General features: G+C 34.4%; 2 protein-coding genes and 2 pseudogenes across 3 annotated transcripts; 3 read left to right on the forward strand and 1 right to left on the reverse strand.

Moving 5' to 3' along the window:
- Positions 1-7,438: 7,438 nt before the first annotated feature.
- On the reverse strand, positions 7,439-13,944 carry LOC112000536 (OPA3-like protein). 2 transcript variants are annotated; one of them, XR_010625326.1, is made up of 5 exons: positions 13,575-13,944; positions 10,573-10,707; positions 9,505-9,591; positions 8,040-8,250; positions 7,439-7,870 (listed from the first exon to the last, which is right to left on the reverse strand). XR_010625326.1 is itself a non-coding variant. In XM_065764492.1 (5 exons), the coding sequence occupies exons 1-4, from the start codon at positions 13,701-13,703 to the stop codon at positions 8,092-8,094; spliced, it is 510 nt and encodes a 169-aa protein (XP_065620564.1). In that variant the 5' UTR covers positions 13,704-13,944; the 3' UTR covers positions 7,439-7,870; positions 8,060-8,091. The 2 variants fall into 2 exon arrangements, 1 of the variants encoding a protein (XP_065620564.1); XM_065764492.1 differs by having other exon boundaries at positions 8,060-8,250.
- Positions 13,945-29,332: 15,388 nt separating this feature from the next.
- Positions 29,333-32,046, forward strand: LOC112000531 (probable O-methyltransferase 3; annotated as a pseudogene).
- Positions 32,047-37,009: 4,963 nt separating this feature from the next.
- LOC112000530 (probable O-methyltransferase 3) lies at positions 37,010-38,898 on the forward strand (annotated as a pseudogene).
- Positions 38,899-54,634: 15,736 nt separating this feature from the next.
- LOC112000529 (trans-resveratrol di-O-methyltransferase-like) lies at positions 54,635-55,165 on the forward strand. Its single transcript, XM_024032685.1, has one exon. It carries the CDS (start codon positions 54,635-54,637, stop codon positions 55,163-55,165), a length of 531 nt encoding a protein of 176 aa, XP_023888453.1.
- The last annotated feature ends 14,872 nt before the right edge of the window (positions 55,166-70,037 follow it).

A 70,037-nucleotide genomic window follows, 5' to 3' on the forward strand; every position in this document is an offset into this window, starting at 1 on the left:
TATTCCTCTTTGGGACACCATAAACCCAAGAATTTTCCCGCTGTTACTCCGAATATGCACTTGCCCGGATTCAGTTTCATGTTGTATGACCGTAGCGGTATCGAATGTCTCCTGGAGGTCGCTCAGGTGATCTTTTTCGAGGTTGACGTAGACCTGTACGTTCCTTCCTATCTGGTGTGCGAACATTTTGTCCATTAACCTTTGGTACGTTGCCCCAGCGTTTTGATCCGAATGACATCACCTTATAGCAAAAGAGGCCTTGGCTGGTGACGAAGGACGTTTTCTCCTGATCAGATTCCTCCATCTTGATCTGATTATAGCCTGAGAAGGCATCCATGAAACTTAGGAGCTGGTGCCTGGCCGTGGAGTCGACCAGCGCATCTATCCGCGGGAGGGGTAGCTGTCCTTTGGCATGCTTTGTTAAGGTCCGTGAAGTCGACACACATTCGCCACTTTCCACTAGCCTTCTGACCATGACCACGTTCGCCAACCACTCCGGGTAATATACTTCCCTAATGAAACCCGCCTCGAGTAGTTTTCTGACCTCTTGCACTATTGCTCTGTCCTGTTCAGGAGCGAACACTCGCTTTTTCTACCGGACGGGTGGGGTTGAAGGGTTCACGTTCAGCTTTGTACTATGACAGAGGGATCGATCCCGAGAATGTCTTCGTGGTTCCATGCGAAAACGTCTTGATTCCACCTGAGGAATGTTATGAGGGCCTGGCGCACAGGCTGGCAGACCAATGTTCCTATTCTGGTCGTCTGCTCTGGTTTTGATTCATTGAGCGTTATCTCCTCCAGCTCTTTGACCGGTTCTGCGACCGTCCGCTGCTCTTCTATGCACATTGTCTGATGATAATCTTCCATTTCTAGCATGGCGATGTAGCATTCTCGGGCGGTTGCCTAATTTCCTCGCAATTCCCCAATCCCATAGTCCATTGGGAACTTGATCATTAGGTGGTATGTTGATGTTGCTGCTTTCCATGAGTTAAGTGTGGGCCGTCCGAGAATACCATTGTAAGCGGAGAAGCAGTCTACCACGAGGAACATTACATTCCTAGTGAGTTCTTGCGGGTAATCGCTCACCGTTACAGGAGTGTGATGGAGCCTATTGGGAATACCCTTGTCCTTCGAAACGACAAGTGGAGCACTCGCCGGCATCAATCATGCTCTATCTATCCCCATTTGCTGGAATGCTGGATAGTATAGAATGTCTGCTGAGCTACCGTTGTCGATTAGTATTCGGTGGACGTTGTAGTCCCCACACACGTATGCTGACGACCAGTCGTTGTCATGCAAATCATGGAGCCTCCTTGCGTCTTCTTCGGTGAATCCAATGATAGGGCTCTCCACCCGTGTGGTATTAGGCCTAGAGCCTGTTAGATGGACGTTTAGGACCGATCTGAGGTACGTTTTTCGAGCTTTTTTGGAAGAACCGGTAGCCACGGTCCCTCCCACTATCATCCTTATGTCTCTGATGAGGGGTCTAGGACGCTCGTTATCCCGTCGGGGGCCGGCTCTTGGCGATTGTGATCCGCTCTCTCTTTGTTGACGAACTTCTACAACTTCCCTTATCTAATGAGGGCTTCAATCTGCTGCTTTAGGTCGTAGCAATCGGCTACGTCGTGGCCATGATCTCGGTGGAAACGACAATATTTGTCTTGCGGCCGTTTGCTTGGGTAGCTTTTTAGTTTTCCCGGGAATGTCAGTGTCTCCTCGTCTTTGATTTGCATCAAAACTTGGTCAATCAGGGCGTTCAGAGGGGTGAAACTTGTGAACCTTCCGCCCGAGGGCTTAGGGCGCCTTTCGTCCCTTCTGTCTCCTATCCTTGGTCTTTTCTGTCCTTGATCCTGACGCACGTCCACCTGGCGTTCCTTTTCCTGGGCCTTTCCTCCATGCAAGTAGCGCGTCTTCCGCGTTCATGTACTTGGTGGCCCTGTAGAGTACCTCTGACATGGTTTTGGGGTCGTTTTTGTATAGTGAAAACAAAAACTTGCCCTTCCGCAACCCATTCATGAAAGCCGCCACCAGTATTTTGTCGTCGGCTTCATCAATCGAGAGCGCTTCCTTATTGAAACGGGTTATGTAAGATCTTAGTGTCTCATCTTCTCTCTGCCTGATGCTCATTAAGCATGCTGTGGACTTCTTGTACCTATGTCCTCCTATAAAGTGCGAGGTGAACTGAGCGCTTAATTCTTTGAAAGTGCTGATGGAGTTCGGCGCCAGCCGACTGAACCAAATCCTCGCGGGACCCTTCAGTGTGGTTGGGAAGGCCCTACACATGATTTCATTTGGTAGATGCATCAAGGTCTTGAATGTCTCCAGGTGGTCTAGGGATCCTTGACCCCATCATAGCTCTCTATTTGTGGCATCCGGAACTTGTGTGGTAGGGGGAAGGAATTGACGGGGCCGGTGAACGGAGAGTCAGTCCGGTTCACTAGGTCGTCCAGGTTGTTGGACACTCATCCCTTTAGGGCGTTCATCATGACTTCCATCTGTTCTTTCATCGCCTGCATCTCCGCGAACATAGGCAGAGGAGTCGCATCCATGAGGGATGGGAGGCTCGTGTTCTGTCATTCTGGCCTGCTTGGGGCATTGCTCCCTTCAGGCCCTTCTCGGTCTCTTTGCATGGCGCTGGTACCTTCCTGATCCTCCCTCCAGTTCTGGGGTGTTGTGTTTCTTTGACGCAACTATTCTTCTAAGTCATGATTTTGTTTGGTGAGACGCTCCACGGCCGCAGTGAGGGTCCGAACCTGTCTTTCGAGTGCGGTCGTAGGTAGTTCCTCTCCTTGGATGTCGTTGGTTGTTGCCATGGAGCGAGTGAGCACCATGAAACCCTTCTGTCTCAGGGATGAAGCAACATCTGACTGCTTCCTTCTCACGTCCCACAGATGGTGCCAACTAATGAAGCTGAGAAATTCACCAGTGAGTCACATAATGTCTTCATGCTCGTATGTTAACCTACACAAAACAAAAGAGAAAACCTATCAAGGGGCACCGGTGTGGTGCCGGCCAAATACCCTTCGAAGGTCAAGTCAGAAAGTATTCTCACAACTCTAGAGTGCTAGAGAGGGTAAAATAATGCGTACCTCTATTGATGAGAGTATTGGGGCTTTTATAGTAGTTGAAAGTTTTTCCTCTTAGACTTGGCATCCAAGTCCTTTCCTTGTAGGAGTCCTCCTTTTTAGAGTCCGAAACGTGGTGGACAGATCTTCTCCTTATAGGGAAGATCTTTACCAAATATATGAGATTTCTAGAGTCCAAGTAGCGCAAGGACTCTGTTTAGGGCCTTATGAGAATGGGCCAAAATATTCCCACTAAGGGGTCCAACAGGCCCATGGCCAACCAGCCCATCTTTCTTCGCTCCGTCCGGATCAGGTCCGTCTACATGAGATCCGTCCACTTAAGGCCCCGTGCAAATGACGGGCTCGTCTATCCTTACGTCCGCGGACTGTAGCCGGCCCGTACAATCACAATAGGCATCCTAGCGTGTATTTTCTCCCTTTCAGCTATAGTGTTTTCAGCAACAATTAGTTTTCAACAACAATAAGTTGTATCAAAACGGACCCAATGTGTCGTAAATAATGTCCATAAATATAATTGGTCATCCCTCACCCACCATTTAAACTTACCTCATATTTTATTAATTTATCTAAAACAACATGTGTACCTAATCGACTGGAGCAGTTATATTGTGTACCCGGCATATATGTTAGGCCACTCACAGACTGGTGGGTCCCACAGACTGTGGGCCCTCCAGTCCGTGAGAGACCTGGTATATATGTTGGGTACATAATATAATTTTCGAATCGACCATGACAGTATTAGTACATTTTTTCAGTGGCTAAAATTATTTATCATTATCAATTTTGCAATAAATTTAACGAAATGAAATTTTATTGCTTAGGTGGAGTAGTATACACTATATACATAGCTTAAAATGAAGTTATGAATAAAAAAAAACCAATCAGTGTATTGAAAATTATATGTTTGTGGGTTTTAGCTAAGTCAATTGGTAAAGTCTCTGATAGTTAAATAAGAAATTTGGAGTTCAATCCCCGCCTACACCAAAAACTAATTGGTATCTTGGTCTGAAGATATTGTGCTAGTTACACATTTAAAAATTATTTTGCTATAGTGTTTTCAGCAACAATAAGTTGTATCCAAACGAACCCAATGTGTCGTAAATAATGTCCATAAATATAATTGGTCACTCCTCACCCACCATTTAAACTTACCTCATATTTTATTAATTTATCTAAAACAACATGTGTACCTGATCGACCGGCCAGTTATATTGTGTACCTGGCATATACGTTAGGTCACTCACAGACTGGTGGGTCCCATAGACTGTAGGGCCCTCCAGTCCGTGAGAGACCCGGTATATATGTCGGGTACATAATATAATTTTCGGATCGACTATGACAGTACTAGTACATTTTTTTAGTGGCTAAAATTATTTATCATTATCAATTTTGCAATAAATTTAACGAAATGAAATTTTATTGCTTAGGTGGAGTAGTATACACTATATACATAGCTTAAAATGAAGTTATGAATAAAAAAAAAACCAATCAGTGTATTGAAAAATTTATATGTTGTGGGTTCTAGTTAAGTCAATTGGTAAAGTCTCTGATAGTTAAATAAGAGATTTGAAGTCTAATCCCCGCCTACACCAAAAACTGATTGGTATCTTGGTCTGATGATAAAGAGCAATCATCAAGAGTGGACGCCATAAGTTAAAACTCTTTCTCAAAAAAAAAAATATATATATATATATATATCTATGTTTAAATGTTTAGAACAATTGATGTTTGCGCAATTAATCTTCTTCTTAACATTTAATTTCCAACATTCAGGGAGTGTTTGGTACAGGTATTTAAACAACAGTTTTTGTTTTTTAAAAAATTCAATACATATTTCCAAAAACTTAAATAATATTACTAAAACAACATTACCAAATAGATCCTTAATTTCAAAGTTCCTCAAATAGTACCAGACTTAGTACATTTCAATATGTCCTAAAAAAAAATTGATGAAAAATGATAGGATTTACCATATGAAATTCCTAAACTTCTAAAATTAGCCAAATAGTACCGACAAAGGTATGAATTTTTTATTTAATTTGAGTAATCTTTTAAATGATAGGATTAGTTGCAATATCTTCATACCAGTAAAATTTGATTTCTCTAGTTTCCATTACATTTTTTTTTAAACGATTTCACAGATATCTTTACCAAAACCAAAATAAATTAGCCATGAGAACATTGCAAAAACTTTGGTTGTGGTAGTGATTAAATAAGGCATAACTTCAAATGCTTTTTCTGCTTTTCTCAGTGTATTTTGTTCTCCACATATCTGATTGTCTTAATATTTCAGGACTCGCAAGTGAACTCGATGGAATGCTAAGCCAATCTCGGCTTAGCAAAACGTTCGTGGGGGAATGTCAGAACTCAGAGGACTTGGCACATTGTGATGCTCATTGCAGCTTTAAGGTTTTGAGGACATTTTGATAATTTTAGAAGTTTAGGAATTTCATATGGTGGTAATTTTAGAGGTTTAGTTAGGGGGATTTTGGAACTTTTAGGGGCATTTGGATCTTTTTTTTTTTTTTTTTTTTTTTTTTGAAGTTTGAATAAGAATTTTAAAATTCTAAGGGGATAGATGTCATTCCAAATCCAAGGATTTCAGGATCTCAAACCTTGGTGGACTTGGCCTAAATCCAAACTATTTCCTTTCTAAACTATTCAAAGAAAGTATTTAAATTTATCCACACAAATCTAAATGTGCAGGGTACAAATCCAGCTATTCAAATGCATTGCATCAAAATTGAAACATATAGAAACACGTTAGATGCATGCATATTAAGTATAGTAATGTTTTCCATATATTTACTACTTTTTAAATATTATGTTATAACTACAATCTAATTTAAATCTATTCCCCAAATCTCTTATTCGAAGAGAAGAAATTTTACCAATCAAGCTTTCATGTATACTTCTATTCTAATAACACGCTATGTCAGCATTATAGTCGTACAAAAAAACGTTTGCCATATCAACCATTGTTATTTGCATATTGGTGTGGTGGCATGGCATGGTAAGGGTAACTTTAAGGCATTTTTTAAATCTCAAAGATTAAAGTCAAACAATTGATAGTTCATAGATAAAAATATTAACAAGAATTTATAATTAAAACAGAAAATGGTAAACTATATATTTAGTCTCTAACCTTTACAGCTAATTTCAATTTGGTCTTAACTTTTCAAATGTGTCAATTTGGCCCTTAACCTTTTGGAGTTGTGTCAGAATGATCTCTGATATTAAGTGATAGATGGAAAATGCTGACATAGCTAACGACCTAAATAAATATTATTTTCTTGCCACATGGACTGAAACTTGCATTGCCACATCAAATTACATTAAAAAAAAAAAAAAAATGTTTGACTCACGTGTACACAAGGGGCTATTTGGGATCAAAATCCCTAATAGAAATGGATCTTACAACCCACACCGCAGGGTTCACTGGACCACAACACTCCTTTTTGTTTTGCTCTCTCTCTCTCTCTCTCTCTCTCTCTCTCTCTCTCAAATGTAAGGTACAACTCTTTTTATATTCTTGATTTTATACAAAAAGACTCTTCATAAATAAAGTCAAAGGATAGCATATTGGTCGGAATGTGGCCACACTTTACATTTTGGATCCATGTATTAAATTAGAAATAATAAAACTGCCAATGATCTTTTCAATTGCTCTGAAACTTTCGCTTTTAAAAACTTTTGTACAAAATTAGCTATCTTCCAAAAAAATCGTCATCTTTTGACACCATTAAATGATAAGGAAGACGAAGGTTTTGTGTGGGAAAAAGGGTTGCTTGGTGAATGTGGGAAATGAGGCCATTTGTAATTCTGGTGAGATCTAAAGGAAAAGATCAGTCATTGTGAGTTTTGGTGCAAATGGGTCAGGGTGAATTTGATGTAGGAGAGTGGTTCTTGGTGAAAGGAAGTGAAACCAGAGCACAAGGGTTGATGGATATAAGTTATAACTAATTTGTGAAGATTAAGACGGGCGTTCGTAATTCTTAGTAGTGCCATAGCTTTTCATATCAATGAAAAATACAAAATGAATTGAAGAAGATGATAAAAGGGAGTTTTAAAAAGTGAACAAACCCAATGACCCATTAGTTGATGTGGCAATTTTATTTATTTATTTATTATTTAGGTTGTTTGACACATTAGACTTTTCCATCTAAGAAATAACAGCAGGAACTAAATTGACACGACATTGAAAGGTTAGGGACCAAACTGACACAATTGAAAGATTATGGACTAAATTGAAATATGGTTTAAAGGATATGGACCAGATATGTAGTTTACCAAAAAAATAAAAAAATAAATAAAAAAGATGAAGAAGAAGAGTTTTAGAGATGAATGCCCAATAATTGAAGATGAGATATATTGTGCATTGTCCAATACTATGCTAAAATAATAAAGTTTTGACTTTTTGATATGTTAAAATAACATATTTTTAGAACATCTGATGCTAATGTTCTAAGGCATCTTGTTGACCAACTGTTGCATAAGAAACAATTGAGCATTAAAAAGTGAGGACTCTTATCAACCTAAATGGTCTAGAAGAAAAAAAATTCAGCAGAAACTGTATAATTTGCATAGAACTACAACATACAAACTTCCTTCTATAAAATTTCAAGTAAATCTGTAAAAATTATTCTGATTTTTTTCTTGAAGTTTGAAGGGGTTCTATTAATAAACTCCAAAATAATCCGGGCCTGTTTTGTTTGAATAGTTGTGACATTAGTTACCCCAAGCCTTCCTTTGAATGATTGGGTTCTTTGGAATGTTGTGATTTTCTGCAAAAATTGCAATGAGAGATTTGAGGAACAGAAGGAAGGAACTGTTCGTTCTGTAGCTTGGTATCATATTCTTTGAATCAGTCAATAAATACCAAAGCTACAACAGTAACATATGCAGTAGTAAAATTGCTAAGCCAAAACCAAAAGAGCAACAGTGGAAACAAACCTAAGGAAGTTGATGCTTACAAGATTACTTAATTCTGTACTTTTTGCAATGATCATGTGTTTTTTGATTTATCATCTTCAATGGTATGGGCATGCCTGAAGTTGAAAATACCAGCAAGTCCTCGTCCCTTGGCAAGTTTTTCTAGCTCCTCAATCTTGTGTCTAAGAAGCTCAACTTCTTTAGTCAAATCGTCATCTCTTTGCTTCATTGCCTAGATCAGTAGATAAACATTCACAAATTCCGGGTTAAGAACAGTATAGACAGATCTATTTCAAAGTTGATGATGACAGGCATAGATCCATGGTCAATAACCTGCTATTATTTAATAAGTTACCAACCCAAGATTTCAAAATCACGAGAAGAGCAAACACACATTATGGAACACTTCAAATTATAAGCAAAACCAATCAAATGAACAATACGTAATCAATCTTTTTTTTTTTTTGAGAATGAATACGTAATCAATCAATACAGGATAATCAGGAAAAGAAATATCTGCAATAATAAAATAGAAAATATCCTACATGGAAAGTACAGAAAGAAGTTACAGTTTTCTGGAGGCATTCTATTGCCTCAAATCTTCCTTGTGATATTTTGCCTATTAGATTTTACTCTCTATAATCAGTGCTAACAAGTCAGGCAAGATTCAAACTAATATATTTTAAATAGAATTAGTTGTGTTGTATATGGGACACTTCAATGCTGGTAACCAAGTTAGCATAGTGTATTAATGACATGAATTGGATATGATAAGAGAGAGAGAGAGATTTGGCCTAGATAAGGTTAAGTTAAATGGAGTCTCTGTTGACCTGCTTCTGCTTAAAGATGCAAATATGAAACTTCATATTCCTTAAAGTTCATTAGATGGGGACAATTTTTTTTTTTTTTTTAAGGACCATATACTCGCCACGTCTAGCATTAAGTAGGTATTTTTGTTAATAATTCCATATAATCTTGCCCTTCAAAATATATTTCCATGCTCATTTAACTTATTAAACCTGATGCATCCTAGTAATTTAATTAAAATAGAACTGAGGTCACCCAATATGTCAGGCCAACTGCATGCAATGGTAGGTTCTTTGGTGTCTTAATAATGCCATATAATCTTTTCCCTTCTGAATATATTTCCATGCTTGTTCAACTCGTCACAAGGACATGCAACCTGATGCATCCTAGTAATATAATTAAAATAGAACTGAGGTCACCCAACATGTTAGACCAATTAGATGCAAGAGGACCTAATGACATCTTCCAAAAACTCATCATTTACTCCCCACATTACACAAACGTTCTTCCAAACATGAATCATACATTACCAACAAAATAACTGAATAAATAAAAAATGCACAATGTGGAAGGTTGAACTAAATGTCATCTGAGGATACTTGAAGAATAGCAATGAAATAAAAAAACTCAGAAGGTCCGATTTGGAGTATCCTACATCAGAGAAAATAACAACACTTACCTGTAATTCCTGCCTGCGCAGTTCCTCCTTTCTTGCTTCTGATCTGGAACTTCTTTGCACCTCAAAAATAACAGCAGCTCCAGCAACCTATAAAGATAACCAAGTAAATAAGTTTTTAAGTTTAAAATTGACTTAACGCATCAAGAAAGAAGTAAAATTGAGATTAATAGTCCATTAATAGGCCATTCTCCCAAAATTTGCTGTACAAACAAAGTTAATTTGTTGCAGGCCAGATGGAAGATCATTTGGGTCAATTAGTCATACAAAGATATGTTTTTGATTACCATTTTATTTTATTGAAACGAAAAAAGAATAATATTTGGCTAAATCATATTTGTAAGTTATCTAATCAGTCTTTTCGCTGAGTTGGACTTGCCAAATTTGTGGTCTTATATACCAGAAAGTACCACATTATATCCTGCCATATTATGTCATTAAAACAAAGACATAGGACATGTTTTGGGCTTTAGGGCTGAAACTTTGGTTTTAGGGTGGAGAATTATAAAAACACAGTGCTTAAGGTTAGTATTTGTATGGCTAAAATATTGTTTCTGCCCCTAAAGTTTGCATGAATTTCGTTTTCCATCCCTAAGATATTTATAATATAAGCTTCAAAACCATAGAGGTGATCGGTCTTGCTTCAATTCAATGTGGCATGATGGCCCCACATATGACAAGCCCTTAACTTTCCAAAATTGAAAATCGCTCCAAGATAGAAACCCGACTTTCTTCCATGGCTGAATCATATAAGCATTTCCTAGCAATATGGTAAAACATCCTTCAAAAAGATCAACATATAAGAAAGGAGTTCCAGTTGATAATATCACTTTATGTAAATAGAGACTGCCCTGACATACTTTAGCAGAACCAGCACCATGCCTTCAACAGGCAAGATAACAAACCCACCACCACCAGTCAAAATATCTACTAATTTAAGTCCGATATTAAAACAAGGCAAGGGCATCTGTGCATGCACAAATGATATGCAGAAGCATCTCTTGTTACATAGACAAGGGAATATTTGGTGACAATCTCAGATCACAAGTAGGAACTGGAAATTATTAGTACCGTGAAGATAAAGAGTTCCCCAAGAAGATCTGCAGCAGCTTGTACAGCTTTCTCCTCGTTAAGTGGGCGTATTGCAGCATTAGTTGCCTGACCATAAATGCGTCTTTGCATTTTTGTTGTGAATCGATGATTTGCCTGATTCCATACCATAAGTAACATATAGTAGAAATCATCAGTACTATATTTCAAATTATAAAATTGATAATTTTTTACATAAATTATTAAAATACAAAATATTTTTTTGATAAGTAAAAAGGCAACTCATTTTTTTTCATTCCTTCAATGGAAATTATGATTTGTTTATAAATTTGAATTTGTTTCTTTTTTTTTTTTTGGTTAATTATTTATTTATTTTGGTTGGGGGGAGTGGTTGGTAGATAACAAATTAAACTACAAAACTAAATGAGATGATATCAATATTGGATTTTTTTTTTTCACCAAAATGCGGAACACCTTAATTCCTGTGACCATAGAAAGGGTTGAAAAGATTTCAAAACACACAACAAAAAAATTTCCATCCCATAAACTCCTGTTCAAACTCCCCTCAACTATATATCTATTCCCAGTCTGTAAAGATTCTAAAGGAGAAACACCCCTGAACTTTATGAAAATATCATGCACATAAACAGAATACAGCTTCAAAATGACCCAAAAAAAAAAAAAAAACAAATTACAACAACAATGCCTTGTTCTCAAAATTTTAGGTTGGATTCTCAGTAGATTAGTTAGGGTTGGCCACATGTAATTTCATTCATAATAGAGTAATTAAATTTACGTTGGTTGTCAACCTACCGCAACCCTCCTCCTTTTCCCAAACTTGAGATTTGCTTTGAAACAAATATGTGACACTAAGCACCGATATAGGTGAACACACATTACAAATAGTCAAAATTAATTAGAGGTAATCAAATTTACAACAGCTGTGTAATTACTTTTTCTTTTTCTTTTTTGGGATGGGGGCGAATGATCAAATTTCACTTAAAGAAAATTTTACAACCAGCTCAGAAGTACAGAGGCAATACAAGATACTATTAACAAATTAACTAATAACTGCCAAACTCAATACTAATAAAAAACAGAAACATGGACATTCTGAAAAGTACAAAGAATTTTATTCCAAATAGATTTTGGAAATTTCTTTATTGTAGGCTGTAGCTAATGTGAATCTTATGACATCCAAGGTTAACTGTACTAATCCCTCTTCATTTTTTATTGTCTTTATGAACTTGAGAGTTTCAGTCTAACTATAGGAAGTATATAGTTGTAGGCCAAGCCAATTTACAAAGAGAAACCTTGAAACTTTTACCCTTCAAATAGTTTACTTCTTAATTGAATTTATCACTCAAATCGCTTACATCTCCTCTGATCTAACTTTTGCTGAAAACAATTTTCTGTACTCAGTAAAGAAACATTAAAGAAAAAAATGGTCTCCACTCTCAAGCTTTATTCTGCAGAAAGTATATGGAGAATCAACCATGTATCCTCTGCTTATCAAATTATCTCTGGTAGAAAGAATAAATTCACAACTAAAGGAATGCTTGAGAATGGCTCCGCTAAACTAGATTAGCTTCCACCAGTTTACTTAAGCCAACTTTCTTCTTATTTCTTTCCGTGTCTTGAGACAATAGAAACTATTAATCTTGGAAGGCAATTAGAGGGCCAAAATGGCTGCATGTTTATCATTTAATGAAACTTCAGGTAGCCTTCTTTGAATTTCAACCAGATAATTTGATCTAACCAGAGGCCATATCCATGTCCCTCTTTGCAACATATGATATACTTTAGTTTGCATTTAACTTGTAATATTATACAAGTCTCAGTGCCCATATTTCAAATAGAGTGGTCCTACATAGTGCCAAAGATAATTCCCTTTCTCCACTTTAGAGTTCAGTAAAGGTCAAGAAATGCTCCTTAGCTGAAGAATTTCCCTCTAGCCCCTTGTAATGTGAGGTACAGCCCAAAATATCCTTCTAAGCAAGTAGTCCTTAACCCATGCAACCCATATTGAACCAGCCTAAGAAAAAATTCCAAAATAATGACAGCATTGTAATTCTATAGTTTTTATTTTTATTTTTTTTATTTATTTTTTTTTAAAATTTATATATATATATATATATATATGTTATGAGAAAAGATGAGAGAGGAAGCTGGTGCCTACCAAGTTGTTCTAGGTGAGATCTTTAATATTCTCATATTCATTCTTAGTTTTGGTCTTAATGACTATTCAATGATGCCTCACTCACAGTCATTGACGTTTGTTAACCAGTCCACTTAGCATGGACAATGGCCCATGATATATATACATTTACAGCTACACCTGTACAAGAAATCCTTGGAATGGTATGCGAACACAAATGTAAGTGATTATTTGTTCATTTAATTTCAATTCTCTTGGTACCAGGATTCAACAGTGCAAGCTTTACTAATCACACCCAAGTTACCAGAAATGCTACCTACAACTTAAGGTCCAGCCACGAAATAGAATCCATTTCCAAGCTAATGCTATGATAAATCTCTAAAACAAAAATATGAAGAAAATCAACATAATGGCAGACACAACAATATAAACCAAAAAACAAAATCTGCTGATTTACTAAAGTTTATCTAATAGCAACTCAAAATCTACTTTGTCTATGATATCTCATCTCAAATGCATGCATATCAATCTGTGATCAAAAAAGCAACCAATACAACTAAATCAAGCAAAGAAGAGAAACATCAATTTGCACAAAATATAGGTTGCAATTCATAATTGCAACGAGTACCAATTGTGTTTGACAAATAACCCATATTATAAACATGTGACCACAGAGCTATTTCTACAGTACAGACGCAAAACACAAGCCCAAATCAGCAAAAGAAACCAAAACCCAGAATCAAACGATGACAACAGAAAATTAAAGGAGCCCATATATGAAAATTGAAAACCGAATTCAATGCGAAACCCACGTATAAATTAATACCAAAAAAAAAGAAAGTGAGAGCAGAGACAGAGAGAGAACCTGGGCGAAGTCGATAATGAAGTGTCTGAACTTGGGGTGCAAGCCAGCCTCTTTCTTAAGCCGATTGGCAATGGGTTTGCAAATAGTTTTGAGAGCGAGGGTTCCCAACTTCACCACTGGTAGGATCATATTCTCAGTGCAGCTTCTTTGTGAATGTTACATGAAGCTTGATTCGTGTTTTGTTAAGCTTTTTGGGACGTGGAATTTGAATTGAAATTGGAACGAATTGCGTGCGAGTGTTATGGAATCCTACGGAACAGAGAAGCTTAGGGGCAGAAAAAGTCGACCGTTGTTGTGTGGTAGCCGTAGCTCACCCTGACTCTGCTTCGAGAAAAAGAGGTGGAATTAGGCTTTAGGAAAAGCCGCGACAATGCGTGCGAAACACGAATGGGTTTTAGGGTATACGTTAATTAATTATTTTTAAAAAATTTTAATACAATTTTTTTTAGAAAATATAAAATATTATTAATAAATTAATTAATTTTTTCTTTTTTTCCTAATAAGAAATAAATTAATTAATTTTTGCTTTTTTTCCTAATAAGTTTTAAAATTTATCTTCTCAAAGTATTTATTTAAAAAATTCTAATTAAAAAGAGAATCTTCAGTTACTATCATAGCGTCAAAAGTGTCACATCTTTTGAATTCTTTTAAGACTAGATAAAGAATTACCTTTACATTTTAAAATATATAATCTAAATCATGAAATAAATTCATTTCAAATATACATGAAAACTAAATGCATATATTTTACACTATAGATATTCATTTATATTTTGTTTTAATCAATTTTTGAAAATATTTTAGAGGATATCATTCTCTAAAATAAGCAAATCATTTATTTTTAACTTTTTGACTTTGTGAATTCTAATTAGCTTAACTGGTAAAATATTTTACAGTCAAATAAAAATAAGAAATCTAGAGTTTCATCCTTACCTACACAAAAAATCAATTGATTTTTTGGTTTGATGATAAAAAACAATCATATATTTAAAATACTATCATATTGATCAATTAAAAAATAATTTTTTTTGACTTCAATAGGAAAAAATAATAATAGAAAGAAGTGTATTTTACCCTATTTATATAATTACTTTTATTTCTTAAGGTAATTTTAGGTATTGCAATACAATAAATTTTAATAACTTTATTCTTTTTTTATTTTTTCTTGAGAAAAAAATTTATTCTTTTTTGACTTAATTATATATTACATACATTAGTTTTGGTTAGTTTCAATACAGTCCTTTAAGTTTAGTCTTTTCCAATTTCGTGCTTAAACTTACAGATCGAGTTCAATATGTTTCTTTCGTTCACTCTTGTCAACTAGACTATCAAGCTGAAAAGAATATTATTTGGTTTTTTTATTTTCTATTTTATCAATTTAGGAAATAATAGAGAGTTCAATTCTTTTGTTTATTAATTTCGATCTTTTTATGTAATTTTTGAAATGCTAGGCTATAGGGCTGTTCTTTCTTTGATATTAGGTGTTTTTAATATTTTTCTAGTCAAATTAGGATCCTTTTATGATAGGGTATCAATTAAGATTTATTTTAAAATATTTTTAATTGTCAATCAATTATGGAGATTTTAAATTGGCTTCCAAGTCTATAAACGGAATTGAAGTCTAATAGTGACCAATTAAAAGCTCTTTTGACAGTTCTACTTATTTCTAGTGGATTCAATAGTAGCTCTTCTTGTGAATTCAAGTAACTCTTTATGAATTTTAGAGTTTTGTTCTTGAAATAGAACTTTTATATTTCTTATAGTTGCATTAATTGGTATCATAGCTTTGTCTTTGCATGGACCTGTGGTTTACAAACAAGATGCTAGCAAATCCAGTGATTAGAATATGTGTGACAGTGATTGCATTCCTAAATTTAGTTGTATGTCATTCTTTAGATGGTATAGAATTAAAAAGGAGACTTCATAGATTGGATCCTTGATCTTGTAGTTTATTTTTAAATATGCAAAAATTATTGAGAATTTTGAGGTGCAATGACTATCTAAGAAGCTTATGTATGATTCTTAAGCGGGATATAGTAGATTGGTAGGATGATATGCAATAGATATCTTGGGTTAGTGTTGGCAAACCATGACAAATTGCAAATCTTGGTGTGTTGTAATGTTATTGTTCAAGTTCAAGAGACCTAACTTTAACTCAAGCAAAACTATGTTTTTGTAATCTCTACATTGCTCTTAATCGATCCCGATCAATCAAGACAAGCCTTCGATCGACTCTCAACTAAGTTTCAATCAATTGAGAATTGGGAAGCTTGATTCTTGTAAAGGCCCATTAAGTCAACTTATGAATTGGATTTCAAGCCCTACATTCAAAAGTATATAAGGACACACCAAAGTCAACTGAAATAAGAAGAGAGAGCCTATATTGTGCTACAAAGGTTGAAAACCCTAATTCTTTTAATTTGTATCACCACCGAACAAAAGATCAAGAACATCTAAAGATTGTATTGTTGAAGATTGGTGATCGATTACTGAAACCACAAAGCTACCAAAGTTTGTTGCAGGGAAGGAATCTTCGAGGCAATCCTTAAAATCATGAACAAAGTTAGTGCGTATAATTTCATAATAGAAGAGTCCAAGGTGCTTGGAGTAGTTTGGGGCCATATTGTAAGTTCTATTGTGGGTAGAAAATAGAAACAATGGTCTGTTTCAATTATACACTTCAATTCTAAGTAGTGAAATTTTGCTTTGGGTAGTTAATACCTTTAGTGTGTTTTTTTCCTTTGGATCCGTCCTTAGGTTTTTCACATTGTCAAGAATCACAGTGTTCTTTACTTTATATTGTGATTTGTTGTTGTGGCTTGATTAACCAGAAATACATTCACCATCATAACTGATTAATTTAATAAGTTAGCAACATTAGGATATAATAAGCAACGAGATCATAAAATACTTCTCAATTGGTATCAGAGCTAGAAGTAACTCTTGTTTAGGATTCAATTCTTAATTAAGTTGATCAGTGATTTATGTTGTCAGGGATAGGCCTCAATGTATCAGTACTTGAGATGACACGTTTGATGTCAACTCTATTAGTTTGCTAAGTGTGCGTCATAAGTTTTTTAGTGAAGTCTTAAAATCTAAGAAATCCCAAGATAAACTAAATAAATTCGAGCTTAAAAGATATACCCTAAGTATTAAAGTAAAAGATTTCATTAACTTAATGAAAAAACTGGGTAGACGGATTTTTGACTAATGAAAAAATGGGTCAAACTAAAACCCAATTTGTGAAAGATGAGCCTGTACGAATTTGACCCACTAACCTGACAAGTCAAAACACAAATTTTTCTTAAGGATTTGTTTGGTATTCGCTTATTTTACTAAAACTGAAATTTTTTTATTGAAAGTACTTTAAATACAGGTACATCAAAGTTAGTTGAAATAGTATAATAGAACTCATAAATAGTACCAAAAAGTGTAGTGAGACCCATATATAGTAACAAAAATAAGCTGAATAGTAAAATAAGTTGGCAAAACGCACACTAAATATATGATAAATCATTTGACAAAAGCTCTTTTTATTTATTTATTTTTGTATGTGAATATTTGAAACAATTTTCTTTTTATTTTCTTTGAAAAAAATTTATTTGACTTGAATGGTTGTAAATTGTGTTGATCTTTTGATAGACCACTTATTAATTAATTATTTTGGAGCAAGTGGGAAAAACTATTTTGAAAACAATTTATTAGAGCTTTTATTTTGAAAAATCATTGTGAAAGCTTTTTGAAAAGACAATTTGCAGAAAAATTTAAAATTTTGAAATGTTTTTGAGAGGGAATTTTAATCAAGCCATTTGATGTAATGTGATGGGATTTACAATATTAGCTAAAGAACTAATATATAAGCCCATTCAAAAAGGGGAAACAATAATCATAAGAACACACAAATAAGGAAAAGATTCATAAGAACAAGGACAATATCATGCTTGGGTAAATATTCCATGGAATGAAAATCCACATATATAGCTAACTCATTAATTCTCACACACATGCATATATACATATTTACTCATGTGAGATCAGACAATCATGTATAAACATTAATCTATCAAATAAGTACTACCATGTGAAATGAGCCAACAATCCATTATGCATGTTCAAGTAAATTATGATGCATGGGGTATATTGGTTAAGACATACCATTCATAGTTGTAATACTACCATTCTCGTTTATGCATGCATGCCATATCTATTTTTCAAAGGCCAAAAAATCATGGATAAGCAAACCAATAACCATATAAATTCATAATTCACTATGCATGTGCATAAAGATTAAAACAAGTTATTCACAAAGTTGAAATTAAAATCCTAAAGTAACTAAAGCATACAAAGACAACATTCATATAAGCATACCCTTATTATAAATCAACCAAAATATTACTCATGCACACGAGCATCGTATTCGATCACCAAGATCATAAAAACAATGGAAAAATGTAAGGAAATGACTAGAAATTACCCTTGAAGACTTAGATTATAAAAAAGAGATTGTTATTCTTGGGAATTTTGGAGAGTTTCTGGTAATTTGGGAGAATTCTAGAAGGTTTTTGATGCATTTGGATGACTGGGAGGGCTGCTGCTTTGGTAGCTAGAGCTAGATATAATTGTCAGTTCAAGATTAAATTAGTCCACCGAGTACTAGGCATGGACTTAGTTTGGGCCTGGCCTGTATCCCAATTCTAGCACTTTTCCAGTTTGTTTTTTTCCCAGTTTTTCTAGTTTTGAGGTGTAAACACCCCATTTTACATCTCAAGAGAGTAAAAACCCATTACATCTGGATTTGTATACTTAAAAAGATTTGTAACCTATGAATAGTAAGGTTGTAAAGGAAAAAATAATATTTAATCTTGTGGTTGTGTGAAGAGAAAAAGATAGTGGGGGGAAAGAGAGAAATAAGAATACTTTTTATTATTTTATTAGGTAGTTTATATTATTTTATTGGGTTGTATGTAAAAATAGAAACAGGGATGAGAGGTGAGTTGTAAAATGAATTAGTAAAATAGATAAAGTAGCATTTGAGGATGCAAAATAATTTATTTATTTATTTTTTTGCATCTATAGATGCTAGTGCTCTTGCTTTGGGTACTTGACCTAAAATAAGTTTTCCATCCACATGCCTTCCAAAGTTACTTTCCATGAAAACTCTATCACAAAACCATGGAAATTTTACTTTTCAAAACACTTTTTCATGTAAAACCAATGAGAACTACTTTGAAAATATTTTCTAAGAGACCCATAATTCCACATAAAAAAAAAAAAAAAAATACCCATGGATTTCTCATCTTCAAAATATTTTTCTTCGAAAAACCATTGAATTTCTCTCACAAAAATGATTTCTATGATTATGGGAATTTCTCTTAGAAACTATTTTCCCAAGAATTGAAAGTAACTTTTTTAAACATATGAAATTTCACTTCCCTTGGAAAAAAAAAAGTATTTCAAAGGAATATTTCATAAAATCTCATTTCTCTCTAACAACTCATGATATATTTATGTGGGGAAAAAGGGCCCGGCCCAACATAATGGGCCGAAGGCCCATAGGAGGGCTATTTGGCACCGAGAAGATGAAGATGGAAAAGGCAGAGCCCGGCTGGAAGTAGGACCTCAGAAGGAAGAGTTATCACAATCCGAAGAGGATATCTCCTGTCCGAAGAGGTTGTAATCCTCTGACGCGATATCATAGATCAATTGAATGTGTGAAAGGCCAGAATGACCCTCCGAGGACTCCACCTGATCAAGATAAGCTCTGAGCATGCTATGGAACGATAAGGATGGAGAAATATCTAAGGGAAAAGCTGCTGCCACCGTATTTAATGCACTGCAACAACTTTTCTGGCCGCATTTATGTGGAGAAGACTCCTGAACAGTGCGTCCCAACCTACCGCCACTCACACAGAGCTAAAAGAAGATGCCTGACGTGACATGTACTTCAACAAACTCATGGATGAGGAACACGTGGACGATGGAGATGAGGACAAGAGTGACTATATAAAGGAAGGAAGCTCCTAACCAGAGGGGGCATGAGAACTTGATTGTAACCCTAAGACTTTTGTTCATCAGAAAAACAAATAGTGTAGCTCTTCGGATTATCAAAGTTTACGTGCAAATTAATGTTAGCTTGTGTTTGAAAGTTGTGACCCATTGTTATCAATCCCATACTTAACCTAGATCTTTCATCCATACTCTACAAATTAATTGTCTTTGGGTTTGGGCCACAAATACCAACCCTACAATTTATTTTTCATTAAAAATATTATTTCCTAGAAAAACTCATTAGTGTTTCAAAAATATCTTCCAAAATATCCAAGAAAATATCACTTTTTTCAAAATATCTCCAAAAGTAGTTTTTTCCTTCCAAAGTAATTTTCCTTTTAAAAATCCAAAACTCACTTTTCAAAAATTCAAATAGAACTTTTTTTTTTTTTTTTCAAAAAATGATTTTTAAAGAGAGAAATTGTCTTCTTTTTATTTATTTATTTATTTATTTGGTTGAGAAACAAACACACACATTAATTACACTTTTTCACTAAGTTCAAACACATTATTTAACCCAAAGTATCACTACCGAAGAACCTAAAGAGAAAGATTGTCCTTGGTTCAAATCAATTGAGCTTGTGGATAGTAAAAATCTACCAAGCCCACAAAATCCCCCTCCTCGTAAATGTAACCTTTTCTTTTGACGACTCTTTTGCATGGGAATCATATGAGAAGTGAATAATAAATTTAGTTTCCCTTTATACTCGTATACGCAACTTCCTTTTAATATGTAACTTAAGCATGCCTAGTTGGATTGCTTTAAATTTCACATATATGTGGCACATGCACTTTGTTTCACATGACCCTTTGAAAAAAAAAAAAAATTATCAAATTTGTTAGTTACTCTTTAAATGATAGAAGCTAGGGATGAAATTAAAGTAAGTTACTATCTTAGAATAAGCGTTTTGGAGTGCCTAACACTTTTGCCACATGTAATAGAACTTTTCTGTCCATGTCTTTAGTTCAAGACATATGCCTTATCTTTTAGCTTAAGAAACCTTAGGATAACCTTTGTTAGAAATTTAAACCCTTTAAAACCAACCAGATTAACCTAGTTAATTAGTCAAGTGATTAACTTAGTCAAATTATGCAATTCTAGGTTATCACAAACATACAATCATATCAAAAATATAAAGCAGCGGAAATATAAATAACATAATGATATGATCACCCAGGAAACCATACGGTAAAAACCTGGAGAGGATTTGACCTAGCTATCCTCAAGGTAAACTTGAATCCACTATGCGAAAGAATCGAAGTTCATACAAAAGGACTTACAAGCTCCCCACTTCACTTCCTAATGCTACCCACCAGTCGAACTTACTAACACGATCACGTGCAAGCTCCGAATCCATGAACTCCATCTTTCTTGGACTCTTCAATCAAGTACAAGCACCCACGCTTGTTATTCTTTAAGCTCCAATGGCAACAACCTTGTTGATCATCAAGATGTAGATAATATCTCTGCCTTGAAAACCCTAAGTTTATGTGAAGGAAAACTCTTCAAGGATCTCACAAGAGATTCACATAAACCGCAAATATGAGCAACAAAGACTTAGAGAGGTTTGAGTACAAAGCCCTAGATACAAAAGAGGCACACTCTTCTCTCTCTCTCAAAAGCTCTCAAAAACGTGACTTAGGGTTTCCTTTATATAGTGGGATAAGTAGATTTGAAACCCTAATCCCTAATGGGCTTGGGCTGAGTTGGAAATTCTGCAGAAAAAATATTCTGCCCGAGATTCGATCGATCGGGTCTTTCTTTCGATCGATCGAGCCAGGCCGAAATGCACCAATGCATCTACAGCCTCTCAATTCCAACTTTACATGAAAGACCCAATTTTGAGTAAGCCTAAACAAGACTAAACAACCTGTTTTGATCATGGTTTGCCAACAATACACATTAGAGTTCTAAATACATAAATTCTTAAATTTTTAGAACCTAACAAACTCCTCCTTAGGCAATCCATGACAAAACACAAACACTAAGCTCAAAGTTTACAATTAAAAAGCCCTTTACAAAAATAATGCTCATAAAACCAAAATTCAATCCTAACTACTATCCATCAATTGCAAGTGTAGACAACAGAAAAATTGAATCAACCTATATACTTCCTGAAACACTAAACAAAACGCATAAACGCATGTGTGACAAAAAACAGTAAATCAACAAATAAATTCTTGACTTCACAAAACACAAAACAAAGACATATATCATGAATAACTCATAAATATGAATCAATGAGTAGTGAATCAAGAAACATATATATCAAAATAGATTCTAACTCTCCCCCTAAGTTAGATACATCAAAAACAATGTTAACTCTCCCTAAACATAACATTCTTGTATTATCCACACACATTCCCACATATCAACTATCTCCTCCTTTTTGTCACGTATTGACAAAGACAACTCATACAAAGAGTAAACAGTCAACATACGCAACAAAGGATAAGAGAAAATAGAGAAAGAAGGGGACACAAAACAATTCAACTCTATAGAAAATAGAGACAACTCCCCCTATGAACAACAAAGGTTAAAAAAAATCTCTCCTTATAAAAATAGGAAAAAACAAAACAAGTTTTTGAAAAAAAAAAAACAGTTTTGGGGAAACTTTAGGAGGTGGGGAAAATAAAAACACACAAACCAAAGTTAAAAACTAAGGTAAGGATACACATGAAGAAAAAATATTCTCTCTTTCAATAAAATGCAAACATGACACTATGTGACCCATAAGCAGTTGCATGAGTAGAGAAAATATTTGCACATTGATTATCCATCATATCTTTTAAGAAAAAAAATTCTGTAGTTCACACATAAGAAATAGCATATACTAGAATGTACAAAACTCAAAAATTAATCAATCAATTTTTAAATCAAGTTGAGTACCCAATTTAGCAAAATGTATGCATGCTATGTGAAAACAATGAGAGATATGACTACAAAACTGTAAGATGGATACAGAAATCAATGCAATGCATGTGAATCCTAAACACAAATGATGCATGAAAAAAAATTGGTCAAAAACATAGAAACTGAAAATTTTTTCAGTTTCGATCGATCGAGAATCGATTGAACATCAATTGAGTCAGGTAGACTCAAACCAAAAATTTTAATCGCAACTTCGATTGATCGAAAAACAGGTTCGATCGATCGAAAGTTTGGAAAAATCAAAATTTTGAAAAACAGAGCATTTGAATGCAGAAACTCCTCAAAGCACATTGTTTTATAAAAAATGCATGAGTATGAGACGAAAAGTTTTTCAAAAACACTTGAATTTAACCCATCTTTCAAAATCAAGATTTTCAATCAATTTGTCCTCAAAACGAAAACATTAAACACATTTTGCATTAAAATCAAGGAACTTTTAATCTTGGATGGCCACAACAAGATCACACAGAATAAAATGTACCAAATTTAACAAAGAGTAACTTGTGTAGTGTGTGCAACTAGCAAAAGCTTGAGATACATGTGAGGTGATATGTGAATAGTAATTAATTACAAAGTCTACAAAAGTCATCACATAGAATTTAAAAGAGACTATCACCTAAAGAGTTACATCATATAACTCCCACATCTCCTAGAACATAAGCTTGCAATCATGTAAGTTTCTTAAATTTTTGCCTCATAGTTATGTAAGATGGCATTAAGCCTAATAGTACACACCAATTTTAATTATGTGAGATGGTATCAAGCCTAATAGTACACACCAATTTTAAGCATTAAGCAATTAAGCCGAGGCATCACCTTGTGTTCTTTTTATGCATGTGCTACACTTTCTCGAGCACAGAATCTTATGATATGCACTAAGGTGTTCATGATTGGCTAGTGAACAGTGGTGAGATGGTTATTTATGCATTTCTCAAAAGGATCAAGTTCGACAGTCAAATAACATGTGACTTCAAGATCAAGACAAAGTAATAAACACCATAAACATCTTTCCCACACAACATGCATTACAAAACTCAAACTAGTAAAGTGCAATAAAATAAGCTCATTCAAGCTAAACAAGGTATATAAACATGTTATGTAAAGATAAGATGGCCAACCTTGATTTCAAATCCAAGATTTATAACACAAAAATCTTTTTGGTTCTAAAAGAAAATTTATGACCAAAAACAAAAAAGCACATATTATGCTAAATGAACAATGCAAATGCAATGCATGACAATACTTAACTAAACTATAGAGGGTACACAAACAAGAAATGTCAATTTCTTAATTAACCCTTGAGTACATGAACAAACTAGTACATACTCACACAGAATCAAAAATAGCTTAGCACAAACTATTCAAATTTCTCCACAATGTCAAGTATGTTCTAAATTAAGAGAGAGATATTATAACTCATGTAATCCTCAAGAAAAATAAAACAAGACACAAAATAAAATATTTTTGTCTTTTTGAAATTTTTCAATGTTTTTGGATTTTTCTTTAAAACAAAACAATCAAAGAAAATAAAACAACCAAAAACTAAAACAAAACATGTCCACAATTAATTGAAAGAATTAAATCAAGGACAGGTTAGCAACACTCACCTTGGAGAATCTTTTCTCATCCATTTAGCATGAGTATTCAGCTTTGTAGGTGAAAATCCAGGTAAAGCAGAGTATATTTGAGGAATTATACCAATCTTCTAAGAAAGACTGAAATCCTGTAAATTCCTTTCACAAGCCAACAAGGTTAAACTTTTCAAAAGCATATGAAACAATTTATTTGGACTTATGACAGGAGAAATATCATCACATATCATAGATTGAAACACAGAATGCTTAAATTTCAATTTATGACAATTAGGACAAATGTGACCACGGACACCACAAAAGTGACAAACAGGAACAAATTTAGGAACATTAGTATTCCTAACAACAAACCTATTCTCAGATTTTGGTTTTTGCCTCAACAAAGAATAATTTGGTCTAATATGACCAACAACACCACAAAGGTGACAAGTAGGCACAAAAACAGATTTATTATACTTTCTAACAGTAGGTTTAGACTTAGGTGTAGAAACTTCAGCGTCTACATCAGAACTTTTACCTTTGTCTAACCTAGCAAAATAAGCCTTTTCTTTATTATTCCTTTTAAAATAAGGGATATAAACTTTCTCAGTTTTAGGCTTAAGAGAAACAGAAACACTTCTGTTATCAATAGCAGGCTTGGTACTAGTCAAATTTTCAAGTTTAGTTTGAGACTCAACTAACTCTTGTTCCAAGCTTTTCATCTTCTCATTTTGAAAGGAAATTTGATTTCTCAAAAATTCATTCTTTTTATTAGACTCATCTAATCTCATAATCAAATCCTCTTTCTCAAGATTAGCCAATTTTAAATCTTCTTTAAATTTCTTAGCAATTTTCAAAGATTTTGATAATTCCTTACGAAGAGTTTCAAAAGCATAAAAAAAATCAACAAAAACAATAGTATCCTTTTTATTCAAAACATCACAGGCATCAATAAAATCAGCAGAAGCATGAGTAGAAACATGATCAGAAAGACACTTTAAATTATCCATGACAACATGGGTCAAGAATTAGCTCTTAGATCAAAAGATCTAAAACAAGAGAGCTACCCGCTCTGATACAACTTGTTAGAAATTTAGACCCCTTAAACCAACCAGATTAACCTAGTTAATTAGTCAAGTGATTAACTTAGTCAAATTATGCAATTCTAGGTTATCACAAACATACAATCATATCAAAAATATAAAGCAGCAGAAATATAAATAACACAATGATATGATCACCCAGGAAACTATACGGTAAAAACCTAGGGAGGATTTGACCTATCTATCCTCAAGGTAAACCTGAATCCACTATGCGAAAGAATCGAAATTCATACAAAAGGACTTGCAAGCTCCCCGCTTGACTTCCTAATGCTACCCACCAGTAGAACTTACTGACATGACCACGTGCAAGCTCCGAATCCACGAACTCCTTCTTTCTTGGACTCTTCAGTCAAGTACAAGCACCCACGATTGTTATTCTTTAAGCTCCAATGGCAGCAACCTTGTTGATCATCAAGATGTAGATAATATCTCTACCTTGAAAACCCTAAGTTTATGTGAAGGAAAGCTCCTCAAGGATCTCACAAGAGATTCACATAAACCGTAAATATGAGCAACGAAGACTTAGAGAGGTTTGGATACAAAATCCTAGATACAAAAGAGGCACAGTCTTCTCTCTCTCTCAAAAGCTCTCAAAAACGTGGCTTAGGGTTTCCTTTATATAGTGGGAGAAGTAGATCTGAAACTCTAATCCTTAATAGGCTTGGGCTGAGTTAGAAATTCTGAAGAAAAAACATTCTGCCCGAGATTTGATCGATCGAGTCTTTCTTTCGATCGATTGAGCCAAGCCGAAATGCACCAATGCATCTACAGCCTCTCGATTCCAATTTTACATGAAAGACCCAACTTTGAGCAAGCCTAAACAAGAATAAACAACTTGTTTTGATCATGGTTTGCCAACAATACACATTAAAGTTCTAAATACATAAATTCCTAAGTCTTTAGAACCTAACAACCTTAATTAGGACTTTAAATAAATTAGACAGAGATGATCAATCACACCTAGAAAACTCCATATTTGGTGGGTACTCCTAAAAAATGGAAAAATGAATAAAATGACTCATTAATGCGCACATATCACCCCAATTTTCTACACTAGTCACACACATCCACACCTAGCATCACCAAACACCTCGAGCTGTGGGGGTTGAGTGTCGAAACCCATTGTCAACTATGGTTAAGTCAGAAAACCAATAGAGAAGATGAGAAATATAAAGAGCTACAGGACATAGAGTTTGTTAGGCCTTATATTTCTGCTAAGTGAAGGGGTGTTTATGGTGTATAAAGAGAGCACAAGGAATATTTTTTTTATGGGAATTTGACCTAAAATTTAGTGGTCGACTTGCCAACTAGTTCTAACCTCAAGTTGGCTAAAGGGATATGTGTTAGGTTAACAGCCCCAATATGTAGACAAAGAGGATAGGTCTCTAGCATTAAATGTGATAGTCTGAGTTTGGTCATTGAGATTGGCCATCTAGATAGGCGAATTGAGAACAACCATCGTGATCAACTATGGTCTTTGGACAATTTGTTTTTACTTTTGGTTTGTTGGGTTGACCCCAACACTTTGCCACCCCTCTAATTATCTTATTTTAGATATTTTGGAAAGGTTATTAAAGCTTACATGACTGAAACCTCTAGTGCCACAGGTTTATGGTGTCCAGTGTGACCATATTGCACTTAGACATAGAAACACTATCCAAAAATACCAATTATCACAGGTTTGGCTTCTAAAACCATTCACAACACATTTGGATTTAGAATTAAACACAAGGCTCTTGGGTGAACAATACAAGACAATCATATATTTGACCAATACTTCCTCTTAATCCTTCTATGACACTTGTCTTTGAGGAACCGGTAAGAAAGGTTTTTATAAATGAAGTAAATCAGCTTGGAATACAACATCCAACTCAGATGATAGATCTTTTACCCATACATCAATGTCTACAAATAGAACTACTCTTATAGCAAGGGAATAGGCAAGCTAGTTACCCTACCTATTTACATGTCCAAAACCACACTTACGAAAAGCATCTAATAACAACCAAATCTCTTTAATTACATGACTAAACATAGTTTTATAAGGCATCTAATTGTTGATTGTTGTGATAACTCTTTGACTATCTTCTTTGAACTCCACTTGGGAAATGCAAAGTTTTCCAGCAAAATTTACTGCTCCCTTTACTAGCTGCCAAGGCTTCCACTAGATCTACTAAGTGAGGTAGCAGAATTTTTTGGCTAAAGACTGCTATTACACTCGAACAAGAATCTTGGATCACCACACCAATACTAGTTAGAGAGAACTAAGAGAAAATCACTCAATCAAAATTTGCTTTGTACATTCCTTCACCTCGAGGGTTCCACCTAACCAGACACCTCGATTGGACATCTCTAGGAGGTTCCTTTGCACATCGAGAAATTCAATGAGTAGTTCCTTTGCTTTTGATGCCACTTCTGTCAAAGTCCATGTTGGTAGCTTTCCTCTGATCCTATTTCATTTTTTCCCAAGAGAGTATTAAGTGTAGGCTTGTCCAAGATCAATCAAACCCAAAGAGACCAACCGACCCATGGTTATCCGATACAAAATTTGCCTGATCTGATGAGCTTGTTAGTCGGTGGTGGTTAGGGAAGATATAGGGTCTGTTTGGGATCCGTTTATTTTGTTGAAACTGAAAACTTTCAGAAGTATTGTAGATAAAGGTAAAAGTTAGTTGAAATAGTATAGTGGGACCTATGAATGGTACCAAAAAGTATAGTGAGGCCCATGAATAATAGTAAAAATAAGCTGAATAGTAAAATATGCTGGCTTTTTAATTTTTGCCAAACACACATAGACTTGACGAAGTCAGTTCGACTAACCGGTGAGAGAGCTTGAAACCTGACAAACCTGACCCATCCAATAATCTTTTCTTCCACCCTTTTTCTGGCTTTGAAGCTTCCTTTGCCGTCCACATCAACATTCCAATCAAATTTTGGTGTCATCACCTCATTCCAATAAGATTTTTCTTTCTTTCTCCGCTATTATAAGGAGATCTCAACCAGATATCAGTTAAATCTGGTGAAATCTCAACTAGATCTGGTGAAATCTTCTCACTTTATCACAAACCTGACAAAAACTAATACCCGACCACAACTTGATAAGGCCTGATTCGATGTGCCTGACGGGTTGGTGGCGGGTTCCATTCTTCTCCACCCGAAATGGTTGGGTCGAGTCCAGATTGAGCAAAAACTTGACCCAAACCATCCCATGGACACCCCTAATTAAGTGCAAGGAACCTATATTTTTGTGGTACCTTTTGACCATAGACTTTATCAGCCGTTCCAACCCAAAAGGTTACACTCCTATGAGGCTTTCACTTCACATTCATGAAAAGCAGTAATATGTTATCCACTTCTTGTCATTTGTCGTAAGCACCCACAGTCAAAATATATATATATATATATACACACACATTTGGTAATCTTTAGTGCCATGAGGACTATTTAAATGGATAAGCACTTTTCATCATATTTCCTAACCCAAATAGACTATAGTGATCATGTCGAGTCTGGGTTGAGCCTAAACCTAACTAGATCAACCCATGAACACTCCTAAACTTTAGTATTAAAAAAGACAAATGAAATTTTATTGAACAAAGTTTTTCTCCAAACTAGTTAGAGGAGAAACTCTTTAAACTTCTCATATATATATTTTTTGAATGTGAATTTTGAAAAATTTAATCATTGAATTTCATGTTTATTTTATTCTTAATATACATATCAAATCTCATTCAAATCATATGTTATTTACTATACGATCAATAAACTTATTTTTATACACAATTTTTTAAATCACAAAATCTTAAAATTTTAACAATTGTTTGATAACACAGCAATTGATTTTTTATATTCTTGAAATTTTGCAAGCATAAAGGATATAATAAAAACATGCAATCTAATAGTTAGATTTTTAAAATTTACACTTAATATATAGATATATAATGAGTTTGTAGGATTTCTCTTTAAACTAGTTTAAAAAAAAACTTTGTTCAATTTTATTTAGAAAGGATATTGATGAGAGAGAGAGAGAGAGAGAGAGAGAGGCAGCCAACATTTAATTAATTGGTGGCATTTAGAACGTGGACTACCTTGGATGCCACCGCCATGACTACACGACAATTTGTGGGAGGTTGGTAGTATCCTACGTGCCATCCAACTAGTTTTCAACTTTGTGGAGGTCTCTCATCCGCATTGTTTTTCATTATCTTTTTTCAATTTGTTTCTGACAGTTAAAACATGCCTAGCAACTCAACCCATACTTGCTGGCTTGCTGCCAATTTGGTATTTGTGAATCTGTGATTTCTCTGTTCAGCCAAATTCCGGTAAATCCAAAAGCAAACAATCAATTTGATCTCAAATTTTTAGTTTAGTATGGATGCATGCAACCAACACCGCTCTAGAAGATAAGTTGTGGGGACAAGCTTGGTAGCAGCATTACGTGCCATACTGCTAATTGTCTCACGCAACTTCATTGTTCACTGGTTTTTCAATTCTTTTACCACGACCACGAGTAGCACATATGTTACCTTCCCAAGGCATTATTATATACCTTTACAAAAGGGGAGGGGGTGGGGGGGAAGTTTCTGGTTTTGCAGAATTTTCCTTAAAATTTTCCTAGCTTGCCGCCAATTTGGCATTCGTGATTTCCCAATTTTCCTCATTGTTTAAAAATTCAATAGTACACAATCAATTTTATCGACACAGGACACAAAAACACAACACTATTTTAAAGGACAAAAATCACAACACTATTTCCCTTTGCAACAATGCTTATTTATAAGGTCTAATAAAATTAATTATTTTGAAATATTTATTTTCCTCTTGTTTGAGAGTTTTAATAGAAAAATTATTAAAATTTTCAAATAAGGAAATAAAAATTTTATTCCCTTGTTTAAAAGTTTAAGTGGAAATGAATGTAATAGATATGATGGAACACTCATTGCTTTCAATGATGCCATGGTTAATGATGCCCGCTTAGTCATAAGTGTGGTGACGGATAAGTGCAAGAGGGTGTTTGGTGGATTGGAGTCATTGGTTGATGTTGGGGGTGGCATAGAATCTGCAGCAAACGCCATTGCCAATGAATTCCCGAATCTGAAGTGCACCGTATTGGATCTCCCTCAGGTTGTTGCCGACTTGCAAGGGACTGAGAACTTGATATATCTTGGGGGGAACATGTTTGAAGCGATTCCTCCCGCAGATGGAGTTTCATTGAAGGTAAATCTATTTTTAGAGCTAATTCCTCTAGGTACTTTTCTTTGTATGCGTAATTAATTATAATCTGTTTATTCATTATTTCAAAACACTATCCCATGTGTTCAAATTGCACTAATTAATAAAATGTATCCTCAAGTTGAAGTAACTCGGATTGCTTGAGAAAAATTAAGTTGGACCTCAAGTTTACGTGTTGAAAGCTATTCCGCTCCCTAAGAAATATAGATTTATACATTAAACAGTCCCAAATATTACATATATGCGGTTCTTTAGCCATATTTTTAGCATCAAACTAGCCTAATGTTAAATGCTTTAATTAAATGAACTATTTTAGTCTTTAAAGTTTCAAAAATGAGTAATATTGATTCCATTTAGTTTTGTTAATATTTTTGTATAGAAGTCTAACATAGTAATTCTCTCAAATCTCAAAAAAAAAGTCTAACGCAGTAATAAAATGACATATTTTTACTGACATAAATTAATAAATAAAGAAAAATACAATAGACAGTGGCTTTACCCTACATATTTTATCCATTACAAATTTGCAAACCCTATTTGAGTTCCAATTTCACATTCCCCAATTCGAGCACTAAGCAAGAAAGCTCCCCAATTTCACATTCCACCACCATGAAAATTTTGAATTGCATCACTAATTTGTAAAGCAATATCATCCAATCACTTTTCAATAGCACCATGTGACCCAAATTCAAAATGTATGTCTTTGACAGAAAGGACCCTCCACGTTCTCTAAAAGTACATTCAGAATGCAACACCACAGTAGAAACTCCATAGGCATCTTGCTTTTGTCATGCTCTTGACTTCCTTTCAACAATTATTTCGCAGAAGAAATCAAACAAAGAAGTAAAGATAGATTCATTTTGCTTTTATATTTGGGTAAATAAGTTTCCTTTTTTCCTAAACAGGTAAATAAGTTTCTTTATTAGCCAAACTGGCTTCACTTTATGGCATGCACTAAATAAAACTATAATAAACAATCACTAGGGTGGTATCATCATTGTTATCCAAAGGCAAAATTTGCCAGATAGCTTGTTTTTAGAAAAAAATTAATAAAGTAGCACACGGACGAAGGTAATTAGTTAAAACTGTTTTTGAAACTCAAGTTTGATAAACTTGAATTCCAAAAACAATCTACTTAACTAATTAACTTCAACTACATACTATTTACCATAATTTTTTCTAAAATGGTACCATTCAGCAAATTTTGCCTTCTCCAAAGGTCTGAACTTTGAACCACTTGCGTTTTTGGCGTTTCTTATTGTTATCGTAAATGTCAACAGTTGGTATTGCACGATTGAAACGATGAGGAATGCGTGAAAATACTTTAAGCAATGTGAGGTGCAGTCACAGAAAATGGCAGGAAAGGAAAGGTGGTTATCATTGATATGGTGATTAAGAACTTTAACGAAGATGAGAAGTCCACTGAAACGCAACTCTTCTTTGACATGCTGATGATGGTATTGGTCACAAGAAGAGAGAGAAATGAGAAAGAATGGGCTAAATTATTTTTGAATGCTAGTTTTAGAGACTATAAGGTAACCCCTATATTGGATTTAAGGTCTTTTATTGAAGTATATCCTTATTAAGCTAGTACAAGCTGTGTTGGCAACACAAAATTAGTGTGGTGTACTTCCTTGCATGCAATACGTTTTGAGATTAAGGGTCCGTTTGGATTGAGGGGGGAAGGAGGGGGAGTGAAAGGGAGTAGAGTAGAGTTGGCTGAAAATAGGCTAATTTTTAGTCAAATCTACTCTATTCTCTCTCCCTTCATCTCAATCCAAACGGACCATAAAGGACTCTTGTGCAACACAAAAAATCTTCCATTTTAAATGGACTTATTTCAAAATTTGAATTAAATATTATAAATCTAAAAATGTATCTTGGTCAATTATTGAAAAATTTATATAACATGATCATGTATAATGTTAGATCTAATAAATAAAATTTTAAACCTGAATTATATATATATATATATATAAGATAGAAATTCTACTATAGCCTAATCTAAGTGACATATATATATATATATATATATATTTGTCCCTCCTGGAGACTTGACCCTTAACCTTGCCTCCTACACCCCATAAGCACTTAAACTTGTGGAGTGACCATCGCACTAAGGATGTGCGGTGGTAAACCTAAATTTTTTTTAATGTGCTTATTCATGTTCTGAAATTTATTGTTTTACTAATTACAATAATCATTATATGTATAAAATCATGAAACCAAGTTGAAACAATCTAAATTTGTATCAATTGTTACTTTTCTTTGAAAGAAAAATAAAATAATTTTCAATTAGCTTTCCACCTTAGTAAACTACTAAGTAAATGCATTTAGTTTCATGTATTAAATGTTCATACGTGGTGCAATAAATATTTATGTAAAATATGTTTCTAAAGTAATTTTTTTAAGTGTATATATAACTAATTTGGAATGCTAATTATCAAAGAGAAATATATTTGATTTTTGGAATTCAACATTTCTACTCACTTTTAGTTGTTTGGCCACAATTGAAATAAAAACCAACAAAAGAAATAAAAAATCAAATTTCGCAACCTATGAAATCAATTGACCCATCTGGTAGATTAGTTAGTTGAGTTCCCCCTGTTTTCCTTTCCTTGTATATATGTACACTTAGCCTCTGTAATCTTCAATTGAATGCAATATACAGAAATTTCTCCAAGTCTAGAATCTTTTTTTCTTTGTTTTTCTAATATGGTATCAGAGCAGTTTTTAGCTTCCACTTAAATTTCTCAATTCCTTTTCTTCCCAAAAGTTAGTGATTTTCTTCTTCTTCAAAATCTTGAAGCTTCATCAATGGCTTCCTTCAATCAAGCTTCTGCAATCATCACCATTGATGAATCGCATCCATTTTTTCTTCATCATGTTGAAAATCCTAGTTCGATATTAGTCTCACAACCACTGAATGGAGGTGAGAATTACCCTACATGGGCGCGATCAATGGAGAGAGCTCTTAGGATTAAGAATAGGTTCTGGTTGATTGATGGATCAGCTTCTCTAACTTCAACCATGGTGAAAATTCCTCTCTTGGTTCAAAGCTGGTCATGATGCAATGAAATTGTGGTTTCTTGGATTGTTAATTGTGTTTCTCCCAAGATAGCCACGAGCATGGTGTACCGTAAGACTGCTAGAAAAGTCTGGAAGAAGCTCTAGAACATGTTTTCTCAGGGTAATGGACCCAAGGTTTATCAATTACAGAAGGATCTTGCAAGTTTTTCTCAAGGTGAGCTATCTATGACTGAATACTTCACCAATCTTTCAATTCTATGGGATGAATTACAAAACTATGAATCTCTTCCTACATGTTCTTGTGAGAAGTTTGTGTGTCATATAAATGAGAAGAGCTCAAATATTCATCACAGAGACGTTGTTATGCAATTTTTGATGGGTCTCAATGACTCTTTCTCTCACATTCGAGGACAAATTTTGTTGATGGATCGTATTCCATTTGTTGAGAAAGTCTTCTCCTTGCTGATTCAAGATGAGAAGCAAAGATCAGTTGGGCATGGCAGCAACAATGGTCCTTTTATGGAGTCCACAGCAATTCTAGCTAAGACCATGAATCTTGATTCCAAGACCTTCAAGAAAACTAAGGAAAAGCCTACTTCTAGCCGCTGTGGATTGCGTGGTTACACCTTAAAGAAATGCTACAAACTCCATGGCTACCCTCCTAGCTACAAGACCAAGCCAAGGGCTAATCAGGTTTCATCTTTTGATGCTGCTGAAGAGTCTATTGATGTTACCACTTAACAAGCATTTCCTTTTACAATGGATCAATGTTTGAAATTACTTGCCATGATTGGAGGGAATGATGCTCAGGCCAACACTATTGCCATGGAAAATAATGTTGCTTTCAATCAAGCTTCATACTCTTAGTCCACACCCTTAGCAGGTAATCTCAAGCACTCCATATTTTCTGCTAAGCTTGTGAATAGAACTGCCTTTGGTGTTGAAACTTGGGTCATGGATACAGGAGCAAGTGATCATATTGTCTGTTCTGTCTCTCTTTTTCAGTCTTATACTACTATTTCACAATGTGTTGTTGAATTGCCAAATGGTGAATTAGCATATGTTACTCACATTGACATTGTTAAACTTTCTAATTCTCTTATTCTTGAACATGTTCTTTGTGAACCTTTTTTCTCATTCAATCTCTTGTCTGTCAATCAACTTACTCAAAGATTGCCTTTGTGTCTTGTGTTTTTGTCTCAATATTGTTTCATTTAGGACCTTTCATGTTGGAAGATAATTGAAGTGGGTGAAGTCCATAATGGTTTGTATTTGCTACAAAAGAGTACTTCCAAGACTACAACTTCTTTGTCAAATCATCTTTCCAATCACAAGTCCTTCAAGTTAGCTTTTTCCTCTTATGTTTCTTCTAAAGGCATGTCAATCTTGTGGCATTTTAGGTTAGGCCATCCATCCTTGAGCAGAATGTCTGTTTTAATAATGTTCTACCTTCTTTTTCATCCAAATGTATTGATGTTTGTACCATTTGTCTTTTGGCAAAGCAAAAGAGATTGCCTTTTCATTCTCAAAATAATCTATGTAATGAACCTTTTTCATTAATACATGTGGATGTTTAGGGTCCATATTCTATTTGCACTCATGATGGTTTAAAGTTTTTCCTTACAATTGTTGATGATGCTACCAGGTCTACTTGAGTGTACCTCATGAAAGCTAAATCAGATGTTAAACATCTTTTATTCTCATTTTATAACATGGTTTACACCCAATTTGACACTGGTATTAAAGTAATCAAGTTAGACAATGCTTTTGAATTCTCTTTACCTGATTTTGATAATGCTCATGGCATTGTGCATCAAAAGACTTGTGCTTATACACCACAGCAAAATTTTGTGGTGGAAAGGAAATACCAACATCTTTTGATTGTTGCAAGGTCCCTTAAGCTCCAATCTAATCTCCCTTCTACTTATTGGGGGTGATTGCATCCTCACTGCCACTTACCTCATTAATAGGCTGCCTGTTCCTTTGTTACAAAACAAGTCCCCTTTTGAACTTCTTTTCCATAAATCACCTTCATTTGATCACCTTAGAGTTTTTGGATGTTTGTGTCTTATCTCTACTCCTCTTGTTCATAGGTTGAAATTTGACTCTAAACCTCTTCCTTATGTCTTCCTTGGTTACCCCTTCAATGTGAAAGGTTACAAAGTCCTTAATCTGCATAGTAGGAAGATCACTATCTCTAGAGATGTTATATTTCATGAATCAAATTTTCTTTTCTCTCCTTCTTATAAGTCTTTGTTATTTGAGACACCTCCTTTGTCAATTCCTTTACCTATTTTTTGTAATCCTGTTTTCGATGATTCTTCTAGTTCTAGTATTGTTTTTGTAGACATACCTTTGAATCCAGGGACTCCATCATCTAGTCATTCCTCCATTTTGGTTGGTTCTTTACCAATTTCCTTGCCTGATGATCTTGATCAGTCCACTTCCATGTCAATTGATCATTTTACTGTGTTACCTAATCAGCCTTCTTCCATGTCTGGTGATCAACCTCTTGTGTTGCCTGATCAGCCTACGTCCTTGTCTAATTCTAATTAGCCTGTTACCCTTAGAAAATCTACTAGGGTCAGTCATAAACCAGCTTACCTAGATGCTTACAAATGTAATCAAGTGTCTTCCTAGTGTCATATTCCCTCTAGTACTGCCCATCCTTTGTCTTCCTACTTGTCTTCTCATTGGTTGTCCTCTAAACACTTGCACTTTTGCAATATGATTTCCTCCATTGAGGAACCTAAGTTCTATCACCAAGCAGTCACTTATCCCAAGTGGAGAGAAGTTATGGCTGCTGAAATTTCTGCCCTTGAATCTAACCATACTTGGGTTCTCACTTCTTTGCCTTCTCATAAGAAAACTATTGGGTGTAAATGGGTGTATAAGGTGAATTATAAGTCTGATGGGAGTGTGGAGAGATATAAGGCTAGGTTGGTTGCCAAAGGCTTCACTCAAAAGGAAGGCCTTGATTATTTGGAGACTTTTTCTCTTATTGCAAAGTTGGTTTCTGTCAAAAGCCTCCTTGCCGTAGCTGCTGTGCAAGGCTGGTTTTTATGTCAGCTTGATGTAAAAAATGCCTTCCTTCATGGTGATTTGAAGGAAGACATATATATGGACCTTCCATCAGGCTTCCACATCAAGGGAGGGCTTTTATGCAAACTTGTCAAATCCTTGTATGGTCTGAAACAAGCTTCCAGACAGTGGTTTGCTAAGTTTTTCACTACTCTACTCATGCTGGGTTTTACTCAATCTAGAGCAGACTACTCTTTGTTTACTAAGAAGACTTCTACCTCATTCATTGCTCTTTTAGTATATGTTGATGATATTTTACTTACTAGTGACAACAAGTAGGCATTGGATGAATTAAAGGTTCTTCTTGATCAACAATTTAAATTGAAGGACTTGGGTGACTTAAAGTTCTTTTTGGGTTTTGAGGTAGCAAGGGCTGGAAGTGGCATTAGCTTGTGTCAAAGGAAGTATATCCTAGATCTATTGAAAGAGGCTGGCATAATGGGGTGTAAACCAGCCAAGATTCCAATGGATCCTAATGTCAAGCTCAATAAGTATGAAGTTAAAGCTTTGCAAGATCCTAGTTCCTATAGGAGGCTTATAGGGAGGCTTCTATACTTAATCATAACCAGACTAGATACAACCTTTGATGTGAATTGTTTGAGTCAATTCATGGCATATCCTAGAGAACCACACTTACATGCAGCCAATAAAGTCTTGCAGTACCTTAAGGCAACACCAGGTCCTAGTTTCCTAGAAGTCTAAAAAGCAACAAACAGTCTTAAGATCCTTAGCAGAATCAGAGTATCGAGCCATGGCAGTAGCTATTTGTGAGGTCATTTGGCTCCTGTATTTGCTTAGTGATCTTCAAGTCAAGCACCCTCAAGTAACCCTTCTGTTTTGTGACAGTCAAGTAGCCCTTCATATAGCTGCAAACCCAATTTTCCATGAAAGAACAAAGCATATTGAAATAGATTGTCATCTAGTGAGGGATAAGGTTTTGGAAGGGAATATTAGAATGTTACATGTTAAAACTAATTCCCAAATTGCAGATTTGTTGACAAAGGCTTTAAAGGCTCATCAATTTTCCTTTCTTGTGTCCAAGTTGAATATGGTCAACATTTATGCCCCTCTTCCACTTGAGGGGGGGTGTCAAGATTCTACAAAGAAATATAAAAACAATCATGACAGAAGCAAGGATCAAGGGAAGAAGAAGACTCTCAAGTCTACTGCTTAAACCTACTGCTTAAACGACAATATATATACTTTGAACACTGTGTTAGTTTTATTTTTATACTAAATGTAGCTTCGCATCACTGGTGTTAGTTTTAGTAAGCATGTGGATAACACATGTGTGGTAGTTAGTTTTATTAATCAAGTTTTGGGGGAAATCTAGTAGATTAGTTAGTTGAGTTTCCCCTGTTTTCCTTTCCTTGTATATATGTACACTTAGCCTCTGTAATCTTCAATTGAATGCAATATACAGAAATTTCTCCGAGTCCAGAATCTTCTTTTCTCTGTTTTCCTAATAACATTGAAGCTTTTGTAGGGTGAATTGGTAGTGCAGATATCTAGAAAGAGTCATGGGTTTGCCATGGTTGTGGATGATATCTAGTATACCTAGTTTAGTTTCACATTTAAGGGACATGGAGTTTATGAAGTTGAAAATGTGGTTCCTAAAGAACATGCTACTAAGCTTCTTCATGCTCAAGCCCACATATGGAAGATGGAACTATGGAACCACATTTTCAACTTCATAAACACTATGTCCCTTAAACGTGAAACTGAACTAGCTATACCAGATATCATCCACAATCATGGCAAACGCATGACTCTTTTTGAGCTAATCTGTACTACCAATTCACCCTACAAAAGCTCAAAATGTTTGTCGTGCCTCAAGCGCATTCTGAACCACTCTGACTTCTTTGTTCAACGAAAAATTATTGAAAGTGATGAAGAAGGGTATGTGCTGACCGATGCTTCTAGGCTCCTAATTATGGCCAATCCCTTGAGCTTAAGGCCTTTCTTACATTCCATGCTTGATCCAAATGTGACAAAGTCATGGCATTATTTTAGCATTTGGTTCCACAATGATGATCCTATGCCATTTGATACAGCACATATAAACTTTCCTTTTTTTCAATGATGCTCACTTAGCCATGAGCGTGGTGATTGATAAGTGCAAGAGGGTGTTTGAGGGATTAGAGTCATTGCTGGTTGATGTTAGGGGCGGCATAAGAACTGTGGCCAAGACTGTTGCTGATGCATTCCCAAATATGAAGTGCACGGTGTTCGATCTCCTACAGGTTGTCATGGACTTGCAAGGGAGTCATGTTAGGTCTTGTAGTGCTAGTGTACTGTTGGCTAATTACATCATCATTTGTATCTAATTTTGTGATCTGCAACACGGATTGGAGAAGGGATCTTCAAATGAGCCAACTCTTTGTTAAGCGAGTAATTTATTTGGCTATTTGGCATGTACAGATTGCTTAATCTCATTATCGTTAGATGAATATTGAAGCTGGTTTCATTGTTGATTTTTTGTGTGGATCTAACTTGTTTGGTTGGTGAGAAAGTGTGGGAAAGTTACTCACAATTATATTTAGATGAATATTGAAGCTGGTTTCATTGTTGATTTTTTTTTTCATTTTTTTAATTTATTTTTGTGGATCTAACTTGTTTGATTGGTGAGAAAGTGTGGAAAGTTAAATATAATTTTTGCCAATTTTTTTGTTGTAATTTGCACATGTTCAGATGGGAGTGTGTTTTGGGAGTGAGGAGTGTTTGATTTGTTTTGGCTTTTTTTTTTGATGAATTATGTGTTAGAGTAACACTTGAAAAGGAGGTGGGTTACGGAGTAGTAACGGAGGGAAGCACAGGTGGGTAAAGTGTCAAAAATGAAACCATGAGTGTGTAAGTTAAATTCAGGCTAAACCATAGGTGGGTAATCTATAATTATCCCTAATTATTAAAAAAAAATTATAATCATATCTATCACATGGTCTGTTAATGTCTTAACGAAAATATCATTTTAGTTACTACATTTTAGTAACGATTAATTTAGTTCCTGTAATTTTTAACTTGCAACCAATTTAGTCCATACCATTAACTTACTAACGGAAAATGTTTACGTGGCAAACAGTTTGCATTATTGGGGCACACAAGGCTATAATAATAATACAAAATTAAATAATAAAATATTAAAAATGTCACCTAATCATTTTAATGGAAAAGAACAGGCCATGTCAAATTTATAAAAAAATATATATGAAAAAATTAATTGAAAGAAAAAAAAAATCAAAGAAAATGAATTTTTAAAGCAAAAAATATTCAATTATTTTATTTTCTTTTGTATTCTTGCACTTTCCTACTTACCAATTACAATAACCAGCATGCAAGAAGCTAGACACTAATCACACATGCATTCACACGGTTATCAAAACTTTACATAGATCCAACAAGAAATTGTGATTGATTACTATCTACATATCACCTCACATGTATCTCATGCTGTTACTAGTTGCACACACTCTACAAGTTATTCTTTTCTAAACTTAGTACATGAAATTGTGTGTGAATTTGGTTTGGCCATCCAAGATTATATATTTTATGATTTTGATACAAAATGTATTCATTGGATTGAAAATTTGGGGGTAAAATGTGTGAAAATCTTGTTTTTGAAGTTTTGGGTTGAAAACAAATGTTTTTGAAAAACTTTTAAACTCATTCTCATGCATTTCATTCATGAAATTATATGGTTTGTGTGTTTTCTATATAAAACTTCTACTGTTTTTCAAAAAATCCTATTTTTTAGAATTTCAATTGATCGAATGTGTTTTTTGACCGATTGAAAATCCGTGGATTTTTAATCATTGTTCTCTGCTTGACTCGATTGGTATTCGATCGATGCTTGACCGATCGAAACTGAAAATTTTTCAGTTTCTAAGTTTTTGACCAAATTTTTTTTCATGCATCATTTATGTTTAGAATTCACATGCATTGCATTGTGTGTGTGTGTGTGTGTGTGTGTGTGTTTTCATGCATTGCATTGTAGTTTTGCAGTCATATCTCTCATTGTTTTCACACATAACATCCATACACTTTGCTAAATTGGGTACTCAACTTGATCTAAAAATTGATTGATTAATTTTTGAGTCCTTTGTACATTTTACTATATGCTATTTTTTTATGTGTGAACTAAGGAAAATATTTTTTGAGATATGATGGATAATAATTGTTCAAATATTTTCTCTACTTGATTTGAATTCAAAAGACCATATGTTTATGGGTCAAATAGTGTCAAGTTTTCATTTATTGAAAGAGAGAATATTTGTGTTCATGTTTAACCTCAAATTTTGTTTTATTTTTTTATTTTTTTATTTTTTGAGTTTGGTTTGTCTCTTTTTATTTTTCCCCACCTTCTAAATTTTCCTCTAAACTGTTTTTCTGAAAACTACTTGTTTTGTTTTTCCTATATTTATAGGGGGTGAAACTTGTTTTTAACCTTTGTTGTTAATAGGGGGAGTTGCTTCTATTTTCTATAGAGCTAAATTGTTTTGTATTTCCTTGATTCTCTATTTTCTTGTATCCTTTGTTGCGTATGTTCATTATTTACTCTTTGTTTGAGTTGTCTTTGTCAATATGTGACAAAAAGGAGGAGAAATAGATGAAATGTGGAAAAAGTTTTTTTTTTTTTTTAATTTTTTAAAGGTTTTTTTTTTTAAAATGCTTTGTTTAGGGAGAAAATAAAAAGTTTTTGATGTATCTAACTTAGGGGAGAGTTAGAATTTATTTTTGTTTTTATAGTTGTGTTTCATATTATTGTTTATATGTCTTTCTTTCTACACATGCGTTGATGTGTTTTTTAAGTGTTTTCAAGAAAGACAGGTACATTCTCATCAAAATCTTCTACCTCTTCTTGTAGCTTCTAGGTTAGGAGTCTTAGATTGAGATTTGTGATGTAATTGGACATTTTATTGTATTGGGTTGTTCTTGTATTTGAGAATTTCATTTTGTATGTAAGTTTTGTCATGAATTGCCAAAGGGGAGATTGTTAGATTCTAAAAGTTTGGGACAATTTGCAAACCGTGAGCACAAACTTGTCTAAATATAGATCTTAGAGTCTATAGGTATTATTAGACAATGCTCAAGGTGATTCAAAACCTTTGAGTGGAGTCTCAAAGTCACAAGCAGGTGAGCTTGTGTTGTTGTAAAGGCCTAATAGAGAAGGAGTCTGTGAATTACGTGGTCGTATAAGTAAATTCTACATGTGGTAGCAATAGGATGTTAGTGGTCTAAGTTCTATTGTAAAAACTTTAATTATTTCATAATGGATATGTTTTTACCTTGAGAATAGCTAGGTTCCGTTAGGTTTTCCTGGGTCATCATATCGTGGTGTACTTTATATTTCCGTTTTATTTGCATGATATGATATTATTGTGTTAACCTATAATTAAATAATTTATCTAAGTAATCACTTGATTAAATAACTAGGTTAAACAACTTGTGTTAAGGGGTCTAAAAACGTACAGCTTCCTTTTGGATATGTGTATTATTTTGATAACAGTGCAACTATGATATTAGTGGAGTTATTACTACGTATTATCGGAGTATGGAGAATGATCTTCTTTATTCTTACATTTATAGTAGAGTCTATTAATTAAATTTATGGTAAGATCCACCACGAATGTGAGGAAAAATAGCACAGTTTCCTTATACTTTGAGAGTGCCTAAAAATTGGATTAGTGTATTGTTTTAGATTACTGTGTTTATTTCTGGGCTTTGTGTTTAGTAGGTAAGAAAGTGAATGAACACCAAAGAAAATAAAATAAATTGAATTTTTTTTTTTTTTCTAAAAGAAAATTGATTTTTTAAAATATTTTTCAGTTAGTTTTTTCAATTTTTTATTTGACATGACTTTTTTTTTCATTAAAATTCTTAGGTGGCTTTTTTAATGTTTAATTATTTCATTTTATATTATTATTATAGCCATGTGTGCACCATCAATGCAAACTGTTTGCCAAATAGACATTTTTTGTTAGTAAATTAATGGTAGAGACCAAATTGGTTGCAAGTTGAAAAAAACAAGGACAAAATTGATTTCTACCAAAATATAGATACTAAATTAATTGCGACTTCAAAATATAAAGACGAAATTGGCATTTTTGCCAAATAACTATCCATTGCTTCAAAAAAGTCTACCTCAAGCATGCACGTCTCTTTTTATCTCTGAACTTTTTTTTTTTAATATTTTTTTTAAAATTTTTTTACATTAAACAGTCCCGATTATATTATACATATTACTCCTACATAAGTCTAGGGGTGGATACATGTTGGACTTCCCAAAGATAAACAAAATACGAAGATCATGGGCAAGTCCAATATAAACAAAAAATGTTGACTCATAGAGGTTCCCAAAACAGCCAAACCATTAGCACATTTATTTGCTTCGCAATATATGTGCTTAGCAGATATATGCCAAGTCCTAGCAAGGGTGTTCTTGCAATCAGAGATCAAATTGTTAAGAAGAAAAGAATTGCTAGTAGCAGTAGTAAGAAAGATAAATACCTTAATGCAATTAGTCTCAAGAACAAGATTGTGATAGCAACTGATATTTCAAATGAACCATTTTAATCCTTAAAGTTTTAAAAGTAAGCTCTATTGATAATTCTATTTAGTTTCAGTAATTTTCTTGTATACACCTTTTAGAGAAATAATAATTCTGCATATTTTTAGTGACGTAAATTTAAATTAAAAAAAAACTACAAGGTGGCTTTACCCAACCTATTTCATCCAATCCAAACCCTATTTGAGCCCCAATTTCACATTCCACCCCCCCCCCCCTCAAATTCAATTTGCAATCTTTAAATCTATTGAAAACATGTTTGGTGTCATCAAGTCACCATTGATGAGACCACCAGCATGAAATTTTCCAATTGCATCACCAATTTGTAGAGCAATATTATCCAATTGCCTTTCAATAGCACCATGTGACCCAAATTCAATGATTATGTGTTTGACAAAAGGACCCCTCCATGTTCTCCAATCTTAAGTTGATGTAGGACAGAATCTACTATTTAATTTTTGTAATTATTTAATTTTGGTATTTTTATGTAAAAAAAAAATGTTATTTTAGGTTTAGGGTTATTATTTCTTTGTTTTTAAGTGTTTTTAATGCCTTTTAGGTTAAATTTGGTTCCTGTTTGGTTAGGTATTAATTACAAGTTATTTTATAATATATTTTCTTGCTTGTCAAGTTTTATGAAACCCTTAAATAGGCCTCTAAGTCTGTAAACGTTTTTTAGTATTATTGATATTAATAAAAATTTAGACTTTTGTCTATTATTTCTCTAGTGGATTCCAAAACATTTTCAACCCTCGTGGATTCAAGGGACCCTTGTGAATTCGAGATTATTTTAAGAAGTAAACGTGTTTTGTTTATTGTTTTCTAAAAATAGACATGTTCTGCTTCTTGTTGTTTCTGCATCCCGCATCAGTTGAACCTAGCTCTGATACCAACTGATACGGGATGCGGAAGCAATAAGAATTAGAACACATCTACTTCTAGAAAACAAGAAATAAAACATGTTTGCTTCTGAAAATAACCTCGAACCCATGAGGATTCCTTGAATCCACAAAGATCCTTAAATCCATAAGGAGAAAGGTTTCTGGAATTTACTAGAGAAATAATAAATAAAAGTATGAATTTTTATTAATATCAATAATAAATGAAAAAACGTCTGTAGACTTAAGGGCCTATTTAAGGGTTTCGTAAAACTTGACAAATAAGAAAATATATTCTAAAATAACTCCTAATTAGTACCTAACCATAACAGAAACCAAATTTAACCTAAAAAGCTTTTAAAACTCCTAGAAACAAGGAAATAATAACCCTAAATCTAAAATAATTTTTTTACATAAAAATACCAAAATTATATAATTATAAAAATTAAATTGTAAATTTTGTCATACATCATAAGTGTATGCAACACGAGGTCCACAAAAGACAAACACCGGAGTAGAAACTCTGAAGTCATCTTGCTTTTGATTTGTCATGTACTGGGCATCCCGTTTCAACTATTATTTCACAGAAGAAATCAAACAAGAAGCAAATATTGATTCAAACTACAAAGATTTATGGAATGAAGAGTGGAAAGGCAGTCTCGCTGGCCCTATACTTCTTTGAGAAACATTCCTTAACAATAGATCTCCTTCCCACAAAATTCGACTCAAAAACTTTACGAAAGGGGAATGTTAAGATCAATTAGAAAAATATTATGTCTACAATATTTTTACAATAAATCTTATATGACAAATTGTTACAGGTTATTATTAATGGAGTAGAAAAGTAATTTCAATGATGGAGTTAAATTAAAACTAATAATAACAACCATTTATAATTTATTATGAAAATGTTGTGGACGTAACATATTTTTTAGTTGTTAAAGGGTCAAAGCCTCAAATCAAGGGAATATGAAACTGGGGCGTCATAGTGGTCACCTAACCCCCGTCAGAAAAAAAAAAAAAGGGGATTATTTATATTTAGCCCGTCATTAAAAATAGGTCATCTCATTATTCTATTAGTCATATATGCAATAAATAAATAAATAATAAAATAATAACAATAATAAAATAATGTAATAAGCCACAAGAACGGATTGGGCTCAATTTGAAACTTTAAGACAAATATCAGGGACTAAAAGTACTCAACTTGTAAAATTTAGGGACCAACCATGTAGTTTGGGTAAAAATAAAATTTTGAACTTTATACAAGTAATTATATAGTCAATGGTACTCTAAAATACCTAATAATTTTTCACTTTGTAGTTCATGTTTTAGATTTGAATACTTCTGCTTCTACTTTAAGTCCTTGCCGTTATACTGATTCAACGAACTATGGTAAATACATTTAATTTTACTTGCATAGCAAGCAAATTTTTTATTATTTATTTTTTAAAAGAACTGCTTTGGGCACATGAACATAGCAATTATGAAAATCTATTCTTGCTTAATGTTCATAAGCCAGGCAGTGGACACTCTTTTTTTTTTTTAAGTGAAACGATAATTCATTCAATCATTCAGTGAACTAGCATCCAGGTACAAAGCGTCAAGGGCTGGAGGTGGTGCCTCTTCCAGCCATACAAGTTCCTCATCTAATTGACTAGCATAACGGGTCAAACTATGAGCAATGGAATTAGCACTCCGCTTAATACAACCAACAGACAAACTCCTAAGACCAGCTGCTAATGTGCGAACATCATCATAAATGTGTCCCAATCTAGATCTATTAAGTCGTGGGGATACAATAGCCTTCATCACCGTGGCATTATCACCCTCAATCTCAAGATCCATAAACCCCATGTCAATTGCAAACTCGAGAGCTTTCCAACACGCTAGCACTTCTGCTTCCTCGCTACTTGCCACACATGAACCTCTTGCTGACAAACCAGCCAGAACCTCACCCAAGCTATTCCGGATAATGACTCCAAAACCTGAAGATTTTGTGTTGGCAAAGACCGCAGCATCGAAGTAGTGTTGGCAGTGGACACTGTTTGACCAACGAATATATACTTCAATTTTTTTTTTCTATGTTAGTATGTTCAATATATAGTTGGCGAAGCAGATTAATTAGTAATTTAACTTTTTTTTTTTTTTTCCTAAGTGATGTAAGAAGAGCAAATTGATATGTTCTCCTTTCTCTTTTTATTTGATTTCTCTTTTCTTTTTTTCTACAGATTTTTTTAAAAGAATTTTTTTTTTCTTTTTAAAAAACTTCCTTTCATTTTGTTTTATTTTTCATCAATTGTCCTTCTATTTGGCCGGGCTAGAGAATGGAAAGTAGCCTTCTCTTTTTTTTTTTTTTTTTGATAAACAGCCTTGTCCTTTTCTTAAATTCCAACACTAATAAAGGACGTTAAATTAAATTTAAATTTATAATTTTCTAAAAGTTAAAGTTTTTGGACAATATATAATTTATCAAAAAAAAAAAAAAAAAACTGCCAAGTCTGTAGTATTTGACTTAGATTCAACTTACCCCCTTAAGTCTTTAGAAAGCTTGGTCCACGCACAAGTGAATGCAACCACTCAAATATTCTGAATGATATAAATGGCTTAATCAACCATCTACCTTCAAGCTTACATCCTGTCCGATTAGTGTCCCTTTTGATGCCCAAGTTTCATTGCTTATTGATCCTTGAGCTTGGAAAGTTGACATGATTACACAACCCTTCTCCCCTTCAGATGCTTCTGCTATTTTAAGCATTCCTCTTAGTTTTCAGATTCCATGTGATCAAATGGTAATGGGCTTACACTCCATAAGGGGATTTTACAGTTCATAGTTCTTATAAGATTGCGTTGACTGAGGTGAGTAATGGAAACATGGGGGAAACATTAGACAACCAGAATCGTACACTGTTCTAGAAGACACTCTAGGGTCTCAACGTTCCTAATAAAGTCAAATCATTCGCATGGCGAGCATGTAACACCTTATAATTTTGATACCAATTTAATTCTTATACGTAGGCCTACAATTAAATGGATTTAATTGATTTGGGCTTAAGATATTAAAAATAAGATAATACTATGGTATATGAAGCCCAAGTGAGATGGCATAGGTAAATATATAGACTTATCAAGGTAAATATATGGCCTTGATAAGTTTTTAAAAACCCTAGCGTTTTTCCTCTTAAGTTATACATGTATATACATAAGAAGGTTACTTTTGTTTCAACCGCAACACACTATTAAGATTTTCTTTTCTTCTATGTTGCTATGCATGGAAACTTGCAGGTATGATTTTCTCATGCTCTAAATTTAAGAAGTTTGACTATTCAATAGCTAGCAATTGTCATGAACCTAGACTATCGTTATATTAATAGAAAAATGGCTCCTATAATTGTTATTATATTAGATTAGGAATGGTCAATAAGGCTGTATGTCAAGAAATGGTACTCCACAGGCTTTGAAATTGTACCTAATAGAGTAATAGGCTTGAACCTTATCAATTCAAGTTTGTTACCATGTGAAAGGGAAAAGGTTGCTTTATGGTTGATATTTATCTTCTTATCATCCTTCTAGTGATGTGTTTTCAGCTCTAAATTATTGTAGAAGGTGATGGAAATTTAGACCCCTTAAACAACCAGATTGCGTAGCCTAGATTAATTAGCCAAGTTGTTACTTAGTCAAATTAAGCAATTCTAGGTTAAAACAATCCAAACAATCATATCAAGATATAAAGCAGCGGAAAATAAATAACACAAGATATGATCACCCAGGAAACCACACGGTAAAAACCTGGGGAGGATTTGACCCACCGATCNAAATAACTCCTCAAAGCATAAATTAGAAGAAACAAAATGCATGAGTATGAGATGGAATGCTTTTTCAAAAACCCAAAATTTTGAACCCAATATTCTTAAACAAATTGCAATCAACCTCCCATTATATTTTCTCAAGCAACAAATATGTTGTGCATAAATCTCAAGATATTTTCAAACTTGGTTGGTCAGACCAAAAACACACACTAGCATGTACAGTGTTTAACAAAGAATAACTTGTGTCGTGTGTGATACTAGCAAAAACTTGAGATACATGTGAGGTGATATGTGAATAGCAATCAATCACAAAGTCTACAAAATTCATCACATAGAATTCAAAAGAGACTATCACCTAAAAGTTACATCCTATAACTCCCACATCTCCTAGAACAAAAGCTTGCAATCATGTAAGTTTCTTGTATTTTTGCCTCTTATTTGCATGAGATGGCATTCAGCCTAATAGTACACACCGGTTTGAATTAAGTGAATTGGCATCAAGCCTAATAGTACACACCAGTTTTAATTAATAATTTTGAGGCTACACCTTATGTTCTTTTTGTGCATGTGCTACACTTTCTCGAGCACAGAATCTTATGATATGCACTAAGGTGTTCATGATTGGCTAGTGAACAGTGGTGAGATGGTTATTTATGCCTTTCTCAAAAGGATCAAGTCCGACAGTCAAATAACATGTGACTTCAAGATTAAGACAAAGTGATAAACACCATAAACATCTTTCCCACACAACATGACTACAAAGCTCAAACTAGTAAAGTGCAATAAAGTAAGCTCATCCAAGCTAAACAAGGTACATAAGACATGTTATGTGTAAATAATTGACCAACCTTGTTTTTCAAAAATCAAGAACATTATGTTCAACATAAATTTTGCTTCCTTCTTTTCCTTTTTTTTTTTTTTTTTTTTTTTTATTTAAAGGAAAACAAATAAATCCTAGAATGAAATGCATGAATGTAATGCAATGCAAGTCCTAGAACAAAGAAAACAAAAAAAACAAAGAACAATGGTCACAAAAGAATAGAGCAATAAGCACAAGGACCATGTCAGAAAGACTCAAGTATTTCGAGTCTTTTGCATCCAAAACTTTTTAGATGCACCATGAGCATTGGAGTTCTTATTCACATTTGAGTGATTCCCAACTCCATGATTGGAATAAAGGTTTAACACCTTTACCAATTCACCAATTAATGCCATAGGATCTTGTGCTTGAGGCACAGGCACTTTTGGTTTATTTGCTCTCTTATCAGCTTGAAGCTTGTAACAGTTAGGACGAATATGTCCAGACTTACCACAATAATGACAAACCCACGCAGGTTTACCATGCATCTTGTCCTTAGATTTGGTAGGCTCCTTAGGTTTAGATTCTCTTAAGTCTACCCTAGTCTTCTTAGGTGGTGAAACTTCTACAGGTTTAACTACCTCACTCACAGGTGGTTTGACAGTATCACTCACAACCTCACTCACAGAAGGTCTAGAAGAAGAAGAAGGAACAAAAGTAGTGGAATGTGGTCCAGTATCAAAGATGCTTTCAACATATCCTAACCCAGTTTTATCAGAAGGATACTTTTGAACATTCAGCATGTGATCAAGTTTAGAACTAGCAGATCTAGCAACAGATAAATCATGTTCCAAAGTTCTAACTTTATCAAGCAAAAGCATATTCTCAGATTTAACATTATTCAAAAGTTCATTTGCATCAAACAGTTTAACAAGCAAATTTCTCTTTTCAAGCTCAAGAGAATCAATTTTCTTTAGGCCAAGTTCAACTTTCATAGCATCTTTGCAGCAATTTTGCAAAGTTTGTTATAGGCCTCTTGAAGATCTGCATCTTCAGAGAGTTCCCATCAGAAGGGTTCTCTTCAGCAGATATGCCTTCATTGACTATAGCAGTAGCCGTGAAAGCAATGAAGTTTCCATCCTCGTCTCCACCGGACTCATCATCAGAAACCTCATTATCACTAAGGGTTACAGCCATAGCTTTACCCTTAGTCCTTAAGAATGTAGGACATTCAGACTTCACATGACCATACCCTTGACAGCCAAAACACTGAGGACCCAAAGAGTTATTAGAAGATTGACCAGAATTTTCTCTAGGTTTTTCAAAATTGTTAACCTTAGTGGGATCATTCTTCCTAAAATTTCTAGGTTCAGCAGTGTAAGTACCTCTTGCCTTTCTATTTGTATTCCTAAGAAAGTTCTTAAAGTTTTTGGCAAGATAGGCAATCTCTGTAGCAGAGAGCTCATCATCAAATCCACCACCATCAACATCATCAACTGACTTAAGAGCCATTGATTTGGATTTGTTTACTTTAGGTAGGTCAGACTCATAGGATTGAAGAGATCCTACAAGCTCATCAACAGGGATGGAGTCCACATCCTTGCTTTCAGTTATGGCAGTCACTTTGGGTCTAAAGTCTTCAGTTAAAGATCTAAGAATCTTCCTAACAATCTTAGGTTGATCATAGATTTCACCCAAATTAAAAGCAGAATTAACAATATCATTCAGTTTGGCATAAAATTCATCAAAGGATTCATCATCAGACATCCTAATGTTTTCAAACCTAGAAGTTAATTGCTGCAGTTTGTTTATCTTAACTGCCTTTGTGCCTTCATGCACAGTTTGGAGGATTTTCCAAGCAGTATGAGCAACCTCAACATTAGAGATTCTCTTAAATTCCTCCATAGAAACAGCATTAAAGATAGCATTCATAGCTTTGCTATTGAAGCTTGCTGCTTCTTTTTCAGAAGTTTGCCACTCACTCACAGGAGTAGCGGGCTTCTCCCATCCGTATTCAACGGAATTCCAAACCCTTTCATCAATGGATTTCAGGAATGCTTTCATCCTTACTTTCCAATAGGCATAGTTGTTCCCATCAAAATGAGGAGGAACAAACAGAGAGTGTCCATGCTCCATGACAACAGGGTCAAGGATCACTCAGAGATAAAAAATCTCAAACAAAAAGAGCTACCAAGCTCTGATACCACTTGATGGAAATTTAGACCCCTTAAACAACCAGATTGCGTAGCCTAGATTAATTAGCCAAGTTGTTACTTAGTCAAATTAAGCAATTCTAGGTTAAAACAATCCAAACAATCATATCAAGATATAAAGCAGCGGAAAATAAATAACACAAGATATGATCACCCAGGAAACCACACGGTAAAAACCTGGGGAGGATTTGACCCACCGATCCTCAAGGCATAACCTGAATTCACTATGAAAGAATTGAAGTTCGTACAAAAGGACTACAAGCTCCCGCTCGACTTCCTAATGCTACCCACCAGTAGAACTTCCTGACACGACCACGCGCTGGCTCCGAATCCACGGACTACTTCTTTCTTGAATTCTTCAATCAGCTACAAGCTCCCCGCTTGCTTTTCTTTTAATTCCAATGGTTGCAACAGTAATGATCTTCAAGATGTTGAAATCATCTCCACCATGAAAACCCTAAGTTTTGTGTAAAGGAAAGCTCCTCAAAGATCTCACACGAGATTCACACAAAACAGCAATGTATGAGCAACAATACAATATGGACAACCTTCAAAAACGTGGCTAGGGTTTTATTTATATACCTAGGGTAAAAACATAAAACCCTAAACGTTTAATGAAGTAGGGCTGAGTTGGAAATTCTGCAGAAAATTCAACCTGTGCGATTTTCGATCGATCGAGTCTATTCTTCGATCGATCGAGCCAGGCCGAGAGTCCCAAGTACTTCTGCAGCCACTCGATTCCAACTTTACAATATGAAACCAACTTTGAGCAAGTCTAAATAAGACTAAATACAATGTTTTGATCATGGTTTGCCAACATTACAAATTAGAGTTCTAAATACATAAAATCCTAAGACCTTAGAACCTAACAGAAGGCAGTAATGCTTTTAAAGCCTAGAATATCTTGTTAGCCCTATAACGTAGAAATAAGAAATTATATATTATTTAAGTTAACCAATTTGCCATCCACGCACTGCCATTGTTCAGAAAATTGACTAGCAATATCTTATGTTTTGTGGCATTAAGGGATTTATGGTGGTAGATATAGGCGGACATTATAACTAGAATAGTTGTGAAAATTTTGGAAACCTAATTGACAAGTTCAGGCATCAAACAGGGCATTTCAATGCTCCCATTTATCAATCTAATAGTTGCAATCCCAAGTAGTGATGGCCATGAATTCAATAGCCAAGCCCACTAACAAAGCTAAAATGTATTTCAAAGAAACTAGACACCTCTGTAGGCCTTAATGATGATAGGTTAAACTATTTAAGTGTGAAAACTGATTTTAAGTGGGAAATTGTGTATTGATGGACCTATCTTTGGTGTTGCTAGGTTCTAATTTTACTGATTTGTTGTGATTCAAGGGAGGATGGTTTCATAGTTTTGCAAATAAGAGGTAAGTGGTGTTTACTAATTTTGGGGGTTTTCCAAACAGTGTTGATTATTAAACTATTTTATATCAAAGAAATATGTTGAAATTCTATATAAAATTTGATATTTTATATATGCTTAATGTGCACATTGACTATTCGTTTTATGAAAAACTTGTGTGACAACCTAAATTTATTTAAACTTGTATGTGTGAATATATCTTTATATTTTTGAGAATTATGAATGGATTATTTTTGTGAGCATATTGAATATGTTTTGAAAACCTATGGCAAGTCATGATTAAAAATTCAGTATTGTATTTAGTCCTTAGCAAGGGACAATCATACTGCAACTAGTCCTTAGTAAGGGACGATCCCAAAAAAGGAGACAGTGCACATTTGATAGCTTCTTAGCAAGGGAGTATAATATTGAAGATTCAAAAAGGAAGCTCCTTAGCAAGGGAGTACACTCTTAGGTTCCAAAGGAGTCACTCTTAAGAAAGGGGAAGAAAAGGAGGTTCTAGTCCTAAAAGGAACATATAATCCTGTTAACGGGGCGTAAACGTTGACCACGAGAAAAGTCTAGGAAATTGTTTATATGATGGTATTGATATATATATATATATATATATATATTATGATGGTTTACAATATAATTTTTTTTTTTATGTGAAATATTTGATAATAAAATATTGATGAGTTACAAGTTATGAATTTGTGGTAAGAATTATTTATTTGAAAGGTTTGTTCACACACCCTAATGCTAGTGAATTCTACTTATTGAGTTATCTCATCCCCCCTTTATTCCCCCTTACAGATACATTAGAGGGATCATTGGAGTAGAGATTCTTGGAAGACAACAGTTACGAATTATTTTGTGGAACTGGGGATTTTATGATATTAAACATTGTACTGGATAATTATTTGAAGGATGTTTTATCTTTGGTGGATTAGAGCTCTGACATTTGTGAAGAGATTTTAGGTTGCTAATTGCTTTTATTTAATATTTTTATGGATTATTTAGATTGAATAGATTTTTATCGCTTACGATTTTGGGGCATTACAGAGCATGTAGAAACATCATCCCAATAAAGACTATCTAGTGTAGGTGCAAGGTGATTGATAGTTCCACCTGTGAGGCGTGCGGATTGGAATTAGAGAGTAGTGGGCATGTTTTCTGGGGTTGTGAGAAAGCACAGGAAATCTGGACAATATCAGGTACTCCTTTTAAGAAACTTGGAGTCAACTTTCTCAATTTGAGGACCTAATTTGGCATTTGAAGTTTGAACAAAGAGTAAGGAATGATCTATTGGAACTTGTCATTATGGTATCCTGGGCCATTTGGTTCAACTATAATGAAGTGTGACAAGGGAAAGCTAGACAAATAGGTCTAGCTATTTTGCAGAAGGCGTGACACATGCTAGACGAATTCCAAATGGCCAATCTGAAGTTGTCCAATGCCAAAGATATGAAGAAATCCAATGGAAGGCTCCAACTATGTCATGGTATGAGTTTAATAGTTATGCTGCAATTTTTGCAAAAAATAACTCAACTGGAGTTGGAGTTATTATTCGGGATCATGATGGGCGTGTTAAAGCATCAATTAGTAAATCCCTTCCATTATCACTGGGGCCACTAGAGGCTGAAGCTAAGACATTCGAGGAGAGCTTACTGTTTGCTTAGGATGTGGGGGTTCGAGATGTCCTATTTGAATGCAACTCCAATGTTGTTTGTGATACTGTGATTGGATGCAGTGATCCACCTTCAGTGATAGGCAACATAACTAAAGGAATTCGACACAAATTGCATGACTTTCAACAAGCACAAGTTTCACATGTTCGTCAATAGGGTAATCACCCTACACATTTATTAGTGCAATATGCTAGGTATATCATTGATTATGTAACTTGAATAGATGAAACACTTTTTATGGTTAAGTTTGCTGTGACTCATGATGTAGCGATATTATCTCGTTTTAATAAAAGTTACTAGTTTCTTATAATAAAAAAATAAAAATAAAAAAACGAATATTTTTCAGAACTATTGAGTGTGACTTTGAAGGCATTTATAACGAGTATAAAATTCATAATGGGGCTGTATCTATGACTTTTTTTTTTTTTTTTTTTAATGAATAGTCTACATCTATAACAAAACAAAATCAATCATACAAAACATGAAGGGCCACAGAATTATAAACCAGCAGACCCACATGTCAAAAAGAAACAATATAGCCCATTACGTAAGTTGCATTTTCACCAAACTTTTTCTTTCTTTGCCATTCCTGTATCAATTATAACTAAAAGACGATACCTTACCATTTCTTTTTGTCCAATACTTATCGTAGTCGGTAGGATATGAGCAAATCATTCAATACTCGATATTATATATATAGCTCTATGTTCTAAAGAGTTGTTATGTCAAAAAACAAAATGAGTGGCACTAGACAGCTTAGTTTCAAATTGGTTCTAGAAGAAAATGCTACTGAGCTAGTTCATGCTCAAGCCCACATATTGAACCACATTTTCAACTTCATAAACTCGATGTCCCTAAAATGTGCAATTGAACTAGGAATACCGTATATCATTCACAACAATGGCAAACCCATGACTCTGTCTGAGCTAATCACTGTGCTACCAATCCACCCTACAAAAGCTCACAATGTCTACCGCCTCATGCGCATTTTGATCAACTCTGGCTTCTTTGCTGGAGAAAAAATTAGTGAAAATAAGCAAGAAGAAGTTCATGTACTGACTGAACCTTCTAAGCTCCTCCTTAAGGAAAATCCCTTAAGTGTAACACCTTTCTTACTAATCATGCTTGATCCGATTTTAACAACACCATGGCATCATTTGTTGAATTGGTTCCAAAATGACGATCCTTCTGTCAAAAAGATTGCTCATATATTTCATATATTTCTTTACAGAGACAAGTATGGTTATATAGCAGTACAAAGAGAATAATCTAGAAGCTAAACTAGGCTATACACAAATTACGGCTACTATAATGGTTGACCCTTAAAAGAAGGGATTCTAAACATTCTTGCCTACAATTTCTCCAATCACGTGATAGCTCATGCCAACACTCCCCCTCAAGTTGATGCATATATATCTTTCATGCGTAACTTGTCAAGTGAGCTATAGAAGACTTTGCTAGAAATAGCCTTTGTAAGAATGTCTGCCAGTTGATCTTCAAACCTAACAAATGGAAATCGAATTATCTTTTCTTCAAGATTTTATTTGATGAAATTTCTATCCACTTCCACATGTTTAGTATGGTCATGTTGGATTGGATTATGGGCAATATCAATGGCTGCTTTGTTGTCACAAAATAGGTCCATTTCGAAACTAGGAGCAAAGCCAATCTCAGTTACCAACCTTTTAAGCCAAAGAAGTTCACAGATGCCCTTGACCATTCCTCTGAACTCAACTCCAGCATTGGATAATGCCACCACCTTTTGCTTCTTGCTTCTCCATGTAACAAGATTTCCTCCTACGAAAGTAAAGTAGCATGATGTGTATTTCCTGTTAGAAATATTTCCCGCCTAATCTGCATCTGTATAACCCTCAATGTCTAGATGATTATTTTTTGAGAACACAAGTCCTTTTCCAGGAGAGGACTTTAGGTAGCGATGAATCTGAATTACTGCATCCATATGATCTTCACTAGGACAATGCATAAATTGACTCACTACACTTACAGCATAGGCTATATCTGGGCGAGTATAAGATAAATAGATTAGCTTACCCACTAATCTTTGATATCTCTCTTTATTTGTTGGCACATGATCTGAATACTCTCCAAGTTTACGATTCTGAACAATTGGGGTATTAGCTGGTTTACAGTCTAGTAGTCCCACTTCAGAAAACAAATCTAACATATATTTCCTTTGAGAAATAAATATACCTTGTTTCGATCTGGTTACCTCAATTCCAAAAAAATATTTGAGTCCTCTGAGGTTCTTCATTTCAAATTCAGTTGCCAGTTGCCCTTGAAGTCTAGAGATCTCTTTGATTTCATCTCTTGTAATAATCATGTCATTTACATATATAATTAGAGTTGCTACCTTTCCTAGTTGGTGCTTCATGAATAGAGTATGATCTGAATTGCTTTGCGTAAAACCATACTTTCTCATAGCCAAGCTAAACCGACCAAACCATGCATGGGGTGATTGTTTTAGCCCGTACAGTGCCTTTTGTAACTTACACACAACCTTAGTCTTTGAAGATGTTGTATATCCTGGTGGAATATCCATGTAAAATTCCTCCTCTAGATCACCATGAAGAAATGCATTCTTTACGTCAAACTGATGTAACGACCAGTTCAAATTTGCTGCAAGAGATAACAAGACTTTGACCGTTTTCAGCTTTGCCACAGGTGAGAAGGTTTCTTGGTAATTTGTGCCATATTTTTGTGTATATCCCTTTGCCACAAGCCTCGCCTTGTACCATTCAATGGATCCATCTGCCTTGTGTTTAATGGAGAAAACCCATCTGCACCCCACGGTCTTCTTTCCTTTCGGTAATGGAACAAGAGCCCATGTTTTACTCTTCTCCAGAGCTTCCATTTTTGCTTTTATAGCTTGAGACCACTTTGGATCTGATAAGGCTTCTTGTACTGTGCTGGGAACATGGTGTGAGGACAGCCTATACACAAACTCCTTGAGTAGTTTGATCTTCTTTCCTCAGAATCTGGAGAATACCGATGTGGTGGCTTGCCACGGTTGTGTCTGAAAGGTAAAGTATAACCAACAGAGTTATCCAAGTCATTAATAGGTGTGATAAGAGAGCTTACCTCAGGAGTATTCTTAGGAGAAGGGTCTTTGAGTAATGAGGAGTGGGGTTCTTCATTTTCAGGTTCAGATGACTCGGATGCATCTTCTTGAATGATATCAGGATTATCTCTCCTTTCTTCACTAACCACTGCCTCATTGTCATCACTCATATGTACTAGGTTGTCTTCAAAACCTTGCCAAGTCCACCAATTTAGCTCTTCATCTCGTATCTCCCCCTGAAGAGATGAAGTGGATACCGATGAAGGGAAGAAAGTTTCTAATTCCAAGAAAGTAACATCCATAGTGACGTAGGTGCGCTTGGTGCAGGGTGGTAGCAATGATATCCCTTTTGGTATGTAACATACCCCAAAAAAATACAACGAACGGCACACAGATCAAGCTTGGTTCGTTGATTTTTATGGAGATAGAAGAAAGTGACATAACCAAAGATTTGTGGTGGAAGTAGCAAAATAGTAGGCAAGGAAACATGTTCAGACAGAACCTACAATAAGGTCTTGAACTACAGCACTTTCGAAGGGATACAGTTTAATAGATATACTGCCATGGCAATAGCATCATCCCAATATCTACTTGGCACATGTGCCTCAAGCAAGAGAGCAAGGGCTGTTTCTAGGATAAGCCAATTCTTCCTTTCGGCAACCCCATTTTGTTGGGGTGTTTGAGCACATGACATTTCGTGAAGAAGGCCGTAGGTCAGAAAGTAATCCTGAAATTTCTTATTGACATATTCACCACCATTGTCAGAGCAAAGAATTTGATTTTTAGCTGAAAATTGAGTTTGAATCATTGTATGAAAAGATTGAAACACACTAAACACATCATCCTTATATTTCAATAGATATAGCCAAGTTATACGAGTACAATCATCGATAAATGTCACAAACCAGCGAATGCCAGAAGAAGTGGTAATTGGAGAGTGAACGGTTTTAGACCCCTTAAACCAACCAGATTAACCTAGTTAATTAGCCAAGTTGTTACTTAGTTAAATTATGCAATTCTAGGTTATCACAAACATACAATCATATCAAAAGTATAAAGCAACGGAATAGAAATAACACATGATATGATTGTAAACACAAATTTTTCTCAATTGCAGAAAATCAAACAATTGAAAAGAAATATGGTTTGCAAATATAAATTTGTATTGATGTATAATGAGTACAATCTCTATTTCAATTCTTTTACAAAAGAATGCCCTCTGATTCTATCTTCATTGAACTTGACTCGAACAAGGAATCTTCTTGACTTTGGTTGGAAGATAGATTGAACGGTCTTCACAACAAATCTCTAGCTTTGAGCTTATTAAAGATTTATTGTTCTTCAAGTCTTTGAATGTGAAGGCTCATAGGTTAAAGTTCTTCGGGGCTTTAGAGGCTTGATCCGTTGAGCTTCAAATATTTGGTTTTGTTGGAGTTTATGGAGGCTTTTTAGCTTAATTCCAATAGAACTTCAAAGAACTCGAACAAGAGATCTCCTTGACTTTGATTGGAGAAAGGATTGAACAGTCTTCACAACAAATCTCTAGCTTTGAGCTTATTAGAGATTTATTGTTCTTCAAGCCCTTTGAATGTTCTTCAAGTTCTTCAAAGATGCTTGAGATAGAATTTTTCCAGAGCTTGGGTCTCTTGAAAACTTCGTGTTGAAAATGAGAGGGGATGTCCTCTATTTATAGTGATTTCAGAGGATAAGCTCCACTTTGTATTGATATAGTTGAAAGTATGTAGTAGATTTTTGATTGGCCCAAATGTTTCTTAGAGATAATTATCTCTATTTATCTATTTTGATAAATATCATATTTTGATAAAGATAATAATCTATAAAGATAAATAATTATCTATATTTAATTTATTTTAATAAAGATAATTATCTATCCATTTTTAATAGAAAATTTTATCTTTATCTTATTTATTTATTTTAATAAAGATAATTGTCCCTAAATTTTGTATAGAAAATTTATCTTTATCTTGTGGACCCAATGACATGTGGCAAATTTCAATATGTCGATGTAATATCAATTTGGGTGACATATGTCATCATGTAATTTAATTAATTTAATGACATCAATTTAGAATTTGCCACTAAATTTTGATGTGGAATTTTGTAATTGGCTTGACAAATTTTTGCCTCCTACAAATGCCCCCTCGAGACTTGGACATGTACACAATTTTGGGTGTGGAAAATGGTCAAGTCTTGACAACTTCATGCTTTGATGCTATTATTTTCAAAACCTTTCATATATATTTTTTTCAATCTTGAAAATTTGCTAGCAAACTTAATTTAGAACCCATATAATTTCCAATATGATAGGAAGTTCCCCATGTACATTATTCCAAAGTGTCTGACACCATGCTTCTTCCTTGGAATCGTGTGACCAACATTTAGCAAGGTGGAGTCCGTAGGTTGGGTAAATCCAAACAGGAGAGTGACTTGATAACCCACACTTCAAAGAGTTTTAATGTGATGCAATCAAATAGAATTCTTATTCAAATAGGAATTGTTTGAAAAGAATTCAAACGTGGAAGTGGCCACATTCAGATGCCTTGGCTACGGATCCACACACTTTTCCCAGTAATAACAAAAAAAAAAAAAAAACTCTCACTCTCTGACTCTCTCCACCTTGATTCTAAAAAAAAAAAAACACTCTTTTTAGTTGACTTACTCATCGATTGGTGTTGGCAATAGAGTGTTCACAGATCTTCATTTCAGGTTCTTTTTTGTTTTCTCTTCCTTTGCCTCTTTCATCTTCTTCAGTTGCTGGGTGTCTGAGTTTTTTTTTTTTTTTGAAGAGGAGCTGCTGGGTTTTTAGTTTAGTTGTACTCTTTTTGTTTGTTCTTTTAAATTTAGAATTCTCTAGAAGGTTATCTAGCTATGGAATGGTCCGAATGGACCCCTTAAAGATTTAAAGTAGGGATTCTAGACTTCTCTAGTCTTACACGTTTTTTTTTTTTTTTCAAGAAATCAGATTTAGTGGGATGGAGCCATGGAGGGATAGTGGGATCTAGGCTGGTCTTAGTCTTAGTGTGGATCAAGTTTAAGTCCTACACATTTTGTCAGTGGGTTGGTCTTAAGGGATCTAATCAAGTTGAGTCTAACATATTTTACTGAAAAAAAGTATAATACTACACAAAAAAAAAAAAAAGAGTATCGATAACAAAATTATAAATTTAGAATAATTTACTTTGTATTAATATTAATTTTAATTTTTTTGTGCAAGTTTAAAGTGTAAAGTGATCATATTAAGTAAAGTTGCAATTGTGTATTTCATAAATCAGGTTCTATTGTTTTATACATTAAATTTATATTATTCTAGTTAAATTGTAATTTTTTTTTTATTATAGATTGTGTTTCATTTATTCATAAATATTTCTTAATTACAAATGTCTACTTGAATGCAAAAATTTAATTAGTAATTTTGCCTCTTCAAAATCAAGAAAAATAAATTTTAATTAAAAAATATATATAAGTTTATAATTAAATATAATAAAGGGCCCCATTTAAAACTTTCGCCTAGGGCCCCCAAATTCGTTGAGCCAGCCCTGCTGATATCAACAGCCAACGTCCTATAAGAATTGAAACCCTATCCTACTTAAAGTCCTTATGAGTTTAATTCCAATTAGAACAAAGGAACTCGCAATGTGTTATCCCTTCCAAGAATCCTTCTTTATTTTGACTTCTTTTCCTAGCCAATCTAGTCTTGACTAGATGAGTTTTTGTTGCAATTAAACTCTCTCTGACCAGCACTATAAAAGGGTAGCCTCAGCTGCGCACAATTCACTTTTTTTAGTGCGTAAGTTCAGAAATCTCCAAAAAAATAATTCTTTGAAGGAGGCACCGGATTTTTCTTTTCTCTGTTTTTTTTTAATCAGGTAACAGAATAATTTTCTTTTCTCATGATTTTACCTCCGGATTCATGGTTTTTTTTTTTTTTTTTTTTTTTTTTTTTTTTTTTTTTATATATATATATATATTCTATTTTCTTCTCTTTTCTCTGTATGCTCTCAAATGTATTGACTCATGTTTGCTGGTGCAGATTTGATTTCAACCTTCCCGAAGTCATCCACGCCACTAGTAATAATTACTAGTACATAAGTACAGGAAGCAGAGACTTTTCCCTCCATCAGGTATAACAATTCTTTTGATTCAAAGGAAGCGTGTGGCCCATAATGAACAACGTAGTGGTCCTGCATTGATCATTTTAATTCATCGGATCTAAACGGATGTTGATTGACCTTTCTAAACTAATATCACACATGTATGATATTTAGTTCGACAGATTCAATGTACACTAGTTTCTTTATATAATCGTCACTATTTGATGATTTTCTTTGCATGCAGCAGATCCATCTTTAAGGATTTGGCATTAAGTTTGGCAAGAGTTCAATCACGTAGAACTTTGGAGTTACATTCTTGATCAACGCTTTTCACTTGTGAATGTCTTTTTTTTTTTTTTTTTTTTTTTTTTTGTATTGTTCCACCTCCGTTTAGGATAGGTAATATGATGACTTAGTGGCACTACGAAGGACTTGCAAGAGTTTATTTTGTTCCTCAAGCCAAGTAGCTACCAAGACAACGACCACAACGACAATCTTGAAGACAAAGACAATCTTGACAACGAAGTCTATCTGTGATACGAAGACTTCCTTGAAGACGCAAACAATCTTGATAACGAAGTCTATCTGTGATATGAAGACTTCCTTGAAGATGAAGACAATCTTGAGGATGAAGACAGTCTTAACAACGAAGTCTATCTGTGATACGAAGACTTACTTAAAGACGCAGACAATCTTGAAGTATCTTGTTGTTACTAAAGAATCGAATGATGCTAAGGAAGTAGACATATCAATGCTTGTTGAAAGGCCGATTATTGATCAATTTGCGGAAAGATGGCCTGAACTTAAAGACTCAAGAGACATTGTTGAGTGGACCTATGATGTCTCTCAGAATTCTGGTTCCCCTCTGGAGCATGGTCTTTGCGTAGTTCTCTTCACAAGAACACTACAGAGTCTCGTTATCTAGTGACTCTTGGCCGTCGTATAATATCAAGCGGAACATGTTGGGGCCCTCTTTTCAAGATCAATGGAGAGTGGAGTTACATACCTCTATATTGGGAATGGCTTGAAGATGTTCTTTTTAGAAGCAAGAAGACTCTCAACAAGGCCCATATTTATGACGCAGTTTTAGCATCTCTCTACACATATGATCGAAATGCTGATGTAATGCGAGCATTTTGCGAAGGATGGTGTCCACAAACCAACACCCTTCACACATCACTTGGCGAGATGTCTATCTCACTTTGGGATTTGTATCGACTTGGCGGGCTCCCTATCTTTGGTTGTCTTTATGATGAAGCCATCCCTTGCTATGAGGAAGTGACGAGACAAAGAGGTTCATCCCAAAGAGTTGTGAGCACCTATTTGCAGCCTTTCATCACCTTAATTCTAAAAAGGAAGGAGAAGACCCGCATGTTTCGGCGAGCGATTGGGTCAGCTTTTGGTGTAGGCATGGAATGAAATATTCAAAGCCACCTAGTCGAAGGACAAAGAGGTTGAGTCATGCTATCAAGACTCATAATCCTGATGGTCCGCTTAATAAAATTCAAGGTTGGTCCAAATGTGGGAAAAATCCTTTTATTGAACTTAAGATTGAGGATGGGCTATGGGAAGAGACCTACTTGGCCGCATTACTTTCTTGTTGGCTTTGCACCTTTGTTTGCCAAGTGAAGATCTCAATACAATTCGCCCTGGAACCTTCAAGATTGCAAGCTTCATGGCAACAGGTCACCCTATTAGTCTAGCAATACCAGTTCTAGCTAGTCTCTACCGAGGACTAAACAAGATTGCTTATTCTTTTCCAATGATTAGTCGTTCGGGTGCCTGCTTCCCTATTTATTATATTTATGGCTGGTTAGGTCTTTATTTTAAAACTCATTATGAGATTGATGTCCCGGGACCCAAGATGGTTGTATATTCTAGAGAAGGAAGGGCCAAGCATTTTGATGAACACGAAGCAAGGAAGTTGATACAAGGTACTTCTATGCAATGGGACGCAAATTTGTATGTCAGGAATAGGGATGAAACTTTTCTTGATGATGGAGAGCTTTTTCATAATTCATTGTCATATTTTATAAGTATCCGCTCCTCTTACTTGTCCATGCGTCGAGATGGTCATCTCGTAGTGGAAACTTATAGTCCTTTTCGGTTTAGCCATCAATTTCGACTTTGCCAAGACATTCTAGGTACCATTAAAGAGGACATTCGTCACGAGACTTTGGATAAAATTGTGGAGTTTTGGAGATTATGTACTCTTTACAAGATTGGTTGCAAAGCATTCTCCCAGTACCTCTTACCCTATCTAATTTCATACTTCATACTTCAAGTGGCTACAAAAAGTGGTGGAATCATATTCATGGAAGTATCTTGATGATGGTGTAAATGCTTTGATTACAAGTGCACATCCTCCTCCTCCTAAGAGTAAGGTAGTTCAGCCTATCCATGGCAAGAGCAACAATAATAAGGATATTCAATTACCCAAAGTTCATGTGGTAAACACCATCTCAAAATCTGTGAATCACAATATTCAATCCAAGGAGTCTCAAGGTGTCACAACTAAATTGAAGAAGCCTCCTCCAAGGGCCCCATCTGTTGAAAGATCCTTAGAAGTACATGATGCATTTGAAGGAGGAACAAATCCAGTCCTTGAAGAAATGAGTGATGATAACGATAGTGATCATCATTGGAATCGGACTAAGAGGCCCAAATTGACAATACCTAGCAACCCAAATTCCCTTAGAGGCATTACAAGTGCTTCTGAAAACCTTGAGGGTGCAAAGGATTAGGTCTCCCTTTTCTTTTCTTTTTTTCTTTTTTTTTCATCATTTTTCTTTTTAAAAGAAACTTTCATTTTGTTTATGCAAAGTATATCTTACATGACCAATGTGTATCTGATTACAGTTTGGTCAACAAGTTTTGAACATGGAGGTTGACAATGAGGCGGCTTTTGAGAATAATTCCAATCCACAATCTCCCGCTATGTCACCAAGAAACAAAGTTCAGGTATTCATGATTAGTCTTTAACTCTTTTGCTTCTCTTCTTCTTCCTCTTTTTTATTTTATTTTATTATATATATATATATTTTTTTTTTTTTACTCCTCATGAACTATGTATTATTATTACTTTTTTTTTAGTCTGATCAGCGAACCTTGCAACTGGACATTGATAATAATGTGGCCTCAAATGGTAGTGAAAGTTCAATTTCCGGTCCACGATCTTCTACTACATTGCCAAGGAGCATAAGTGAGGTGGCTAATACTGATTTTAGGAAGAATGTTACAAGATCTCCTCAAAGAACTTAGTCTTGCGCTCTTGAAGTTTCTGAATATAATCCTAATGATGAAATTTTGAAAGGCCGTATTGATCTTGCATTGAATCTTTGGAAAAGTCTCCAACAAAAGATTGTTAGAACTCCATTCAACAAGACGTATCTACTCCTTGATGGGGCTAAAAGAATTTTTGATGCCATAACAGCCAATCAAGCTATTGATCCTTCACCATTAGAAACATTGGTTGCAGAATATTTTGATAAGGCCAATACTTTTACATCTCCACAGTCTTCCTTTTCCTTATGTATGACGCTTGAGCAGCGTGACAAAAAGTTGACAGAATATAAAATTCAACTTGATAATCAGCTAAAGGTAGAGGGCGAATTATTAGCAAATGGTGAGGCACTTAAGGATGGATTAGTTAACACCAATACTAAAATAACAGAGCTCTAAGAAGAATTAAAATGATTACTCACCCACAAGAAAGAACTTGAAGCTTCCGTCCTTGAAAATGATGAAAAGCTATCTAGCCAAAAAGCAATCATTTCAAACATCAAGAAGGGATTTCTTCTGTAGAGACTTCTCATACTTTAAGCAATGCAGACACTGAATCCTTGGAGTTGTTAGAACAAGAATTAAGGACCGCCCCTGATGAATTAGAGAATTACAATTGGAAATATTGACTTGTAATAGATAATTGTTATAACTATCTTCTTCTTTTCTCTTTTCCTTCTTCTTATTTTTATTTTTTTATTTTTTATGAACAATAAAGGAATTCCATTATGTCAATTTTTTTTTAATGGATTGTTTATTTCTCTAGCTCTTGCTTCAATGATTGTTAAATATATATATATATATATATATATTCTTTTTTGGACATGTGACTGAATTTAGCATAGAATGTCGAGCTTCCTACATACCCGAAAAGGGATTAAGTCAACACGAAAAAAATAAAAAACCAAGGGCAAACTGCAAGTTAGCACAAGAAAAAAATATAGAGCAAAAATCTATATGATGCATGAACATTTAAAATGGCATGATGCATGTACTAATGCAGTAAACAAAGTTCAAAATTAAGTTTAATTGCACAAAATTGGCTTGAGCATAGAGTTTCTAACAAAAACCCCAAAAATTTGAAAACCACTTGAAAAATTTTGAAGTACATGGATGAATTAAGCATTACACAACATAACACATAGATTATAATGCCTAATTACATCCAATCAACAAGCCAATTTCATCAATTTCAACTCAATTGAACAAAATCCCCAATTCGGAACTAAACATAAACCCTAGAAATTTCAATTTCTCACAAAACCCAAAATTGATCAAATTAAACTATCACAATCAAGTTTATAACATGTCCCCATAAAAACCCATTGATCAATTGCACAAAATTGGGCTTGAAACATCAAAAATCCCAAATTTAGAGAGGTCCGAAAATTAGAGGGAAAATGCATGAAAAATGCAAATAAACTCAAAAATGAGGGGCAAAAGAGACTTACCGGCTTGAGGAAAAAGAAATCTTGCAAAAAATTTGGAGGAAAACGACAAAAATTTGCTGTAGATTCGTGCCAAGTCGGAGAGAGAAAAGAAAGTTTGAAAAAAACTTTTGAAAAGGTGAAGAATCAGTCAAAGAATACTGTTTTAAAAATCTGATTCACGACTTTCGATCGATCGAGTCACTCAGAAATTTTATAAAAGAAATTTTAAAATTTTTGATCGATTGAAAGACAGACTGGATCGATCGAAACAGGCAGTGGATCACAGTATTTTGAAAAAAAATTACACTTTTGAAAACCTCAAACCAATTTTTGAAAAAGGACTCCTCAAAGCATTGAAATCAATGAAACACAATGCATGAGTATGAGATGAAATGGAATGATTTTTCAAAAACCCCAATTTGTAATCCCAGTTTCTCCAAAGAAAGTTTCAGCCAGTTCATCCTTTAATTTCTCAGGCAAAATAATGTTTTGCATAATTTTCAAGATATTTTCAAACTTGGTTAGTCAAACCAAAAACACACACAATAACATGTACAGTGTTTAGTAAAGAGTAACTCGTGTAGTGTGTGCAAACTAGCAAAAGCTTGAGATACATGTGAGGTGATATGTGAATAGAAATCAATCACAAAGTCCACAAAATTCATCACAGAGAATTTAAAAGAGACTATCACCTAAAGAGTTACATCATATAACTCCCATATCTCCTAGAACATAAGCTTACAATCATGTAAGTTTCTTGTATTTAGCCTCTTAATTATGTGAATTGGCATCAAGCCTAATAGTACACACCATTATTAATTAAGTGAATTGGCATCAAGCCTAATAGTACACACTAATTTTAAGTATTAAGCAATTAAGTCGAGCCTACACCTTATGTTCTTTTTGTGCATGTGCTACACTTTCTCTAGCACAAAATCTTATGATATGCACTAAGGTGTTCATGATTGGCTAGCGAACAGTGGTGTTTTTTTTTTCTGCCTTCTCTTATTTGTTTCTTCTTTCTGCGGTTCTGCCTTTAAGTTTAAGATTTCTGCCTTTTTGCAATCTTTTCTTCTACAAGCAAGAGATTTGGGGATGGGAATAGTGTCACTTCAGTGTGAGAAACAGCTCTCTGCTTTTCTTTTCTTTTTTCTTCAGATGATGGGAATTGGGATTAGCTTTCATATCAGTTCACGGGCTCCCTTTTTTTTCTTTTTTTTCTTTTTTAGCTAAGAAAGAAATATTATATAATATATTATTGCTATTTGGGGGCCTCTTACCAGCAGGGGGCCTTAGGCCGTGGCCTCAATGGCCTATAGCTTCAGCCAGCCCTGGATATCAAGTGTACTATGGCCAATATTACTTTAAGTAGGATACGAATTCTCCTTATTGAAGTTATCTTCGCAAGACTACTTCGACTAGGAAATGAAGTCCACCTCGGGTCCCATATGGTCCAATATCCATATTCACGAAGAGCAATTGGGAAATTATGTGCACGTGGAACTATTGGGAAGAAGATCTGGATGACCAGAAGTTTCCTATGCATATCACATGAAGATTTGGAATACATAAGTCAAAGCATTATATACATCATAGCAAGTTTCCTATGCTTTGTAAAACATGTCTGGGGTTACTTCAAGAAGAGCCAAAACTATGAGCCTGGACATTTAAAAAAAAAAAATCTAATGGTCTGGATTCACAGTGGGAAAGTTTGGATCCTGAAACTAAGAGAATGGTGTATACAAAATTTAACACCATGCAAGTCAAGACTTCGCCCATTTTCCACACTCAAAATTGTGGACATTGTCAAGTCTCAAGGGGGCATTTGTAGGAGGCAAAAAGTTATCAAGCCAATTACAAAATGCCACATCAAAAATTTAATGACAAATTTTAGATTAATATGTCATTAAATTAATTAAATCAAACGATGATATGTGTCATCCAAATTGACATCACATTGGCATATCAAAATTTGACACGTGTCATTTGACACAAAATAAAGATAAATTTCATATATAAAATTTATGGATAATTATCTTTATTAAAATAAATAAATAAATAAGATAAAGATAAAATTTCTATTCAAAATTTGATAGATAATTTCTTTATTAAAATAAATAAATAAATAAGATAAAGATAAAATTTCTATTCAAAATTTGATAGATAATTATCTTTATTGAAATAAATAAATTAAATAGAGATAATTATTTATCTTTGTTGATTATAATCTTTATCAAAATGTGATCTTTATCTTATAAAAAAAAATGTGATCTTTATCAAAATAAATAAATAGAGATAATTATTTCTAAGAAGAATTTGGGCCAATCAAAAGTCTACTACATACTTTCAAGTATATCAATTCGAAGTAGAGCTTATCTTCTAAAATCACTATAAATAGTGGACATCCCCTCTCATTTTTAACAACAAGTTTTCAAGAGGGCCAAGCTCTGGAGAAATTCTGTCTCGAGAAACTTTGAAGAACTTGAAGAATCTATTCGAAGAACTTGAAGAAAATTCGAAGGGCTCGAAGAACTTGAAGGACAATAAATCTCTAATAAGCTCGAAGCTAGAGATATATTGTAAAGACCGATCAATCCATCTTCCAATCAAAGTCAAGAAGATTTTTGTTTGAGTCAAGTTCAAAGAAGATAGAATCAGAGGGCATTCTTTTGTAAAAGAATTAAAATAGAGATTGTACTCATTATACATCAATACAAATTTATATTTGCAAACCATATTTCTTTTCAATTGTTTGATTTTCTGCAATTGAGAAAAATTTGTGTTTACAAGGGTATATTAAGATATTTTATTTTCTTTTAATTGCAATTGTCATTGGATTTGTTGAAAATTTTTAAATGTTGATGATGTTAACTAGACCTATAGTGGACCATGTTTGTATGGTGAAGTAAATCAGTAGAGAATAATTTTCTTTATATACGTATTTTATTGTTTCAAAAGTTGTTTTAATAGAAAAAATGAGGTTTTAAAAAGTTATAATTCAAAAGAGTGTGGTGTTAAACCATCCTGACAAACCGGTACTTACTCAGGGTCTTAAGTATCCTGGAGTGCCAGCAACAGTTGCTGTCACATAACTGCTACCATCTGTTGGGATAACTCTGGATAGGCCAAAATCAGCAATCTTGGCTTGGAATTTTTCATTCAACAAGATGTTTGATGGCTTCACATCTCTATGAATAATGGGTGGATTACAGTCATCGTGTAGATACTCCAATCCTGCATTTGAAAATCCACACTTCATACATTGAAAAGGTGAAAAGATTCATGTTAGAAAATAATTATGCTAAGACTACCTTGTGCAGAGTCCAATGCAATTCGAATTCTGCCTTCCCAACTTAAGATATTTGAGTTATTTTCTGCATCCAAAGCATTCCACGGTAGTAACTAGTAAGTCTCGTGAAGTAATTACTTTGCCCTTTCTCTAAGTTCTATTTCCACTGAATAAATATTGTCCATACAATTTATTAAATTTTCCAAGCAATGGTGGGAAGATATATTTTTTCACAACCTTTTTTACAACTTGTTAAAAGTTGTGATTAAAGGACTATCACTTTTCATGAGTCTACCGCTAATGCAACTTTTGTTATAAACCAATCACAACAAACCAGGTTGTGAAAAATTTTGCTGATAGGCTTATTAAAATATACCCATAGAAAGTTTGTGATCTTCAGAAATCAAAATGTAACAACCAAAAATTGTGAAACCACCTGAAATATGGGAATGCAATTATGCAAGTGTCCATTCACCATATACTCATAGATGAGAGCGAGATTGGGTCCTTTGCAATATCCAACAAGGATAGTCAAGTTTCTATGATGAACTCTTCTAAGAGGTTCAACCTGTAATATAAAGTCACAATTTATTTTCATATATTTGAATGATCTAAAAAATATGGCACAGGTTGCGGTTACGTGCCTCAGACAGAAATTGCTGATACCGTTCAATTGCTGATTGAGAGATCATCTTTACAGCCACAGGAGTTCCTTCTACGTAACCAATATAAACTTTGCCAAACCCACCTTGACCAAGAAGTGTCTCAAAGTTGTTCGTAATCATCTGGATATCAGAGTAGGTAAATTGTCAATTCTTTGATTCTAGTTGCATACTGTTGGTTGCGTTACCTCCCGTCACATTCCCTAAGATCATCAAGAGTAGTAATATAATATATGTTGAGTTTTTTTTTTTTTTTTTTTTTTTTTTTTTTTTTTTTTTTTTGGGA

This window comes from Quercus suber, unplaced genomic scaffold (genome assembly GCF_002906115.3).
Source record: "Quercus suber isolate HL8 unplaced genomic scaffold, Cork oak 2.0 scaffold_564, whole genome shotgun sequence".
In the NCBI taxonomy this organism is placed as follows: domain Eukaryota; kingdom Viridiplantae; phylum Streptophyta; class Magnoliopsida; order Fagales; family Fagaceae; genus Quercus; species Quercus suber.

What these genes read in the sequence shown, in the direction of transcription:
- LOC112000536 (XM_065764492.1), bottom strand. Translation starts at nt 13,703, where the DNA reads ATGATCCTACCAGTGGTGAAGTTGGGAACCCTCGCTCTCAAAACTATT. An exon ending in TCATTATCGACTTCGCCCAG is followed by an intron (nt 10,708 to 13,574) that starts GTTCTCTCTCTG and finishes GTATGGAATCAG; the next exon opens with GCAAATCATCGATTCACAAC. An exon ending in TGCGCAGGCAGGAATTACAG is followed by an intron (nt 8,251 to 9,504) that starts GTAAGTGTTGTT and finishes CTACTGATCTAG; the next exon opens with GCAATGAAGCAAAGAGATGA.
- LOC112000529 (XM_024032685.1), top strand. Translation starts at nt 54,635, where the DNA reads ATGAGTGGCACTAGACAGCTTAGTTTCAAATTGGTTCTAGAAGAAAAT.